This window comes from Nannobrachium achirus (genome assembly GCF_963921795.1).
Source record: "Nannobrachium achirus genome assembly, chromosome: 6".
Classification (NCBI taxonomy): Eukaryota; Metazoa; Chordata; class Actinopteri; order Myctophiformes; family Myctophidae; genus Nannobrachium; species Nannobrachium achirus.
The window spans coordinates 46,174,695-46,246,783 of record NC_137815.1 but is presented as its reverse complement, the minus strand read 5'-3'; the positions used below and the strand labels follow the sequence as shown (position 1 = coordinate 46,246,783).

Here is a 72,089-nt window from a genome sequence, read left to right as displayed (position 1 = left end):
TTTTTTATCACGATAAACGCTGATAACGATTATCGTTCCATCCCTACTCCTCAGCTAGAGGCCCCAGGACCTGTGCTCTGGATGGAAGCCTTGTCTGAGATTAACTTCATGGATCTCTGTCAATATCAAAGAGGGGGAGGGAGGGGGGGGGGGGGGGGGGGATTATAAACCATGGATACGGATGAACTTTACTATGACGATGAATAACATGATGTCACTTTGCATGGATATATAAAACAATACAGTGTAATAACAGGCTAGTAACAGCAGCAAGGCTCGCCTGTAGATCTATGATGATGATGTCATATTGATGATGTCTTGGGGGGAAGGATGGGGACATCTTAGATAATGAATTCACAAAATGTGAATAATCTCAGCCACACCAACTCAAGACGGCCAAAGACTGATTTTGTTCGGCGGTTCCCGACATTCGGTCGTGTTGGAAGTCACCATTATTACAGAAATATATACTGCATGCTATGCTGAACGTAATCCACTTAGTGTCATCTTTTCAAAATGCATATTTACCGTACAGTTTGTGTTTGTATGCTTATTTCGCAATACCTATTGCGCAATCCTCTGTAGAGTGAATTTGTCATTATCATCACAAAAGTATCGGGTTTCAAGAGGGAAGGGGGGGGTTAGAGAGAGAGAGAGAGGAGAGAGAGAGAGAGAGAGAGAGAGAGAGAGAGAGAGAGAGAGAGAGAGAGAGAGGTACAGTAAGATACAGTAGATTACAGTACAGTAAGATACAGTACAGCAAGGTACAGCATAGTACAGTACAATACGGTACAGCAGGGTACAGTAGAGTACAGCAAAGTACAGTACAATACGGTACAGCAAGGTACAGTAGAGTACAGCAAAGTACAGTACAAAACGGTACAGTCAGGTACAGTGAAGTAAAGCAAAGTACAGTAAGGTAAAGTAGAGTACAGTACAATACGGTACAGTCAGGTACAGTAGAGTACAGCAAAGTACAGTACAATACGGTACAGTCAGGTACAGTAGAGTACAGCAAAGTACAGTAAGGTAAAGTAGAGTACAGTAGAGTACAGCAAAGTACAGTAAGGTAAAGTAGAGTACAGTAGAGTACATTAAAGTACAGTACAGTAAGGTAAAGTAGAGTTCAGTAGAGTACATTAAAGTACAGTACAGTAAGGTAAAGTAGAGTACAGTAGAGTAGAGTACATTAAAGTACAGTACAGTAAGGTAAAGTAAGGTACAGTAGAGTACATTTAAGTACAGTACAGTAAGGTATAGTAAGGTACAGTAGAGTACATTAAAGTACAGTATAGTAAGGTACAGTAGAGTACATTAAAGTACAGTACAGTAAGGTACAGTAGAGTACATTAAAGTACAGTACAGTAAGGTACAGTAGAGTACAGTAGAGTACAGTAAAGTACAGTACAGTAAGGTACAGTAGAGTACAGTAAAGTACAGTACAGTAAGTGGATGGATGGATGGATGGATGGATGTGGATGGATGGATGGATGGATGGATGGATGGATGGATGTGGATGGATGGATTGATGGATCGATCGATCGATGGATGGATGCATGGATGTGGATGGATGGATGCATGGATGGATGGATGGATGGATGCATGGATGGATGGATGGATGGATGGATGGATGTGAATGGATGGATGTGGATGGATGGATGGATGTGGATGGATGGATGGATGTGGATGGATGGATGTGGATGGATGGATGGATGTGGATGGGTGGATGGATGTGGATGGATGGATGTGGATGGATGGATGGACAGATGGATGGATGGATGTGGATGGATGGATGGATGGATGGATGTGGATGGTTGGATGCATGGATGGATGTGGATGGATGGATGGATGGATGTGGATGGATGGATGGATGTGGATGGGTGGATGTGGATGGATGGGGATGCATGGATGGATGGATGGATGGATGTGGATGGATGCATGTATGTGGATGGATGGATGCATGATGCATGGATGAATGGATGGATGTGGATGGATGGATGTGGATGGATGGATGGATGGATGGATGTGGATGGATGGATGGATGGATGTGTGTATGGATGGATGGATGGATGGATGTGTGGATGGATGGATGTGTGGATGGATGGATGGATGGATGGATGGATGGATGTGGATGGATGGATGTGGATGGATGGATGTGGATGGATGGATGGATGTGGGTGGATCACTGCTGCAACGTAGCTGTGAGCGCCTGCGAAGCAGGCGTGATCTCTAGATGTGAGCGGCCCGAAGGGCCGCGAACCTCTAGTAATTACAATAAATAAATAAATACAGATCAGCCCAGTGGTTTGCAAGATTAGCCACGGATCGAGACGGAAAGACAGACAGACAGACAGACAGACAGACAGAGACACACGTATACACAACCAGACCCTCTTCAAGACCACGGTTTCTCAGCATCTGGTCCAGGGACCACCAGGGGTCCCAATGGACCCTTATGGGTCTGTAACAGTGTCTGGGCCATTTGGTTGCATTTGTACAGAATTTTACAGAGTAGATTGGATTTTTTACTGTGTAGATTGGATTTTCAAAAACCGCATCTAATGGCGGACTGGAGCCTAAGGCATATCAAAGTGAGGGTACTTGAAATGAAAAAGATTGAGAATCACTGGTCTAGACTCTAGGCGGCTTGCTTACTCAGTTGGTGCTTACAGTACACTATAGTGGATATGTCAAAATATGGAGCTAGATTTTGGGGGGCAATGCTTTGCGTTTAATTTTTCTGTAACTATAGAAACAGGGTCAAAACGTTTTTGTTTTCCTGTTTACGTAAGACTTTGGAAGCTCTCGCTTTGATTTCTAGACTGTAGACATTCCAGTCTTGGCAGAATACTCTCTCCATTGTTGGGAGTTTTTAAGGAAGATAAAACTGAGCAGTCTTTCGTGTGGACGAGGTTGCATTAAACATGAGAATGTGCCTGCGGTGGATCTTTTAGAAAGGAAAAATCCTCATTTGACCATATGTTACAAACAGAAAAAAAAAAAAAAAAAAAAAACAGATTGATCCTATTCATATAAATTAAAACCTTGGATGCATTATTCCCATTTGGCCCCACTAAAATGTTCCTGCTCAGACTTGAAACCCTCTGAGAACATAAGGCACCCAACTGGCTCTTCCAAAAACCTCCCCGAGCCAAGATTTTGGATTAAGGTGAAGCGGCTGTAATCTCAGCTCTAAAACATCAGCGGACCATCAACTTTCCTTCAGTCTGCTATCTCCATTCTGACTGCATTCTGCAGCTGTCCGGCGAGAAGAGAGCCTGCAATGCATGTCAGGTGCTGTTAGAATCAGGCATCTTCTCCCCACTCCTACTGTCTAGCAGCCTGAAATAATTACACTATAGGGGAATAGGAAAAGAAAGGCTAAATTGTCCATCAACTGACCCTCTGTGATTCATAGAGCTCAGCGTAGTTATAATGTGGTTCATGTTACTGCCGGTGAGGCAGCAGCTATTGACAACTACATGGAACAAGTGAACATCATTAGTGTGAATGAGCCAAGACCCTAATAAAGTGCTGGACTATTACGGTAGTTGCTGTACATCACATTACTGTAGCTGGTGACTTATTACTGTGTCAATCATTAGACACCGTTAAGTTCCTTCCTAAAATTGCATGTATATTATTGTAGGCTACTTGTACTGTATTTTATCCTTGTACATTATGTGTGAGGGAGATTATTTTTTACTGCGTCATTACAGAGCATAATTGTGTACTTACAGTACTTTTCCATAGGCTAATATACGGGAATAAGGGCACTGTATCGGTAAGTGTTGCCCGGCTGCCAGTGTTTTTTGTGCGTTGGCGATGCGGCGGGCGGGCGGGGTCCGGGGGGTTGTTATGGGAGGTGACGGCCCTGATCCCGTTGGTTATTTTATTAATGCAGAGAGTGTGAGACGCAGCAGGAGAAACGACACGGTTGTTGTTGTTGAACGAACGGGAGCCAGAGTTTGCTAACCACAGGAGGAACTGGCAGCGAGGCTCGCTGGACAAACCCCTCCAGATCCCTTGTCCAAATAAACGAGGCCGCTGGATTAGCCAGCTTAAACTGTGATGAAAACACAACAGGCATGCATCGCCCCTGGGACACGGGGACACTTCTATATGACTACTATGAGAAGTCAGGGGTTAGGGGACGGGGTTGGGGGCCCAACGCAGGATGGAGGGCTTGGGGTTGTAATAATAATATAACATGGTTCGTGTTCTTTGAAATATTCCTATACTCACCTGACCTGGGTTTGACTTTGCTGTCTCCAAGGATGACGTCTTTTGGTTCAAGCAAAAGGACAAAGGAGGTGTAGGTTTCTATAGCAGGCAGACCTAAGCCAAGTGGTATTTGCATTTCTTTGGCCCGGCCATGGGTGGGGTATATACACCACAGGACAATACAGTTGTTTTGTTACTGAAAAGAAATGGTTGTTGGAGGACAAGGCTTAATGCAGTTAAACTCCAAACCACCGGTGCACCCTGCAGTTTGAGATAAATGTTAATAATTACTTGTAGTTTACTAATTGACCCACCCAAGTTTTGTAGCAAATACAGGTGTAACAATTGTAAACTCTTTGGCGTTTACTGCAATGCGATTGCTCTCAGCTCCATTCTCGGGAATAAAGTACTGATCAAGACTGACATCTAATAATAAGAATAAGTATTAACGAGGATGATAAGCCTTTTCTTAAAAGCATTTTCTTTATCTCTCTCTTCCTTATTGTGGTTAGTATCCATACATATGTGCAGATGTTCACAGAGCAAAAGAAAACAAAAGGACAATCCATAAGCAGGGGAGCAACATATAATATATAGATAGTCATATTTCATGAGGGATTAGAGCTAATGCTGTGAAAAAAGGACATGATTTAATGGAGCTATATTCCCCCTGCGGGGATTACCTGAAATCATTTTTATCCATCAATACGTGGGCGGTGTGATCCCTCCCATTATGAGAAGTAATCCAGCCATCTTATATCAGCGACGCACAGATCTGGAAGACAACTCGACTTTGCGCTTGTCTAAAAAAAACAGCTGTGAGCGCAGCATTGCAGCCAACTGAACATGTGGAATGGATAGAAAGGGTACTGTACCGCTTAATATTTCTACTCAACTCACACACACACACACACACACACACACACACACACACACACACACACACACACACACACACACACACACACACACACGCACACACACACACACACACACACACACACACACACACGCACTCACACACAAGCATGCATACACACAAGCACAAGAACGCATACGCATGCACGTTTACACATTCGGAGACACATGCACATAGTCATGTGCAATGGTAGCAAAGGTAGAAGTCCCCCATGTTACATCTGTTGCCGTAGTGCAGTGGTTCTAAACCTGTAGGTCGGTACCCCCACATTATTTTGGGTGGTCCCCAGATGATTAACTTAATGTGCAACATTGTTTTCTCTCTCAACAGCAAACAAACCAACATAAAGTTTAAGTGTATAGATCAAGGGTATCTGCACATTTCTAAAGTGACAATTTAAGGACTTTCTAACCTCCAAAAAAGGCAAATTGGCCAAATTGTCAAATATTAGAGGCAGAAATTGTGAAAATAGCTGATCTACATGCCAACGCCTCGCAACAGTGAGGCACTGTTGCAGACAGGCGACAGTGCATGCATGCAGTGAAGCAGTGCATGTGTGCTCTGCAGGGGCCTAGTGTCTCCTTTGTTCATCTCTTCTTAATACTTATCAAAGGAGCTTTTACTATTTTATTCCACACTGAACCATTTGATACACATGTTTCCTTGTTTTCATTTGATAAGAATATGTCTTCAGTGTTACATAAAGAGTACTTTGTGACTAGTACTAGTAGTCTTTAAATGAAGTTTATTGTTACTTTTATGCCCAACAGAGTAGAATGTATACAGTAAACATGCTTGCAGAATGATACACATATGTGTATGACCATGGACCCACGCACGCACGCACGCACGCACGCACGCACGCACGCACAAACACACACACACACACACACACACACACACACACACACACACACACACACACACACACACACACACACACACACACACACACGCGCTGGATCAATCATACCGTGTGAGAGTTTATGGTCATTTTACAGCACAAGAAGAAGCCTTTTTCTCTCTCCTTCCCACCAAATACACTTCATCAACCGCCGGCAGACATGCGCCGAAAAACCAAACCAAATGTAACAAAGAAAAAAAGAGAGAAAGAGAAAAGGGCAGGGAGGAATCTGAAATCCATCCAGAAGAAATGAGGCGTAAACATCATGGCTTTATTCATCAGGGGAGTGCTGGGCTAATCAAGCGGGGGGCTGGCGGGGTGAAGAGGGCACAGGCAGGTCCATGACCAGGACATGTTGGGGTGTGTGTGTGTGTGTGTGTGTGTGTGTGTGTGTGTGTGTGTGTGTGTGTGTGTGTGTGTGTGTGTGTGTGTGCACACGTGTCGTGCATGTATAAAGATAATTCACAGTCGGGGACGGTTTTGTCCTACAGTACCACGCTGAAGCAGTCGGAGGGATTTTGGAAAGTGGAGAAAGACAGCGGGTTGCTGTTGCGAACGGTGCCCAGAAGCAGACCACCATGCCAGGGTCTTAAACCGTATATAAACCTGGGGCGGGAAGTAGTAAAAACTAAAAAACAACAACACAGGGAGCAAATTGGGAAATAGTAAAAAAGAAATATATATAATAACAAATGGTGTCTTGCAGGACACTGACCACAGCCTCCTAGTGTATGATTGGTTGTTTGAAAAAACAATATGAACCAATAATGTTGCATCCTACATGCTGTTAGTGCTGTGAGTAGGGAAATGTGAAACTTTCATATCACGATAATTGTGACAAAAGAAATCGCGATTTATGATATTATCGCGATAATCAAAATCCATTCTCCTGGGTGAAACATTTGCCAAAGAATAGCAGATCTACAAGCTCACAACGCGTCACGTTGTGACGCTATTTTTTTTTTTTTATATACGCTATTTTTTGGCGAAGACATTTGATAGATATCAAGTACATTTGATAGAGATATCAAGTACCTTTTACCAATTATAGAGGGTTTAAATGGTAGCAGATATGCAGCTTGGCAAATAAAAGGTGAATTGATCCCAGTGCATGACGGAGGATGATATCACGATAAATTAAATCTCCACGATACGATTATCGTGAGTGTTTTATATCACGATAAACGATAATATGGCGTATCGTCCCATCCCTAGCTGTGAGTTGAGACCCCCAAGCTCTCTTTGACAAGCATGCACAATGAAACCCTCTGCGTTCATTTATCCATGTGTAACTCTGAGTGGGAACAAATGGAACCAAATGGACGGGTTCCATTTGTACTCCCTCCAGAGGTAAAGAGTTATACAGTGTTGGTGGAGCAAAGTGAGTGGCTGACAGAGGGGTCTCTCTCTCTCCGACCAGCTACGCCAGGGCCCGGTTGAAGCGTTTGGTTGATCGCTCGATTCCCCCGCCACAAGATGTGGCCGGTGAATTCAAAGTGGCCTGAGCTCGCCTCCTGTTTGCACAGGACTGCTCCAAATAGAGAAGCACATAAAAATGTAGTTTGACTCTGGCGCTGTGGACAGGACATGAGAGGAGATGTGAGAGCTGCCAAAACCCTAATCACCAGCGCAAACAAACAAACAGCACACAGCGTGGTGGAGGTCCTTCATAAATGGCACGCCTTCGATAAATCAATGTCCCCTGTGTGAGTGTGTGTGTGTGTGTGCAGGGGCGTCACACCAAGTTCTGGGCCCTGGGTACAAGGATTCACTGCGGGCCCCCCATGAATGTTAACTATTGAAAAATAGCAGATCTACAAGCTCACAGCGCGGCACCGAGTGCCGCGCTGCGAGCTTGTAGATCTGCTATTTTTGAAAAATTGTGAAAATGTGTGCAAGAAACCTATGTTTCCATGTCAGTGGTGCTCAAACTTTTTCACGTGAACGACCCCCAAAATAATATGTATTTGGCCACGCACCCACATCTCAAAATATCTAGTTCCAGGGACCCCCCAGAAGCAACACTTGAGTTACAAATGTTCGCTTAAAAACTACATATATTCAAGATTTGCACACATTTTTAGCAGATCTACAAGCTCGCAGCGCGGCACTCGGTGCCGCGCTGTGAGCTTGTATATCTGCTATTTTTCAATAGCTAAAGTTACTAGGGCCCCTCCACCTTGGGCCCTAGCAACTCAGTCCCACTTTCCTACCCCTTGTGACGCCCCTGTGTGTGTGTGTGTGTGTGTGTGTGTGTGTGTGTGTGTGTGTGTGTGTGTGTGTGTGTGTGTGTGTGTGTGTGTGTGTGTGTGCCTGGCACGTGCACACAAGCATGTTCTTAATTTATATGTTATGTGTATTACTACAGTATGTTCATGTGTGTGAGTGTGCACATGCGTACATTTGTATGTGTATATGTATGTGTGCAAACAGCCCCCAATACAGATAGATTACTTTGGCTGGCCATCAGTCAGACATGCAGGCTTATTGAAGCCACAGTGGCACTGGAGGCGCTTGGAGCGCTGATAGGGCCGCCTGGACAGACCACACACAGGTCACAGGCTGCTGCGCTGACCCCCTGTGGGAGAGCAATGCAATGACAGGGGGAGACGATGGCAACAGGCTCTTAAGTGGTTGCTTTCCCACCACTTCTCTGACTGTAAACTGTGCGGGTAGTGTTCCCCTTGGCGTCAAATCCGAAGACCTCGGAGCGGTCACCACCAGGTATTCCTAAACGTAACCTCTATAAAACTATGCCTAAACCTAACCTTATTTCTAAACGTAACATCAATAAAACTATGACTAAACCTAACCTTATTCCTAAATGTAACATCAATAAAACTATGACTAAACCTAACCTTATTCCTAAAAGTAACCTCTATAAAACTATGCCTTACCCTAAAAACGTATTCCTACCCTTAACCTCAGTAAACTAATACAAGAATACACTGGGGATGAGTGGTTCGTGAAAAGTAAAACAATGGGGGCGAGTGTGTTTTGGGGCGAGCGTTCCGGTTACCATGTAAGCTGCCTACAATAGAATTTCTATTGAGAATTAGTTGGGGAGCAACAAGGAACTGTTTAGGATTCTGGTACTCCAATTAAGTTTTTTCAGCATTTCACTGTCAGTGCATGAAATGTGGCAACTCAAGTAGTCCCCACAGCTCGTCAGTAATATGGGGCCCGTCTCCCTTTTGGAATAGTATCATTTATACATTTACAGTACGTTGTATCATTTGTGGCTGGAGTAGCCTCTTTTATAGAGCAATACTTAAAACCCCGCGATGAGCAGTTTTTGTTTTACTAAGCTCTGTTTTTACGAGTGCTCTTTTCGTAAATGCAACCATATGCCCGACTGGAATGAGATCCAAGAGACGGGGAGAGAAAGAGAGAGAGAGAGAGCGCCCGGATGACAAGTGACTTCAAGGAAACACCCTACAGAAAATGCTTTGGCAAAACTAAAAACTCCAAACGTTGAAATGACTCCTCATCACACACTAGAGCTAGTTTTCCCTTTCTTTTTTGTGCATTTATGCTTTATTCTTGATAGTGACGGTGAGAGAGACAGACAGGAAAGGCGAGAGAAAGGATGAAAATGCAGCAAAGAGCTCTGGGTTGGATTTAAACCCAGGCCAGCTGCAGGAAGAACTATGGCCTTATTTACGGGGTATAGAGGGTATGCGCGTGACATCATTGTCATACCCAGAAGTTAAACACTACTTTCTGGCCTTGACAGCCCATACTTCCAAACAGAAAAGTCCTTTATGATTGAATTAAATGACCTTAAACGACGTTAAAATCACTTTGCCACTCGACTTGACACTCGATTTGCCATTCACTTTATGCATGCATACACTCTTACCAGGTGAGCCACTGGGTCACCTGCGACCTGAGTTAGTTTTTGTGTTTTTGTGAGAGGATGTCATGTGTCAGTAACAGACACGTGCACACAGACATCAAAGGGGGCTTGAGCCCCTGCCCTTTTACCCGTCTGTAAAAATTGCCCTCTCCAGACCATGAATGCAGTTTTTACTTTGGTGAAAGAAATGCAAATGCCCCGTTTCCATGCCATACCTGAAGACAGCATTCAAGAGAATCGCCTTATCCAAACTCTCCTGAACTTGAATGCAGCATCTGCAGTATTGACTTGATTGTGCTTAGTTCAGTGTGGTATCACGCACCGAAAATAGCCGACCTCCAAGCTCACAACGCGTCGCAGTGCAACACGTTGTGAGCTTGGAGGTCAGCTATATTTGATATTTCCACCAAAAGGCCCTTTAGAAATGTCAGCCCCTGCCTCTCTAACATTCTCTGCACGTCGCTGGTGAGCAACTGCTTTGGAAATGCACTGCACGCAGTTGCAGCAGGAGAACAATAACACAAAACAGACCTATCAGATGAGTCGCTGGGCAAGAGCAGTGGAAATTAATTCATTCTGATTAGTATTTGGGCTTCAGGCACCGCAAAAATGCAAACATGTTTTGAGGCCTCTGACAGGCAGAGGAAAGAAGTATTAAACATACTGTACACGCACATGTTTATGTCATGAAAATACTTGAAGGATAAGACGTGTCCTAAATCTGAACCTAAGCCTGATTTATGGTGACTGTATAATGTACTGCTCAGTTGTTTGTTTGTGGCCATGTATTTGTATATGTGTGTTCTGTAGTTGTGGTTGTGCAGTGCACATATACATACAGTACGTGTGTGTGTGTGTGTGTGTGTGTGTGTGTGTGTGTGTGTGTGTGTGTGTGTGTGTGTGTGTGTGTGTGTGTGTGTGTGTGCGTCCGTGCATGCGTGTGTAGCGGCATGTTCAAAACAGGGCAGAGCTGTGTGAGTGACAGTGATAGTGGTTAGCTACAGAAACAGCCAAGAGAACAGAAAACATCCCCCTTAGTTCCGACACCGACAGGAAAACACTGTCCAATTAGGCCTCCTCTCAGAGCCTTTGAAAGACAACTCACTGACTGGACAGACACCTCCGAGTAAACCTCCGGTTCCGCTTTCCGCTCAGAATCCCCTCATCCCCGAAGTGACACCGCAAACCATGCTCGAACCCGGCTCTCTGTGAGCAAACAAATTGATCTCTGACCGAAACTGTACTTGGCGGAGCCTGGGTCTTAGCAGCTGACACTTCCAACAACCAACTCCCAGTTCAACGCAGGGCCTGGTCGGTGACGTTCTCCCGTGCGAGCAGCGTGAGGTGAGGGGTGAAACGAGCGTATCTAAGACAAATAAGGGAAAGGCCTCTCCGAGAGTACATTCATAAAGCTGTCTGCCCGTGATGAGTTCCTGCAGCTCCAACAAGTGTGAAAGGGGAAAGGGAGAGAGGGGAAGAGTGAAAGGGGAAAGGAGAGAGGGGAAGAGTGAAAGGGGAAGGGAGAGAGGAGAAAAGGAGAGAGTGTGGAGAAAGGAAGAGGGGAGAGTGTGAGGGGGTACAGTAGAGAGGGAGAGGGAGAAAGGAGATGGTAAGAGAGTTAAGGCATACCAATAAATGTCTGTATAAGAGATGCATTATTATAGATATGGGCAGACATGGAAGTCCAACCCACGTCCTTACCATGACCACATCACACCCATGTTAGGCCTTTTGCATGGTCAGTAGTGTAATATCTCCCTTGACCAAGGGGGGGAATTCCCCTTTGGGTGAGTGGTAGATCTTTGCTTTCCAATGAGGGAGACCCAGGTTATTATACTGTACCTAAACACGACTGCTTTTAACTACACTTAACCCTCTGGTCTGGTGAGCCAATAACAGTGCTTCTGCCCACAACAATGGTGGGATCCACAATTCTATTGTGCAGCTGACCGGAGCCAGGAGGGGTCACACATTAAAGAGTCTGCTAGTGACAGTAGAAAGGTGAGAGAGAAGGAAAAGAACACATTGTCCCACAAATGAGAAAGACATAACAAATTGGGGAGTGAGAGACGGGAAGACGAGGTAGGGAGACTTAATGGCAGAGAGAGAAAGAGAGAGAGACGGAGAGAGAGAGAGAGAGAGAGAGAGAGAGAGAGAGAGAGAGAGAGAGAGAGAGACAGAGACATAGACATATAGACAGAGATACAGAGAGAGAGACAGAGACAGAGAAGGTCAGAGAACATACAGAAGTCTGCAAGGACTCATCCCTGTTGCTGTTGTGACGTTTGGTAACGGAGACAGAGGCTGAAGCAATAACTCTCATCATCACACTCGCACAACGATGCATGCACGGCTGCACGCTCATGCTTGCATAATCTCTACGGATGAAAACTGACAAAAACTGTATGTTGACTTGACACAGATGCACATACATAATGCACACACACCGTTTCACACATAAACTCTGACATGCGCCCACACACACACACACACACACACACACACACACACACACACACACACACACACACACACACACACACACACACACACAGTCACCCAATCTTACACACGCTGCCTAGACCTCAGTGGCTCACGACCATGAGGGTCCAATCAGATTGTCTGTGCTGAAACCGGATCATTGATCGTGGCCTTGTCCTGTCAGAGGGACACGTCTCCCTGCTAGGAACAAGTGGATACACCAGGACGTGTGGTTGTAGCTAATGACAGCCAGAGGGACTGCAGATGTGCATAATGTGTCAGATCAATAAGCGTTGCAGAATGAATAATGTTTTCGTTTGGATTAGGTTAACTGTCAGCGTTTGGAAACTCTTACAGTAAACGAGACCATTCCTCATCACAAGTGTGTGTGTGTGTGTGTGTGTGTGTGTGTGTGGGAAGGGGGGGTTGTTTTAATCATATTATCAACAGATGTTTTTGGCTTGGTCAGCCCACTGCTGTCAGTGACCTTGTGTTTGTTTCTCCCTGACAACAAAAGTACCAACACATGCACCGATGCACAATCAATCATGACGGTGTCAGAGACAAATATACAAACAGAACATACAAAACTAGAGTTCCAAGCAATTCTGGGAAATTGCAAGTGTGGTTGCACTGACGCGAGTCGCGAGGTATCCGCCAAGGAAGGTAAAAAGAGGGAGGTTCGGGGCGTGTCACAGCCTTCTGCCAGGGTATCGCTCATGCTCAGTTTAACTGGAGCTGCGACGATGGAGTGTTCCAGCAGAGGCGCTCGATAAAAAAGCTCACGATCCATTCTCAGTCGCTCGGGGTGTGTGTTTGGTTCTCTCCACTTAACCCCAGCCAGTCACTGGAGGTGCTGTTATTGCCCACCTAAACAGCTGCAGGTTTGTAATTCTCAATCCACAACAACACAGACTAACTGACATAGTAATAAGGAACGATGAAAGTCAATGGACTTTTGGGGTTACAGAAAAGTTAACAGAAAGGTGAAATAAAAGTTTACAGAAAAAAGATGGACAAGAACAATAGTCTGTATACAAATCATACCTAGTGTGAAGTGAGCGGTGCTATTTATGAGTTCATTAAGCTTGGCCGATGTGACCCTGGGCGCACCACAAACTTTGAGCAATTTGTGCCAAGATGTAGGCTACGCTTCAGAGCCCAAACATTTTTGGGCCAAGACATTTTTTGGAGCACGGATAAAGCCAGGTGTTGGAGCTTAGCTCCTTCCAGGAGCACTGCTCAATAATAACTATAAATATCAAATATTCAATCTTATACACCTCCACCACAGACAAGGGCAGAATTTCAGCCCGCACGCACTGTGTGTGCACGCACATGCATACACTCGCACTGACACACACACACACACACACACACACACACACACACACACACACACACACACGCACACGCACACGCAAACCCACATACAGTACAAGGAATGCCGACTGACGTTCATTGACCACACCGATTATCTTACCCCTAAACCCGAGCTACCCACACCCGCACACACACACACCCACATGCACTCACACTGCCCCCAAAGCTGTCACTTTGACTCGCAGCTGCAGGCAGATAGGAGTGACAAGCCCAATGTGCTGCTCTGTTGTCCATGGCTTGAATCCTGCTTCAGAGCTATGCATACATGGTTTCTATAGCATCCACTCACCGCTCATTACATGGACAATTTACTGAAATCACAACATTCCAAACTGCTTGCAGTCGACCAGAATTGTGTTTAGAAGATGGGTGAGTGTTTCCTCCCTCGGCTATTATTGGTTCCCTTCATTTTCTGACAGACGGGGTTGATAATAATCTCTGAAGCATATCATTTTGTATTTCTGTTTCTCATAAACACCACAGCACAGTCAAAATCAGGCATGGAATCTAAATGAATTGCAGCGGAGCCTTCATGTTTATCAGATTGGAACAGTAGATAATGATGACTGAGAACATTTGCCATACTGACAGTTTGTTCTGTCTTTCTCCCACAGTGGTGCTTGTGGCTGGAACAGGGACTAAACTATGGGAGGTCCCAGCAGCCTCTCACAGCTCTTCGTCCAACCGCAGTAGCAGCTCGCAGTGGGAGCCGTACTGTCAGTACCGCCACCTACAGGACGGGGTGAGGATCACAGCAGATATCCCACCCAGGCTGGACGGTACCTGGGTGTCAACAAGGTGAATTTACTGCCACATGAGAGCTTCTTCAACCTGCTGTACTCTGTAACACGCAAACAAGAGTGGTCTAATCCACTCTCAAAATCATTCCTAGATTGCATGTTGTATAGTACAGCTAGCATGTACTTCTAAATGTGACAATGATATATTGGTGGGTTGTATGTTTCAGTCTGTGCTAGTACGAGGAAGTGAATGGGACCATGGTAGAACGGTAGACAATGATTGACTGCTCACAGGTGCCTAAAATCCAAATTTAACGTTTGTCAAACACAATAAAGCCAGTCACAGTCATTGCTGGCAATGAAGTGCTTGGACTTTGAGGTTTTCTCATCAATGTCAAAGTAAAAGATAAAGCTAAAATATAAAGTTATGGCTTATGGGTGGAAGCTGTCCCTAGGACTGTATGGACTATAGCAGTTACAACAGTCTGTTGCCCTGGATGCTGAGGTCCCTGATGATCCTATACGGCTTCTTCCTACACATTTGTGTGCAGAGAGACTGAATGTCTGGTACAGCTTCCATGCCAGGCATAGCAGTGGAGGCAGCCATAATACTCTCAATGCAACCGTAGAAGTAGCACAATATACTGGAGTCCATGACAATCCTCTTCAGCCTGCAGAGATACTAGAGCCATTGAGACCAGGTCAGATCCTCGCTGATGTGAAACCAGATAGCGGGGGACCCAGTCACCCAAAATGTGAGATGACCTGTGATGTTATTTCTGTTTTATCTATTAGTTTGGTCATTAAGGTCCACATAATGAGAGGCCTGCTCTGCCCGAAACATTGCGAAAATAAGTTATGGCCATTTGTATATTATTCACTGTCCCATTGACTTCACTATACAGGACTATACAAGAAAAATATATAAAAAAAGAAAATAATCTGCTTTAAGTAGAATGTGAGGGGTCAAACTAGAGGTTTTTCATGATTCTGAATCCATTGCAAGCATTTGTTTTGCACGAAAAACATTCCTTGGGCTAAAAATGGCCATCACTTTTCACAGTTTTGTGAGGCCCTTTTAGCCCCCAGGAATGTTTTTCATGACATCACCTTGTTCAACCCTATTCCTTGAGCTTTTGGGCCTGTGGGTCCCCGACTAAGAGGAACCTGAAGCTGCTCGCTGTCTCCTCTGCAGTGCCATTGGTGTGAATGGGGGCGTCTTCTGCTCCCACGCAGCTTCCTGCTGTGTCTGACTAGTGAATGTGTAATGTAGTTACCTTTTCTCAACTCGTTTTAACCACATGCCTTTTCTCCCTCTGTGTTCAGGTGTGAGGTTCGGCCTGGCCCGGAGTTCCTCACCCGCTCCTACACCTTCCTCCCGAGCCGGCAGTTCCGCGCCCTGCAGCACTATTATACAGACAGCGGCTGCGCGGACGCCGCCTACTCGCTCATGATCAGGGGGAAACTGCGCTTGCGGCAGGCGTCCTGGATCAGCCGCGGTGGCACAGAGGCAGAACACCACCTCAGCAAGGTGGGCATCGTGGTCCACAGCCCTGTGGCCATGCAGAAGCTTGCCTCCCGGCTACCTCCTGTCTGTGCGAGTCTGGCCCTGGTGCAGATGGTGCCGGGGAAGCTGTATGAGCTGTACAATGTGCGGGCAGGCAGAGCCTGTCTGGTGGCCATGGGTTTCTCCATGATGGAAATGGGTCTGATACGAGTGGAGAACCAGCACCACAACCATGGAAGGAAGATCCAAGAACTGTTCCTGGGGGACATACACACTGACTGGACACAGAGAACCCACTACAGACCCACGGGGTACCAGCAGCCACTGCAGAATGCTATGGTGAGACCCTTTTGTGAATAGATGCACAATTTACTTGCAAAGCTTCCAGTCTCTCAATATGTCTTTTAGAACAGCTATGTTATTGACTTGTCTTGTACCTTCTTCAGCATTGTGACACAGGGGCCATGACAACTAGCAAATGCTCCAGTTTTTCAGCATCTTTGTGATCTTTAGACTTGACAAAGTGTTTGTAACATATAATAACATCATTATTTCTCGTGACATCCCTCCCCAGCATCACATCCATCCCTGTGCTGTGTGTGCCCTGGTATACCGCTCCTCTGAACACAGAGCCCCGCTGCTGCCTCGTACCCCTGCAGCCCCTCTGACTCTGCAGGGCCACTGGGTCAGTCAGCGCTGTGAGGCCCGGCCCGCCGTCCTCTTCCTCACCCGAGACTTCACTTTCGACCCCGACACGCACGCCTGGGTGGGCGTGTACCGCCATTACTCTGACCCTCAATGCTCACAACCCACGTTCACACTAAGAGCCTCAGGCCACTATGCCCAGGGCAACCCCTCCATTAAAGTACCAGGGGCCACGGAGTTTGTCTTCAAGGTGACGCAGGTCAATGTCACAGCCTTGGAGGAGGCGACCGCAAAGGTGCTGAACGGAACGAGGCCGGGCAACTGTGGTCAGGCGGGTGGCTGGGAGGTTGGAGTGGAGCAGGACTTGACCCCCACAGATGGGTGCACCACCCTGGGGATCAAACTGCCGCACAAGGAGTATGAGCTCTTCAGGATGGAGCTGGACCATAGGAAGAACCCAGTGCTGTTTACTGCAGAGAGGCCAACCGATGGCTCAAGCCCTGACCGGCCGCAAAAGAGGCCCACTTCCTTTCAGGCTCCCATGGTGCTTTGCAGCGGGGGGCAGATGATGCCTTCACATCGTTACAGATCAGGTTCTAACAGCAAGCAGCTCCAGTCGGCAGGCAGCGGGGCAGAAAGGTCGGCACACCTGCTGCTATTGGTAATGGGATCTTTGCTGTACAGCTGGCTCTGTGTGTACTAGAGACATGTTGAGAATCAATACAATCCTCAATGGACACCATCTTCTGGCAGCTTTCTTACACACTCTCTTTCTACGTAAAATGGACCTTATGACTTATTGTCAAGGCAGTTCACAAAAGTTAAAGGAGAGCTAAATGCTTTCTGATGTAATTTTGTCTCGCTGAAGCACCGAATGGTTTCGCATCTGGATGTTTCTATGATGCCTGTAGGTACAGACTCTTATTTCAGTGGAGTACCGCATATTCTATTTCTACTTAAAAAGTGATATGTATATAAATTATCATTAATCCACATGTGCCTTCACCATTTTTAAAGCCATGTTTTTTTGGTTATTGAAATAGCTCTTATTGCTTTACAGAGATCATTTCCTTTTTATTATCCTAAATGAAAGCTGTAGGCTTACTTTTGTTTCTCCCACTAAAGAAAAATCACAGCATTAAGTGTAGACCAATTATTTCCACATCAAAATGCAAGCGATGGACATTCCAGAGGACTTCACATGTTTGCTCTCTCTCGGGCAGCAAAAGCTGAGGTAGAAGCTAAGACCAATTTATACTTTGTTGCACGATGGTGCTGCACCGAAAATAGCCAATTTACAATCTCACAACGCATCACAGTTGCAATGGGCTGTGAGTTTGAAAATCTGCTATTTTCCGCCATGATGGAGCATAAATTAAGCATTAAAGTGCTTTGCACTGAATATTGTTCTCTCACCATATGGAAAAGATGGAAACCACAAAGTGAAATGTGTAATCAAAACCATAATGACTAACATCTCCATTTGTCCAATGCTGCTGTAACATAAAGTACAATGTTATGCTTGGAGGGTAGCAATATATGATTTATTCCTCTATCCTCCTCTAATTATGTACAGAACATATTTCTTGTCATGCATTACACCTTATTACTGCCAATCAACAGTTGATCTAAAATTGAAATCTGAGAGAATTCAAATAAATATTTATTTTAACCATTTACGTGATTTTGATATGGAGAGGGAAGATTTTATTTTTCTTGATTGAAGTTTGTAATCTTACATTTAAGTATCACAGTCCTTTTCTATTAAAAATGCTTCCATACTGTACCTACCATCCATGTTGCATTTAATAAGTCTACCTGGGGAAGACGCAAGGCAGGAATGATGTAAGTTGGGAATACATGCCCCACCTGTTTATTTAATTATGTATATGCTGATTTGACAGGGACAATACAAAAGACAATGTATCAAGTTATAAAAACATGAAACTGTTGCATTGTATGTGGAGTTTCTAGCCGAGGCTAATTTGTAACCCCTGTCCAAGGCTCCTATTAGGCCTTTCTATACAATTATCCATCTAGATAAAAAATGTATCCAATTATAAATAAGCACATGCATACTGTAGCTCTAATCAAAACAAGTACAAAAGCAATACTGTAACATTCCTAAATTATAGTCATGAAACCCCACGAGTACCCACCACTGCAATACCCACTACTATACTACTGATCGAATAAATATGGAGAAAGACACAGGCCTACAGGCACTGATGTCATCAGTACCCGCTGACACCGTGTTGATGATATGAATGGGAATGTATGGGCGAGAGACAGACAGATTAGACATGTTGTGCATTGCCCTAAGAGTGGAGTTCTAAAAACTGCAAAAACGTGGCACGAAGCTTGGCCAATCTGTGAAGCCGATGGGTTGTGTTGGTAGCTGATGCAGAGTTGCCTACTACACCCCTAAGAGACTCAAAGAGAGTGGTGCGTCCTCCACACAGACCCGTGGACACACACCGATACAGACATTTATGGTTTTTCAGCTCTGAGCAAGTGCTGGTCTGGCTCTCTAATATTCCCATGGTAATCATTGCTATAGACTGTAGAGTGTTTGTTCGGCAACAGTGGTCTATCCTCTCTCCAGCTATTTAGTAAACAGAAACTATGTTTTCAATAATAATGATAGCCTATATATTTAACCACGTACAGCACCTTTAAACATTGTGGATGCTGTGTTCTGCTTCGTACAAGAACAAAAAAAGGAGCCAGTTTTTTTATTGGAAATCATTGAGAGGAACCCAGCGCTAGATTCTACATCAGGGTCCCTGGCATTCATTCCGTGGTTTGATTCAAAGCCCAGATAGTGGATTAGTCGTTTGATAAATAACTGTCATATAGCTCACACATTACAAGAGACATTCCAACACCACTTCGAGAGATTTGAATACATACACAAAGGGATATCTGATTGAATTTCATAGTATCTCATTAGAATCCATCACCACCGGCCAACAAAGTTCACTTTGCTTTATGGCTGCACAGACAATACATGAGCAGCAAGGACCTGTGGTAAGGAGACAGGCAGGGCCAGCAGAAGAATGCTGCACATAGCTGTTCAGCTGTTCATTCTCAAATGTACACTGAGAGAAAATCCAGCTTTAACATCACTGTTATGACTGGAACCACTGAGGTGTATCGTTCCAAAAGGAGATGTCCGTTATTTGTATTCTGTGACAATTTCTCTTACAAAAGGCCTTTCTGGCATTACAGTTTAAACAGGCAATGGTATATTGAAAACACTAACTGTTATGATCTTAATAAACACAACCTGTTATTTGTGGAAATAAGCAGCAGCTTAACTGCTGATCATAGAACACTGACAAATGAGAAACCTTTCATTGACATTACACCATTCTTCATTCCCAGGTCTCATTTGTAGGGTTATGTCTAAATGAGGAAATAAGGGAAAAAGTGTGGTTTCCGAGAAAATGAAAAAATGTAAGAGATGATGGGTTTTGGCTCTCTATTATAGAAGTTGCTGGGACACGGAATGGGGTGGGGGGCATGTAGAAAGAAAGAGAGAGGCACAAGTCCTTTCCAGAGCCAGCATGCTGTTCCTATTAACTCCTGCGAGTATGGCGATGGCAGCCGCCAGCACCATTAGGTCATCCTTTAGGGTCTGAGCAAGTGTACTTCAGGCTTGGATGAATGAGGCGAACATGACCTCGGGGTTGGAGGAGGGGTATGGGGATGAATGGCATTTTATCTGTGCGCTAATGACGCAGATCTGTCATTAAACGTACTCTGAAGCAGTTGAAATCCTGGCTCCGTCCTGAGCCCCAATAATAACATGCGGATCCACCCAGGTTGTGCATCGGAGACGGCCGGGGTGGGTGATGACTGGGGGTAGTCTTTCAGAGTCTGTTTGCGGTTTCTATTGCACGCCACATGCACAACCAGGCAGAGGGGAAGCGCAGGGACAACCTGTTTGCAATTAAAGCCTACTGGCTTGTTAAAGGCATCCGTTCAACACCAAATTATAAAATCCCGCTCCAGTTTTGTGAAACAATGGAAAAACCAAGCGTGACTGATTCCAGGACATGTTTATGTGTGTTCACGCTGGGCTACTGATCGAATGCTTTGAATCAGTATGAGGAACATTGGGACAAACCCAGAGTGCCAGGGCAGGCAGTTGACATTCTACAGCTAAGGTGATCATTCCTCACCTATTTCAGTAGTTCAGAGTCAGACACATTATGAGAAAATATATACACGTGATGGTGAGCAGAACAGTTTGAAACTTGGAGTTAAGTGAAGCTCACTGCTTTCACAGCAAGCCAAGAACTTACCAAAACTGATGCCAAAATGTAATGACTCTCTGGGGGCAGTCATGTCAGCAAATAGCCAGATTGTAAAGTGTTGAGACTAGTAGCATTGCTCTGAGTATTTGTCCTGAAGTCATAGTGTCTTGTGCCCTTTTCAGATAGTAAAACCAAAACCTTTTTCTTTTGCCTCACATATTGGCTGAGGAAGGAAGGCCCTAAACTTATACCAATTTTGTTAAAAAGTAAAAACAGAAGACACTTGTGAGAGACCCTGACCCTCTTTTCCTGTAGTCTTCATAGGTTACCTGACTCTGAAGACCAGGGAGGTGACCCTGAACCTGAAAGTCTGTGTAGTGTAATACTAATCTGACAACATAACACGTCACGGATTTGTGTCTATTTCAACGTAGCTCAATATATTCGTCTTGCTAGCCAGAATAAAGCATTGTTCCTTATGTTTGCGTCTTACCCATTTTAAATGAAACAAATGATGGATTACATCGGTGGAACCAAGCGTAAAAAAAAAAAAAAAAACATCAGCGGTTGCCTTTAAGGAAAAGAATGCTCCTTTAAAGAAAAGAGAAAGAAAACAAAACAAGAATTTCCTTTCAGAGAAAGTGAGTTTCCAAACCACTAACAATGTGGAGGGTATGCCTGACAAATACCCTGGTTAAAAAAGAAAAAGTGTTTCTGGACTGAGGCCGAGGAAAACGGGATAGAGTCAAGGCAACAGAGGTATGTTTTTCTATCCACTGTTTCTACTTTACTATTTCCAGTCTTCTCATAAAAAGCTTACAGTACAATGCAGCCTACAGTATGAGCACACCAACACAAAACCACAGTACACACACGGCCGCTTGCAGGCACGTGCACACATGGACATCAAAGGGGGTTTGAGCCCCTGCCTTTTTACCCGTCTGTAAAAAGTGCCCTCTCCAGACCATGAATGCAGTTTTCACTATGGTGAAAGAAATGCAAATGCCCTCTCTTTACATGCCATACCTGAAGGCAGCATTCAAGAGAATTGCCTTGTCCAAACTCTCATGAACTTGAATGCAGCATCTTATGTTGAGAGAATTGCCCTCTCTGTGTAGAAATCCAAGCTGTACACCAAATCTATAGTTTTGACTTGATTATGCTTAGTTTAGTGTGGTATCAAGTATCGAAAATAGCAGACCTCCAAGCTCACAACGCGTCGCATTTTGCAACGCGTTGTGAGCTTGGAGGTCTGCTATTTTCGATATTTTCACCAAGAGGCCCTTTTAGAAATTTAAGCCCCTGCCTCTCTAACATTCTCTGCACATCCCTGGCCGCTTGGAATGACATCACTGCAGTAGTAACAATAACATTCAAATCAGCTTGCCCTCTCTCTTCCTTTTCATTTAACAAGCTCTGTTAGGAAAATGCCATTATTTATATGCGAATTTGAAAAGTATGAATAGGGAACATCAGCCATACAGTAAGTGGGCTGGGCTCGTTTGAATGAATGCCATTAAAGAATGCCTGGTCCCGTGAATCAAATGAACAAGGCAGTGTGTTGGAGAGCAGGACTGCAGCGTGGGGCAGTAACAGCGCTCTCCCGCTTGATCTCGTGCCAATGCCGAGCACAGCCTCGTTGCTGTCATGACCTCATACTCATCTGGAAAAATAGGGCATAATGTTTGGCTATTCTCAACAAATTACCAGATCCCACCTATTCAGCAGCATGTTGAATAGTCCACTGTTGAATAGTCCTCACAACGTTTGAGCTGACTCCTCATCCATCAGTATGATACACTGATGGGATGGGACATAGTATGTCCCAGTTCCCAGGAAAATCACCAGCCGTACTCTATTCCGTTAGTTCCTGACACAAGAGAGACTTTATGTATAGACTTTGTGTGTGTATTATTAATTTGCAACATCTCAGCAGATGAGGCAACCCCTAATATTCAAGCGGCAGGTACTGTAGGCCATACTTGACAGAGGGAAATCATATTTATAGCAATTATGACAATTGATCTGGAGGCCTGTCGAATCTGTGTCATGTTTCTGTTCTAAGGTTAAGATCACACACGATTGAAAATGCCATTGCTGGAGAGAGCAGCCTGCCACAGGGCTATTCTCCCAGTCCAGTGTCTGCCAGTTGACCGGCCTCCAACCATTTTGGCACACTGACTGTCCTGTTCCCAGTAACAATACGGACCCAAACATTTCCCAACTCCTACACAGAGCCCTTTGCTTGACCATGCCCATGGGCTGTAATTAGATTTCAAGATTATTTTGGCTTATCTACGCGCCAAACAGCTCTGCCTTGATGGCCATACAGAGGTAAAACCAATCAAATGTCTGCATGTGCCAGTTTGATTTAAAGGAGGAAGAGGACGGCGGATCGCTTTCTCCGCGGGCTTCTACAACAGTTTAAAACAATACATGTCGGTTTGCCAGAAGTAATTACAGCGTACAGTTAACACCAAGAAATCTATTCTTGGGGGAGAGCGTGTCGGGCCTGATGCATAGCTGAATGCAGTGAACTCGGGGCTGCAAATGTTTTATATGTTTTCCAACTTGGAAACACAGCCAGACATCAAGTTTATGGCGCAGACCTCAATGAAGACCAGATCCATAGAAATAGGGTGGGAGAGGAGCAGAACAGTTAAACAGCAGTTACAATCTCTGGATAAGGTAGAGGAGAAGCCTGCAGCTGTTGGAAGTCGTCCAGTTTAAAAAGGTGAGAGATCAACATCTGTAGTCACTGGTGACAATAAGAACCATCATTTCTAATGGATTCATAGAAAAAGTATAAACTTATATGTGCATTTGTTGCATGATCGTTTTCAACAACACATCTCGACACAATTAAAAGGCATGGGAATCGCTACAGGGAAAAGACCTAGTGGCACAGCTCAGCATGCAGTAGAACCGGCAAGACATGTTTATTGGCTGTTAATATGAAAGCCAATGAAGCGATGCCTCGTCAATCAGCCAGCTGCTGTCTGAGGTGCTGGGATTGCGTCACATCTTTGGCATTTTCTAACAGCTGCAATAATGTACTTTGAACATCCATTACTGACTCTCTTGACCTTTGCTTCAGGTGAGGAGCAAACCCCCAGGACCCCTTGAATAACTTGGATTCTCTACGTATCCTGAAGCATTCCTCCGCGATTTACTTTGGAAATGGAATATTTCCCAGCAGGACGTAAAAATGTAAATGAATATTGGTTCTTTTCCACCACTTGAGCATCCTCCAGCTGTATCTCACCTTGGCCAAGCCAAACTGCTGAGGCGCGCTACCCAGCCCAGGTGCACATGGAAAGTAATTAAGTACATTTACTTAAGTACACTCTTGAGGTATTTGTACTTTACTGGAGTATTTCCAATTTCCAAAACATTTACTTGTACTTCAAATATTGTACTTCTATTCCACATTTATTTGATTTTTTTATTTACTAGTTAATTTGTAGATTGAGTATCATAAAATAAAACATACATTACCCACTTCAGCTCTATACATTTCGGGCCATTGAAAAATAGCCGATCTACAACCTCACATTTCATCGCATCTGATATTTTCCAAAGATTTTTATACATTTGAAAACTTGGAACAGGACATTCTGCACAATAAGTACTTTTGGTAGGCCTGGAATTATTGAATGCTTTAACTACTGAAAAATAGCAGATATACAAGCTCACAGCGCGGCACTCGGTGTAGATCTGCTATTTTTGAAAAAGTTGTGAAAACGTGTGCAAATCTTTGAATATATGTATTTTTAAAGCGAACGTTTGTAACTAAAATTTTGCTTCTGGGGGGTCCCTGGAACTAAATATTTTGAGATGCGGGTCTGTGGCCAAATAAATATCAGTTTGGGGGTCCTTCACATGAAAAGGTTTGAGAACCACTGACATAGTAGTCTCTCAAGAACAGACTAACTGAGCTCCAGTTAAGTGAAAAGGACCTTTTCTTTGACGATGGCTGGCCAGATTGCTGACATAGAAACACAGGTTTTTCAAAAAATCTTAGAAGGATTCAAAAGACACTTATAGAATCGGGTCAAAATTCAAATTTTCACAATTTTTCAAAAATAGCAGATCTACAAGCTCGCAGCGCGGCACTCGGTGCCGCGCTGTGAGCTTGTATATCTGCTGTTTTTCAATAGTTAAAGCACAAAATAATGATACACAATAATGTGTACCCGTTCTGAATGGGTTAAGTACATTGTGATGCCAAAACCTTTGTACTTTTACTGAAGTACATTCCAGACGTGAGTACTTTTTCCACCACTGACTGGTGGCGTTTCCAGAGAGCGTACTCGTACAGCAGTAGCACAGCTCTGCAGCCTCCACCACGAGGTGTAGACAAGCAAGGTCCCTGGCTGTTACACATACAATAACATTGGACGAATCAACATGTTTTCATTCAACACCACAACTACAGATATGTCAAGGCCTTAACGGGTAATTAATTACCTGCCAACAATATATTTTAACACGTTTAATCCCACTGCAAATATCACTTCAGCCAAATCAAGCAAGAGACGAAGGAACTAATGAGCAAACATGGCTGTGGATTTGAAGTTGTGGCCGCGTCTCCGCCTGTGATGTGAGTGCTAATCGCAGGCCGTGACAGCTTTCTGCCTCAAACTGCCAGTGGTTATATGGTGACAAGGAGAGTGCTGTAATTACACTGTTGTCCTCCGCAGAGGGTAATGAGACTGACCAATGCAAAATGCCAGACAAATTACAAGCTAATGTGATTGACAAAAAAAGAAGAAGAAAAAAAATGGGGGAAAAAAGAAAAGAAAGAAAAACTGTTAGCTAGCATGGCCTGCTTCTGATGTGGGGGACGGGACAGGACATCAAAATTGTTTATACTGTTGCAGGGGTCAGCAACCTTTTTTGAAATGAAGCGCCATATGTTTTTATTTTCTAGAAAGTCAGTGTGCCATGTCAATATACATTTTATTGACACCACATTAAAAAAGTCGGACATATTTTGATTGTCAGGACATTGCTAGAACAATCATTAGAAATAACACACCCATCTCCCTGCCGTCCCTGGTCAAATTCAAACTCTAAAGAATGTAATATTATGTCCATGATGTAATTTGCTGCATATTAGGTTACTTAATTTAATTGACCACACTTAAAACAATATTTGATATTAAAATACAAATCCTTTTGACAGTGTGCCAATCTGGGCGCCTGTGCCTAAGGTTGCCTACCCCTGTACTGTTGTGTGCATGCGTCTCATTATTACAACAACAAACAGGAAATAACTTCACACAGAGTTGGGTAGGGGCTTTATTAATTTAATTTATTAAGATGCTACATAGTCCAACAAGGTTGGGTTGTTTTTTTATACACCAGAGACTACTAGACTAGGAATATTAATCATCTCAGATAGACTTATTTATTTATATACATACAAAACAGTTGCCTGACTGCTTACATTGATCACGGTGATGGTCAGAGACTCCAGGATAGGTCAATGTAGTGTGTTCACAAGTAGACCCACAGGATTCATACGTTTGTGAAAAATAATTCTCCTTCGCGTTTCTTGTGACCTGCCTCGAGTACAAACTGCTGTTATTTATTTTTGTCAATCACAAAGTACATTACATTTGTTTTTAGTTGTATTACTTTTCTAGTGATTGCCTGTCTTGAGTCTTTCTGCAGAGAGATGAGTCAAATGAAAACCCATCCCTCCCTGGTGCTCCCAAGCAGGTTAATATATTACGAAGTCTTGAGATTTATTTTTCAAACGATAATGGACCCAGGTCTCTTCACAACCCAGGATGGGACTGTAGCTCAGGCCTGCTCTGCCCTCCCTCTAAGCAGCAAGTCATCCTCAACCCAGCACCCTAACAGAGGTACAAGTAGAAATATTGTCGCTGTCGGGCAGAAATCTCATATCTCCAAGTTTCAAATTTGCACATATTTTTCGTAAAGTAAAGCCCTGCTTCATCATACAAGACTGTCGCACTGAACTAGTGAAAATAGCCGATCTACAAGCACGCAGCGCCTCGCTGCGTGCTTGTAGATCGTCTAATTTCACTATTTAAAATCATTTTTTTTGATCAATCAACGGTTTTGGACATACATGGTTTCCATCCGACAACAACGATATACAACGCCTGTGGTTAGCTCCTAGCCTACTACCCTCCATCCCCATCTGTCCACCTCTACATTAACTGTAAGTGTTCATTTAAGAGTAAAACCTTTCACACTCACGTTAAATTGACACTTAAACTTAATTTACGCGGCGGTATCACACGGCGAAAACAGTCGATCTGCAAGGTCACAATGCAGCGCATGCAGATTGGCTATTTCCGACAAGGGACACGGTTGTACGATTAAGTATAGGTCAGGCTTTAAGATTTTACAGGTAGTGGTACAGCAGGTTCAATTAATCACTTATCTCTTTCAGCTTTATCGGGAGTGAATGCACTCCTCCCTCTTCCCATGCCCAGCTCATCACATGTACATGTAGGTACAGCACATTCTCCTCATTTCTCGCCTACATCCAAAACGATACTCCTCATCACGGAAACCTTTCTTGTCTTATCCACAATATGCAAATTGTGAGATGAAACACATTTTGAGTGTATTGTCTTCCTTTTTTTTTTATTAGTATTATTTTTTAACCAAAAAAACAAAACAAAACAAGAACATAATGCTTGAACAGTACAATGTGGTCCCTTGAGGACGGGTTATATGCTCTTCTCCCCCCCTCATGGGTCAGACACATGAACAAACAAAAAGCAGTCTATACAATACAGTATATGTTGCATTCTTTCAACCATAGTGCATTAAAATGAACGACTTCAAGTGGATATATTGGGAATAGTCAACCGATGAATGCAAATCAAACCAAGACTGTACATACAACAGCACAGTGGAGCGAAACTTAGGACAGTGTGGAGAGCAGGAACAGGACGACACAGACTCCACAGACAGACATATATTTGCCCTGTCATAACAACGCCAACAAATATATGGCTTAATAGGACAGCATGACAAAAACAAACAGGAAAAGCACAATATGCTTTGACATGGAACAAGATTTTGAGATTATGTATTGCACCTCTGCTCTGACTGTGTAGTTAATGGCGTAAAATATTATCCATTTGTTTGACTCTACATGTACCTTCTTTCAACTTGCTTTAACAGTCTCTCTCACCCTCTCTCTGCCTAAGAATAACTTGCTCAAACAGGTCACAAGGCAAACGGCTTACATCCAGAAACCATTTAGAAAAATAACCCAATCCTACCAACCTGGAGCTCATTTTAGTTTTAGTAACAACATGAAAATAAAAATGCGAAATAAAATAAAATCAGAAGATTGAGTTGTGCAAACCTACAGCCAAAAACAACATCATTATCACAATAATAAAAGCATTTAAATTAAATTAAAAGTCCAAATCCAAACACACGCTCTGTGGAGGCATGCAATCAAGTATCTCTTCTGTCAACTGGGAAAATGGTGATTGAGTAACAGGGTAAAAGGGAATCAACTAGACTGGTGGGTGGCAGGGGGGGGGGGGATTATAGTGTTGTAGTATTGTGTACAATATAGTCAATCACATTTTGTCCAATCAAAGACAAGCCGGTCTATACAAAGCCTCTGATTGGAGGAGTCATCTTGATTGACAATAGCCCTGTGTTGACTAACGCCTAGCCTCTCTCTGGAACATCTCGCTGCAAATCCCGCCTTCCTGTAAAGGGGGTTTTGCTGGAAGGAACACGGCAAAGCTTGAAATACTGTATACTGTACAGTGGGGGTGGGGGTTACGTATAGATATATACGTAGGCTCAGGCCCTTGTCACTTAGAAAAAGAAACCACAATACGCTTTATATGACATTCACACAATGCAAACTGACTCAGTCGCACCACTGCCATCAATACACCACCACTACTACCACCACAGCCGCCACCTGCTTCGCCAGTGTTAGAAAACCCTTGTCTGAATCACTAGCAATACGTCATGATCCCAACCCCCCCACCTAACCGAACCCCCACCCTAGCTCCCGGAAATGGTCATCTGTATAACATGAAACTTCAGGAAGAAGGGGCCAGAAAAGGATTATGTAATGTTTACGTAGAGGCAAGATCTGTAACAGTTTGGTTGGTTTGTTCATAACACAATATGACTCAATTTGCAATTGTACATCTCACCCTGGGAATTTGTGTTTGTTTGTTTCATAACCTCCCGCCCCCCCCGCCCCCCTACCCCACCCAAACTCCCCACCCCCCCAAAAAAGCATGCTGTGGGCCGACCGGACCGGACCAGACCAGACTGTGCTGTGCTGTGCTCTACAAGACCAACTTGCCCACGATGATGCCCACCACGAAGAACAGCACGATGAGGAGCACCGTGCGGGCACTCAGGCCCTCCTCCTTCACCATGGCAACCGAGGAGGAGTGCTGAGATGACATCACGTTGCTCTTCCTCATTCGCAAGCCGTCGTCCTCCTGAGGAGGGGAACACAGGGGCGAGGAAGACGAGGGAGGGCAGACGGGGTGGAGGAGACATGGGGGGGGGGGGAGGGGTTCGTTAAGAAATGGCAAAGTAACGATGCAAGTCACCCAGACAAAGGGCCGTCAGGTCGCATACACAAACTTTAGAAGGCAATCGTAGCCAATCAGGAGGGAATATGGGAAATGGGACAGATCCATGTTGATGACATGACTATGACTATAGTGTGTACCGCTTTGTGTGATTTTAGGCCAAAATCTGTAGGAGGAGTGTCCAAAAATGTGTTTGAAAAAAACAGCCTCATGGTGGCATTAGAAGAGGGTCATGTGAGAAATGAGGGGTGGAGGTTGTGATTTGCCATCCAAGAAGTGTGTGCAAAGTTTGGCATTGATAGGGCCAACGGTGGCAGAGATATGACTAGGGCAAAAGTGTGACGTGACGTGACGTGACTGCCAGCCAGCCAGCCAGCCGGTGGAGCTTTTCATAGTAACTGCGACCTTGACGGTCGCAAAGACGTCATTCAGAGGTTCGGCGGTGGGGGTACCGTCATTAATTCGGCTGCCACCGAGATTTTTTGACTCCCCGAACAAAAGCAAAGCTTGGCCAATGTGACCCTGGGAGTACAACAAACTTTAAGCGTTTTGTGCTGAGATGTAGGCAAGATGTAGGCCACGCTTCGGGCCGCTTTGTCCGAGAAGCTTCGTACCGGACCAGACAGCTTCTGCCAGGAGTACCTCTCAAAAACAAAAAAAATATGAAAAGGAAGGAGGGGGAAATGAGTGATGTGGAACATAGAAAGGGTGAATTGATGCAGGAAACAGAGTGAGACAGATAGACAGATGAGGAGATTAGGACACCAGAGGAAGAGAGAGGGGTCAGTGTACTGTATCAATCAGTCACCAAGATAAAGTTGTATTCATTCATTCAAAGAAAAGGGATATGCTTAAATCTGCACTTGACCCAACCCTCTGAGGACCACAAAAAGGCGCCAGGCTTTAACACTCTTGATTTCCCAGCAGCGGGAGGGGAGGGGAGGGGGGACAGGGGGGGGTCTCTCTGTTAGTTTAATCTGAGCCGCAGGAGCGGCCAACAGTCGTTCTGCTTCTGGCAACACTTAAAGGGGAGGTAGGGGTGGTGTGTTGGGGTGTCTCTCACTTGGCTGTCAGTGGCGTGTGTGTGTGTGTGTGTGTGTGTGTGTGTGTGTGAGAGTGAGAGAGAGAGAGAGAGACACACACACACACACACACACACACACACACACACACACACACACACACACACACACACACACACACACACACACACACACACACACACACACACACACACACACACACACACACACACACACACACACACACACAGTCACACACATGTATATGTGGGAGAGAGGGAATGTGAAGTGTGTGTATACTATATGAGTGTGTGAGTGCGTATGTAGGACTGCATTCGCGCGCGAGCGCACGTGCGTGCATGTGTGTGACTCATCACCAGATATTTAAAAGCACAAACCCTAAACCCTACTTCAATGATGGCTGTGATTGATGACATGCTCATCGACGGACCAAAAAATGCCTTGGGAGCTTACAAGACTGAGGTCTGCCGCTGATTAAGGATCAATTCAAAGTATAAAGGACCAAAGGAGGGGTGGAGTGGTGCTGCAATATCGCTTGGGGGTTTTCAACTTTGTATTAATCAGCCCTCCCCTACTATACTACTTGTTTTAGGAGTGACTGACTGACTCACTGCTCAGTTCTTCCGTTTAGAGCGGCCCATGATGCACTTTTGAAAGCTTTCTCTTGAGAATGTAGGTTTAAGGGGCTTGGTTTAAAAACATCAAAGGGGAATACATATTGTACATGGACATCATGTGTTTGAGTCAGACTCACAACCCTTTGATACAAGCTTTCCTTTCTACCACCTATTAATGGGCTGACAATGGGCAACCAATCATCAAGAACGATGATACACGAAAGAAGAATGGGCATGTGAGGTTTAATATGACCCTATGATAAATAGTTGAAATGAAGATGAAACAAAAACAGAAATGCCACTGTGATAAAAACTGCTGTTCAGCACTTTGTAACTCAAGTTTGAAAAAGTGTTATTATTATTAAAATCATACTCCACTGCCAAATGTATGCATGTTGAGTAAATGTCATTAACTGTGTCGACTGCGAAAGGGTTTTTGATTAAATCTTTTGGAGATCTTTTTTGTAACTTTATTTCCCGCTGTGTGTACTGCTGCCAACTCCCACTGTTGACCCGGGAAGGGTGTGGACAACCAACCAACACACCTGGAGACAGTGAGGAGGTTCATGGGTAGAGCATAAACCGTGAAGGTAGGGCTGCGAGTCAGTGCCCGATTTCACAATGTTTGACCAAATCTCTCAAGTATTAAATAGGGCATTATTAGTATGTGTGTGTGTGTGTGTCACTGTAGCGGGTGTAACTTAGAAAGCGTTCAAAAAGAAAAGCTGATTCTGATTTCGATATTTTGTGGCACATTGCTCTGCATATTCGGACATAAATGACCCCTTTGTAATGTGTTTCCTGCCGAGACAAATAATGGGAAAATAATGGTATGAAATTAGGAATGGAACGATATGAAAATGTCATGTCACGATTATTATGACCAAAGAAATTGCGATTTACGATTATCGGCAATTTTTTGGCAAAGAGATTTAGTAGAGAGTAAAAAGGACTATCAAGTACGTTATTTCCCATAGTCCCATCCCAATATGAAATGGTTCCTTATGCACAGAGCCGATACTGCTATTCAAGAGTAGTAGTAGTAATACAATTTGTTTCCATGTTTCCGTATTAGTCACATCATTTGTATTCACACCTCACCTGTTATTTCACTTCAATCAGCACTGAAACGTTTACACAGGAAAACAAACAAACAACTCCTTTCTCACCCACCCGGATCTGTTTGTTCTCTTCCCGTAGCCTCTGCGCCTCCATCTGCAGCCTCTTGCACTCCTCCATGATCTTCTTCACCTCTCCGTCGTCCAGGGTGGAGCTCATGGACTTCATGGACAGTGTGGAGGACTCCGACTTCAGCAGGCCGGACGACATCATCTTGCTGGACTCCATGTCGTGCTGTTGGAGCGTGTTTAACAAACCATTTAGACCGGGAACGCATTATTACTTTAACCATTATTTCATGCTTTAACTATTTGAAAAATAGCAGATATACAAGCTCACAGCGTGGCACAGAGTGCCGCGCTGTGAGCTTGTAGATCTGCTATTCTTGACCCGATTCTATAATGTCTTCTAAATCCTTCTAAGGTTTTTGAAAAACTAATGTTTCTATCATCAGTGGTTCTCAAACTTGTTCATGTCAAGGACCCAAAGAATTATTTGGTCGCCGACCCACATCTCGAAATATTATGTATCAGGGACACCCCCGAAGTAAATATTTGAGTTACAAATGTTCGCTTATATATTCAAAGATTTGCACACATTTTCAGAACTTTAAAAAAATAGCAGATCTACAAGCTGCAGTGCGGCACTCGATGCAGCGCTGTGAGCTTGTATATCTGCAATTTCTTTTAAGTAAAAACATAAAATAAACGGTTAAGTAGGTAAGTAATGGATAAGTAATAATGTGTAATAATGTGTTCCCGGTCTTAAAAGGTTAAAGAGGCGGTGAGATGTCAGGTACGCATCGGGTGTCGCTGATAAGCAGTTCCCACCATACACATGTGCAAAACACAAACGGCCACATGCATGTGCACGCACAAGCACACACACACATATGTGCATACATGGACCCCGCACACACAAACTCCTATCATGTTAGTGGGAGAGTTCATCTGGGGTTGTCCCCTTCATAAGTGGATCAAGCTGTTTCCTGCCTATCAGCTGTTATCTCTTGTCCAGCAGACATCGTGGTGCACTGCGCCGACTGGGAGCCATGTGGATGGATCTCACAGCTCTTAATGAATTGAAAACAGCAACAACAGGCAATTTATCCCCTCCTGGTGTTTGTGGAACCTGCAAAACTGGGCCCATCCAACGGGGAGCCAATGTCTGCAGCTGCATGTGGTTTGGGAGAAGTCAGAACTATAATAAACGGTGTGTGAGAAAGAGAGAGAGAGAGAGAGAGCGTGCAAGAGAGAGATTGTGTGTGTGTGTGTGTGTGTGTGTGTGTGTGTGTGTGTGTGTGTGTGTGTGTGCACGCACTCTCTCGATGGGTTGTTGATAACAATGCCTGGACAGAGAGAGCTCGCACTGGGGCTCGGGATGATAAGATGGAGGCAGAGATGGAGAGAGAGAGAGGGAGATGTAACCTGACTGCGCCAGATGGTGGCAGCAGTACGTATGACTGCATACCACCCTGCTTTACCATCTGGAATTGCTCGGACAGACCCGCTGTTAGGGGCGGGCCATTTTTTCAAGTTCTTTAGCAGGTGATTGGATGGGGCCATCTGTCTATCACAGTCTGGGAGTGCCAACTCCAACCACTTATATTGGCCTGTCTGCATGACGTTACACCCGGAATCCGCCTACTGGGTTTCCACGTGGTCTGCGGTCAGATTCTATTGGCTCAGAGCCGCTCAGAGCCCGCCCGTAGCTGTCGCTGATTCGTCCGGCCTGGGACTTTACGAGTGTTATCAACTCTCCCCGAGCGGTCCCAGTCCAAGATGGTAAGGAAGGGCGGTACGCACTGCTGCCACCATCTGGCGGAGTCAGGTTAAGGGAGATGCAGATAAAGAGGACAAACTCAGGGTATTTTTACACGAGGAGAAGTCCGCTAAACTATTGATACAGCGATATTGACACATAAGAGACGCGTATTTATGACCCAGTACAACACTTTTTTGAGATTGACTCTGCAAGTGGATAATTGCGTTTCCGTATTGAGTTCGCAGCTGCGTAAAAGGACCAGTACAGAGAATACGATGACGTCAGCTTGTCAGATTGACCCGTCGTATGGGGCAGCTCGCGGAAAATAGCAGATCTACAAGCTAACAACGTGTTGCGGACGTGACGCGTTGTTAGCTTGTAGCACGTCTGTTTTCCAACAGTTTCACCACTTGAGCTCCATTACATTAGCTATTTTCTAGAAGAATGTTGAAAGCAACACCAAATAAGCAACTGCACTTCTGAAACAAGCCCAAACAAAGGCAACCTGCGACTAGAGACTTTATAGGAAAACAAGACCAAAGTCGCTTATAATGAGCAAACCTGTCAACACTCCAGCTTAGGCTCATGTGCACTTTGTGCAGCTACAGATATCTCGTCCGAAATGCAATCTTCAGTCACGCGACTTTTAAATGCCACGTTTGCCGCTAAATGCCACAGATTGCCAGTTTTCCAGGAGATGGAAAGAGTTTCTTGGAGTCTCTATGGTGGAGGAAAAGGAAGTCACCAGCATTTTGAGTGAATTCATGCGTTATCATGTAGACACACCAACCCTACGGATAATACCAGCCAATACGAGGTGTAAATGCGATACATGTTTTGGTAACGATACCGGACACCCGTGCGCGCGCGCACGGGTGTGCGTGCGTGCGTGTGCGTGCGTGCGTGTGTGTGTTTTGTGAGAAAGGAGGGTGTGAAAAGGAGAGAACGTAGTGAGCAGTGGCTGTGTATTGTGGAGGAAATATATGTGATGGAGAGATTTACCCATAAACTCAGGTAAGGTTACAAGAAGAAAATTCCTCGAGAAATGGGAAAAATGGACTGCATACAAAGCCCAACAGGATGACATCACAGAAATGGACTAAAATGGACTACATTGTGAATTTTGAAATTATGTAATAATGTTAACCCTGCACTATATGTTTATGACAATTTGCTAATAAAAAATTAAGTTTAAAAAAAGAAAAGGAGAGAACGATTGAGTGAGAAAAAGAAGGCAAAAGAGAGGTGTCTGTGTGTGTGTGTGTGTGTGTGTGTGTGTGTGTGTGTGTGTGCGTGCGTGCGTGTGAGTGATAGAGAGGCAGAGAAAAGCAAAGCAAGGTTGAGTGAGACAGGAAAGACAGAGAGAAGGAGACAGAGCTGGACTCAGCAGAGCGGTGAAAGACACAAGGATGCTGGGAAAGCAAAAGGATGTGACAGAATGGAGGGGGGGGGGGGAGTGAATTAGGTAAGTAGAGAGGAGTGTGTGTGTGTGTGTGTGTGTGTGTGTGTGTGTGTGTGTGTGTGTGTGTGTGTGTGTGTGTGTGTGTGTGTGTGTGTGTGTGTGTGTGTGTGCGTGGTGCGTGCGTGCGCTTACCGTTTTCTCATTTTCCACAGGAAGCTCAAACATACACCTCAGCTTGGAGTCCATCAGTTCATCTGGCTTGGCCTCCTTCCACTAGATACAAGCAGGATAACATGACAGTCCCATTGTTAAGAACAGCACAGAATGCTGCAACACCAACAGACAACGGAAATATTGAATGGTTGTATTTCATGGTGTATTTCACAATAATGTGCTTTTTTACTGTTGTTTTTATACATGTAATTTCCGATTTTGGATGAGTTAACCATAGCCTCGTAAACCGCCTCCTCCTGGAGCCAAATTCCATATGCTCACTAGGAGTAGAACATCTAGATATCTAGAAAACTAGAAATCAAATCAGAATTTCAGGGAGAGGCTGGTTTACGAGGCTAACTTAACCATGGATAGCATCAGTGATGCGTTTCAAAACACTTGTGTTGACAAATACTTTTGCTACACACCTATGTACAAAGCATCGAACACTGTAATTTACATGTGTCAAGCTTTCACTGCTACCCCCCGCTCCTGTCCAACACAATGGTAAATACAATGTTAACTGAGGTGTGAAAATGTACATTTTTAGAGCAGAGAGCGGATTGGGCATGAAATTGAGAATAGAACACGAAGAATGGCAGTGAAACTAAAGCTAGCCCCTAAGCTAGTCCATTTATGGCATTTGCTATGGCATTTTGGTCATGTGGATCGTATTGGCAAACATCAATATTGGGAAACTCATGTCTCATGTCTCCTGTATCGGGATACATATTTTTATCATGAGTTACCCGTCACTACCTAACCCTAATATAGAGCTGACAAAGTGTCTTTGTGGAAAAACAAAGTAAACCTTATTGGCTCGAATCATCGTATGAAGTTCAACTTCAATCAGTGGGAGAGAAACAAATAGAGGAGGTTATCTGTCAAACATTGTGGTACATTCTACCAAAACAGAGAAACCAAGAACCCCTCATGCTGAGGCTGGGTGTCAAGATGACCGCACGTCATTCTGAACAGATACTGATGAGACACTACAACAACATGGAATCCCTGCAGAGAGAGCAGAAAGCTCCCGTCGACATGGGTAAAGTAGTACAAGTAAAAATTTTGAAAACTTCTTGACAAGTTTTTTCAAAACATTCTCCATCAGCTGTGCCGGTGAGTCAGTGACACGGTGTCAGTGATAGCGGTACCGGTTTGCAAAAATGCATGGTAGGTTTACAGACATTAAAGCTGAAAAACTGCGGATATCTTGGTTACAGGATTGAGCTAACAGGGAGGTTTTGTTTTTCTATGCGTGGTATTTCAGTTTGGGAAAATCACAATCTCTAATTAGCTCATTAGCTCAAGTTGACTGGCTAATGGCTGAGTCAACAGGTTCTAGTTCATGTCTCAGTCAGACTCCATGAATTTCCAGGGAAACAGACAAAACACTAGCTCTTTTTTTAGAGAGAGAATTTCCACACAATGTGAATACATTTTGATTGCATGTTTTATTTTGATGGTAACCACTGTATAACCACAATACACTTGAGGGTGTCAGTGATGCTTAGAAACCTCAGAGCAAGTGTCTTGTACCTGACTGCATCACTGTCCTGTCAATAATGATGTGTATATTGCTTAATTTTCTTCTGATATCCAAACATATTATCAGCGTATCCTGAATTCACCTGGGCATTGACAGCCTAAATTGTCTTATGGTTCAAATGAATAGAGGGGCTGGCCATGGTAATGTGCTTGAATAATGCCCTGACGTCTAATAACAAGTGGTATTTGTTGCCCATTTGTATACAGTCTAGTAAATCCTCTACAGTATGTGCAGCACGTACTTAGATGGTCAGCGGTCAGTGTGTTCAGTGGTTTTGTTGGGTTGTCAGAGAACCACATGCAAAAAGAAAAATTCCTTGCACAAAACGTCATACTTGGCAATATTCAGAATCCGATTCTTCTAACTAACCCTAGTGGATCCCCCCCCCTGCTCCCAGAGGCCATTGGTGCAAATAACTGTGTTGTTAGTCAACCTGCCTATGGAAACATGTTCTGTGTTCTGGTATTGTGTATTGCCAGTGGGAGTTCTGTTCATTGTGTTCTGGGTCTACAGTTGTTGGACTGTGAAATAAGGGAAACTACTGTGGGAAGAGATCGACCACAAGCAGGGCGCTGCTGCAGGCTATTTCTTTCTTACACCCTCAATCTGCTTTCAAGTGTTGCTAGAAGCTCACACTGGCTTACACAATAACCCACTGGGCTTCACTCTTTCACTCTCTGCCTCTGTACAGTGTCCCCTTTGTAACTGTTCCACAGGCTGTGTGTACTGTGTGTGCACTGTCTGTGTGTGGTATACGTCGTAGACCTACACGGTTTTGTGTGTGTCACAACACAATACCAAATTCCCAAGCGTCTTGCCAGCGTGTTGCAGTTAATTTACGACTGTATGTGAGCAAGTGATAATGAGAGCGCCAACGAGACCACACACACTGTCGTCGAGATAGGTCTCACCCTGGCTGTGAGTTGCCCTAACTTGTGATGCGATGCGTTGTACGCTAGATTGGCTAATTTTCTTTTCTAAAAATTATAACATTGGGTGTAAAATAAGTGTTTAAAACAGGTCTTATGCTGTATCAAGATATCCAAAATAATAATATAAAATCTATATATATTGCCCAGCCCTAGCATGGAGACGTAATAATTGTTATAGCAGATTCAGAGTATATACAGTATACCTTTTGCATTTGCCTTTTGTCTTTCTCGCACCTTCTTAACTAAAATCCAGAGTAAATCATGTACAATATACAGTACATCTGCATGTATAATCACGCATCTTTATATCTTATCTCAGGTACTATGTGTAAATATGTAGATCATTTGTTTGTTTGTTTTCTTCTCCCTTGCCCCGCCAATTCTTCTTCACTTTCTTTTTTTCTGTGGAAATAACAAAATGATAGAACTTCACAAAAACAAATTTCCCTCACTTTTTTTTCACACACACAAAAAAATGAACACCGGGTCAGAATTTGACCAGATTCTGACAATAGTCCGTTTTTTCTGTGAGGAAAATAGGACTCTGTGTGCAAAGGCCTTTAGTTGCGGTAAAGAAGGATAACGAGAACGAATGGACAATGGAGGGTGGAATGTTTGTATGTGTGTGTGTGTGTGTGTGTGTGTGTGTGTGTGTGTGTGTGTGTGTGTGTGTGTGTGTGTGTGTGTTTTGTTCTGTGTCAACTGCCAAGAAGAGCGACGCTGTGCGCTGTAGTACATGAACTACATAATACAATTTACCGCTGTTGACAAGTCATCATTGTGAGTTTGTTTCTGAAGTTCCGTTTCAGGAACGTATACTTGAAGCTATTTGTTGATGCTTGTCGTGCAAGACGAACTGTTACCTGTTACCTATCCACTTTGTGCCTTAAGACCTTGCAAGACCAACTGAGAACTGACAAATTAAGTGTTTTTCTGTCAGAAAGCTTTGGTGGGGAGACTTTTCCCCAGGCAATGCATTATACGTTGTGGGCTCGCTCTGAAATTCACCTTTTTACAACGTGAAAACTATGGGAAGTACAGACCTTTTTCGATTGTCCGCTTGCCTAGCCTAGCGACGACTGGTGAGTCTTTATGGATTTTAGTTTTTTATGTGTGTGCACGCGCACATTTGTGCATGCGTCCGCGTGTCCACTAAGAGTAACGGAGGGGATATACAGTATTCACCAACTAAAAGTTGATTAGATGTGACCATGTCACGTCTCTTTCTCTCTCCCTCCCTCTCTTTATCATTCGCCCTCTTTTTCCCTCTCGTGTGCATTATGGTACCTCACTCTCTCCATCTCCTCCCGTTATCCGTAGCCTACTGTGATTTGAGACGGCACACGCAGCCATTTCTGGCATGAACTTTCTCTTTTTTACCGGGCCAGTCTCCGGCCTAAAATTATGGTAATTGCTCTGGCCGGGCATTCATTTTCAGGCCTGTTTAGAACTCTAGTGTGTATGTGTGTGTGTACTGTGCGTGCGTGTGTTTTTATAGGAAGTCAGGGTACTCACAACTCCCTCCATGTCGGTCATGTCAGGCGGTGCCAGCAGGGACTGGACCATAAACTTGTGTTTGCTCTTTTCATTGGGGTCATAGTCAAAAGGCTGCAGCATAACTGCAACACAACAAAGACACAGTACAGTCAGCATTAACCACATGAACCTTTTAGTAAGCGTACCCATCCTGGGCACACGTCATAATAATATAGTCACCTTCTCAAAATAATGGTCTCTTTGTTTCAGAAAACTGAAACTATATGATATTTCTTAATCATTTCACTCAAAAAGGTTTAATATATGACTGATTCTTATTGCCATAAGAATATCGCAGACAGTTATGTAACATAAGAGGATTACATTCCTTTGGTGTAAAGGAAATGAAGGAGGAGACCCAGCATAAAACCCTGGGGGACCCGGTCAACAAAGTATATAGGGTCTAAGTGGTTAAAATATTAAATATAAAAATGTAATGTGCATACCATTCTACAGCAAGGAAACAATCATGGATGTTGATTTTAATCCCTCCCCTAACTCTAACGAAGAGCGACAAGTCAGGTGGATAATTGCATTAACATCATCGAAATCACAGTAGATAGGCCGGATTTGATTTGCAGGTGACGTTAAGCAATAAAACTCGTCCCCCCTGAACGTGAACACTTCTGGAATGTCAGCGATTAGGCCCTCAGCACTCTTCGTCAGCGACTTTCCCCACTCTCAACTCAGTGTTCCAGATCAGTCTAAAGTATTAAAAGGGGAATTAGTGAGCGTCGAGCGCCCGTATATTTGTCAAAACGGTAAACTAGGGGCCTAGGCAGCTCTGAGGCTCTGCGTTCACCCCATGCTGCTCGGAAATATGGCGGAGGTGATTTATTTCCATGTTAGTGTTACCATGACAGCGAAACACTGATGGATCTACAAATACCCTGGGGGGTAATCTTTCCAACAGCTTCTAACACCGTTGTTTTTCATCTCAACGTTACATATCGCTCTAATAAAAAGCAGGTGTGGGGCTGGAATGGTACTTTTTAACCCATCACCACATCAGCGCACTTGAGTCGGTGGTGTTATTTGATGTCATTCCAGTGGCCGAAAAGGTATTTTAAAGCTGTAACGATGATTTACAATGATCACTTTCATATGTCGGTAAAAAAAAAAGAACATTCCAGTCAGAGCTTAGGGGAGCCTTGCAGTTGAGAGGGGATGAAAATGACTACTGATGCGTGATCTTTTTTCTCTCATTTGTTGCAGTTTTTTCATTATTTTTCTTAAAAGAGCAAGGCTGGAACTCAAAAGGCAAATCTTAAATATCAGTGCCAACTCTGAGCAATGCGTGATTCTTTGGCTTTGGTTAGAAACAAATGACCTCTTAATTTCAAAGCCAGCTATGGTTGCTCTCAGATGTGGCTACCAGGATGGTTCTTGTATATGGCACATGCCAATTCTCCCCAGAGTGGAAAAACCTCAGAGTTGTAGTGCGCCATTACAGCAATCAGAGCCCGTTCAATATAGCAAACCAGAACCAGACGGCGGGAACAGATTGAGAACGTCCTGTTTCAGTCAGGCCCAATTTGCACGGCCATCTACCTTGGGTCTGAGGGGACAGCACCGGAGAATGGAGGCAGGAAGGCGTGTGAAGCCTTGATTTATACTTAGTTGCGTGCCTGTGTTGTGCATCAAAAATAGCAGATCTAAAAGCTCACAACGTGTTGCCCTGCGCTGTGCTGCGAGCTTGTTGATCTGCAGTCTTTAAAGAGGATCTTGCATAAAAATAAACTAATAATGTGATTTAGTTTTCCGACTTCACGTTGGGCATTCATTCATAAAACGGAGAATAATTGTAGTCAACACGGTTGAGCAGGATTGTAATCTGCGTGTTTGGCTGCTTGCTGTTGATGAATGGAACCATCAGAAGGGGAGAGGTTGGGTTGTAAAGCAAAGTTTCCCTTTCCTGTCGCTAATTAATTGGGTCCCTTGAGAAGAGAAGTTAACTACAGAATTAATTAAATACCCAACTTTGAGTGTTTGCAGCAGTCTCCCAATGCTTCTGTTCCATTTACAATAGCTATGGCAGTGCTTTCCAGCCCCCTATAGACCAAATACACATCATCCATTTTGCTCTTACGCCACATTCGGGGGGGGGGGGGGGGGGGGGGGGGGGGCTTCTTTATAATCGGAGCGTGTTTACAATCCTTTTTTGAGGAAGACAACTTATCACGTCTTCCATGTTCACTAGTTTGTGAGGGAAAAAATGGTCAAAGATCAGCAGTCCGACTGAGGTGTAGGTGTTCTAGCTTGACACTGGGAAAGAAACTTAAGTCAATAAGGGTCATAGGCCTAGTGGGAGAACTCACAAGGACCTACAAGCTGTATTCATAAAGCTTCTTTATATTCAGGTTTCTCAGAGGAGCCATGTAGATCTCACACTACTACTACTACTACTGAGTGTGTTCTCCTGGGTCTATCTTATTCAATATAATTCAGAGGTTCACAGACAGACTTATTCCAGTCTGGGAACTTACCACTTACTCCTGGCCTCCAGCCAAATGGTGGTAAACTTTGGCTTTTGGCAAGTATGTCTACTCTACAAGACAATGGCAAGCACTTCTTTTTTGGAGCGGTGAAAGCGCTCCCAATGAACAGGTATATCCGTGGGTATGTGGCTGGCTGGCTGGCTGGCTGGCTGGCCCTGTCCGTAGCCTGGGCAATACCTTGAGTGGCCACACACAACACACTAGTTAAAGGAGGGGCGCTGTTTTGTGCAGGCCAGGCACACTCACCACTCACTCACAGGCACAGTTTACACTCACTCACTCACTCACATAGGGTACAGCTGCTCAAATTCACCGCTCCACTTCGAACCGAGGTTTGATTTTTGGAGCGGTGAAAGCGCTCCCAATGAACAGGTATATCCGTGGGTATGTGGCTGGCTGGCTGGCTGGCTGGCTGGCCCTGTCCGTAGCCTGGGCAATACCTTGAGTGGCCACACACAACACACTAGTTAAAGGAGGGGCGCTGTTTTGTGCAGGCCAGGCACACTCACCACTCACTCACAGGCACAGTTTACACTCACTCACTCACATAGGGTACAGCTGCTCAAATTCACCGCTCCACTTCGAACCGAGGTTTGATTTTTTAAAGAAAGTTTAACGGCTGCTTAAATAATGACAGTATGTGGTGAATTCTGGATATCAGCCGCTGAAGCCAGTCAACAAAAATGTTAGGCTTCCTGCCCTGCTAGTCTGAATGTTTTGTAAATATGGTACCTGACATTGGTTAATTATATCACACACCAGAAGATTATTTATTTTATTAACATCGGGAGATGGGTGCCCACTTTTATCTGCTCATGGTGATGATATTCCTATGCTGTCATAATGTGGGCAAACTGGAATTGTGCTCTGTGGAAAGTTGGCTATTGCACTGTCAAGTTAATGATGATAATTGCAACAAAAGAATGTTATTTAACTTTTGGGATACCCTGAGAACATTGACATGTTCTGACAACTTAGCAGGCCTACTTGAGACAATAAAGAACTTTTGACTTCCTCCCAAAAGCGGATCAATATTTGTTGAAACAGAGATTTTTGAGGCCAAAGATGTTTCCAATGGGTGCTGGATAACACCAATCAAGCTCAGCACCATTCCTGTGGTGTGGGCTACATTTAACATCTAATGTTTCGGCCGGGTTAAGCTTCAAAAGCACTGTGAGTATTCTCTGCTAAGCCAGCAAATGACACATCGGGGGATTGTAGGTATCTTGTGGCAGAGCATTCCCTCTCTTTCCGACAGACGTAAATTTCCATGTAAATTTTACGCTGCTCTGTTTACAATTACCGACTACAGACTAGACGGGAAGAGTTTACTACTCTTGTACGGTGCTTAGCAATGTGGGAAATTACCACCAGCAAAATGCTGTTAAATTTTGGATTAAAGATTCTATAGAGCTGCTCTGATTCCAATTAGAGAGCTGGGGCTCTCACTCAAGACAAGACTGGCCAGAAAGAGGTTTGAGCACCTTAGGTCAACGGTGATTCAATGTGTAAACTACAATCCCGGTGGGACCAAAACATGATGTGACCTTTATCAGCCTAATAAGGGTGACAAATGACATCAGTTAACAGAACAGACTGGAGCTAGTTTGTTCGGCTCACTACTGACTGCTGTCCCAGGTGACACAGTGTGCAGACGGTGACACCAGATCTGGTGGGTTGTAAATGGCAGAGGTGATGTAGCCTGGAAACCCTAGCCTGTACTTGTGTCCTGTCCTTCATAGAGCCTGGCTGGGTTTGGGGAGGGGGATGGGGAATAGGTCAACTAGCAAGAGGGAGGAGTAAGTTGAGGATGGAGCAGGGGGAAATGTAGGCCTGGCAGATACTGTAGCTAAAATAATAACCAAGACAGACGTTTAATTTATTTGACCAGCGTTGCTGTTGACATGCAGGTTATTTTGATAATCACTGTTCCTAACTTCCTCCCATTAAATGAAAATAAAACAGAACAACAAGGGTGAATGAGACACAGCATGCGTACAATATTTGATAGTATTTGATCTTTATATAAATAGTCCTTACCCGTTCAGATGTGCAGTGTGTGGGTTATGGGGTGTGCACTGTGCACACAGTATATGAGGGATGGAAAGTAACTTTCTGGTGCTTGCATGATAATATGTAGGAGCATCAATGTAAGAAATACCCGTTTCGTTTAAAGGCTACAGAGATACTGTGTACCGATCTACATGACAACATCTGAAAGAGGGCCAGCCAACACCCCCCCCCCCCCCCCGCCCACACACACACACACACACACACACACACACACACACACACACACACACACACACACACACACACACACACACACACACACACACACACACACACACACACACACACACACACACACACACACAGCTGGTTAAACATGTTGCCCCATGCTAGATGCAGAATAGATATGCCTCATGCTAGATGCAGAATAGATAGTAGTTACACCATAAAAATGCTAATATACAGCATATGATTTGTGAAAGTGACAAACGGGCTTCACAGTTAGAGCTCCAAAATGATGTGCAGTGTGTGGGTTATGGGATGTGCACTGTGCACACAGTATATGAGGGATGGAAAGTAACTTTAACTGGTGCTTGCATGCTAATATGTAGGAGCATCAATGTAAGAAATACCCGTTCCATTTAACGGCTACAGAGATACTGTGTACAGATCTGCATGATTTTTGGACAACATCTGTAACAGGGCCAGAACCACCCCCCCCCCCCCCCCCCGCCCCCCGCCTGCCCTGCACACACCCCCCCCCCCCGTGTGTGTGTGTGTGTGTGTGTGTGTGTGTGTGTGTGTGTGTGTGTGTGTGTGGGTTTGTGTGTGATTGTGCATGGCCTGAACAACAGCGCCCCTCCCTTAACATGTGTGGTCACAAAAGGTACTGTAGGCTAAATAGATATAGATACACCATAAAAATGCGAATATACAGCATACGATTTGTGAAAGTGACAAACGGGCTTCACAGTTATGTCAGGTGTGTTCATATGCTGATGGTGATGCGATTTCAGATCAATTGCTCCAGCCACGCTGAGACAGACAGACAGACAGACACTCACTCACTCAGACATTCGCAAAATTATAGTATAGATATATTTTCAAGTTGTATTTATTTATTTATTTAGATGGACAATACTGTAGCCGAGACAGAAACAGGCAGCAGAGGAAAGCAAAACTGGTACATTTGGCTCCGGAGATAGCCTCGGTCTTCAACCACTTAAACTCCCTGTGTATACTCGGTCCCCCTGCTTCCCCCCCCCCCCCCCCCCCCCCCCACCTCTACATGTCTTTGCTGAAGAGACTTTTGATGAATGTTGGTCCCAGATTAGGGACGCTACAGTAGGGTTCATGCGGTTAACTACGTCGACAGGCGTGACCTCTCCGCTCACTTATTACCTGAGACGTGGATGGAGGTGCCTGCATCGATGATGCCACTGTTCGTGGCCGGACACAGTACCGGCGTGGTGCTGTCGTCTTTACCTTGAAACACACATTCCTGTCTGTAGGGTTGGAGAGCTTGAGAGTCGTGGTGATCACGTCTGAGAACGGACCTGCAGGGAACGGGAGACAAAGAAAGTTGCCACTTTTTAGAGTGGAAATGGGCATCTGTTTGTTTTTAACAATGTCTATGTACAGACATTTTCATTAGGCTATTAATTACTAGTAAGACGCCTCAGGGCGACAAGCGACCTTGCCCTAAAGGGCGAGGTTGTGCCATGTCTTGGCCATCGGTGATCGGGTATCGGATTGACTGAATCGGGGTGAAAAATATGCGCCCTCCCTGTCTGTAGAACCAGCCATACAGATATGGGATGTCTTGGCCATATGGATTCTGTTGTGTGGTATGTGGCCAATGTGGCCTCCATATATGGGCATTCCCATATGAAGTCCTGTTAAATATGGGCTTAATATTGATGACATCAGGGAACTCCATATATGGGCAAAAAAGGGATTCTGTTAAGAGTGGTTCCCCCTGACATCACAGTGATGTCAGAGCGGCAAACCCATAGACCGTAAAAAGTGTATACATCCAAACGGAGTCAGCATGTGCAACAACTGTTAGATTGATTGAAAATCCCAGTTTATGAATAGACAGAACTTGAGAATGGTGTAGTAAGAGAAAGAGGTGTGCTAATTCCCAGAATTGAGTACCTATCAATTCAAGGCAAATGATGAGGACATAAAAAATTGAAAATCCATCAAAGACCATAGTATAATTTCAGACATAGTGCACTGTTTGAGAAAGTACTGTCAAAGTCAATACTTCAATAACACACATCAGCCTCTTGCCTAAAATAACTTCTTGTAACCTAAGTTTGAGTTTAACCATCCCACTTAGTTGCTTATTGCTTAATATCATAAGCAACACTTCGCCTCAAAAAAAAAAACTGAAAGAGTGAATTGTACACACTCAGTAATCCACTTCACCAGCTTATGACTTCTCCTAAAGCAGCTGATTCTGTTAGGCCATAGGGGAATTACAGCTAGCATTGTAAATACAGACCACATCTCTGAGGTACTGGAAGGCCAGATGCATTAGTGTCTCAACAACGTTCATTCATCAACAACACTGGAGCCCTCTGAGAAAAAAAAAGGGCGTTACAACAGTGATTTGTTTTATTTTACACCAAGTGGGGAGAGAGGTAAATGGGAGGTTAAGTGGTGCTGTGGGCACTATCAAGCTGACTGGTGCTGCAGAATACAACACTGTCAAGATTCAAAATAAAATGTGTGGTAAAATGTGTATATTATATATATAAAAAGCACATATGATGCAGTGATACATTTGGATGCATGCATATGATGGGGATGCATGCATATGATGGTAAATGGTCAATATCAGGATACAGTAGATCACGCAGATCTGAGGACATCACAGAAACAGCACTAGAACTACATTTGTAATGTTGAAAGTTATTTTCTAGGACATAAATAACTATGTGTCATTTTCTCCCAATTCTATTAATCACGTCTAGTACTGTAAGTCACTCTGGATAAGAGCGTCTCCTAAATGCCATAACGGTAAATTGTATAGTGTATTTCAACAACTATGCATTGTATTTAATAATCTGAAATAGTCTAGAAATACAGGCTGGTCGGGCCAAGTCAGGTTACTTAAAGGACAGTTAGGAGTTAGGACACTGAGAGGACAACTAGAAGTTCGGCGGAGTGGGGACATTGAGGACAACTTGGAGTTAGGATGAGTGGGGAGATTGAGGACAAGTTAACTAAATTAAATTACTTATATTTAGACAGGACAACAACACACATTAATGAACAATCGATACACAAACTTAAATTCAATCAACAGGACGTGATCTCATGTAATCATCATGCCGGATTTAGCTAGAAGCTAATTTCCATCCGCAGTGGAATAGAAACACCACAATAACATGACAAAAACAGAATAGTCAAAAATGTATTTTAAGAATACTATACATAGTTTAAAGTAAACCTAACTATAATACCTACTATAAAGTCTAATACCTAAGAATATCTAAGGCCTAAGTCTAAGTGGGGACATTGAAGACAACTAAAAGCAGTTAGGAAAAGTGGGGACAATGAGGACAACTAGGAGTTAGAATTTGAGTGGAGACATTGAGGACAACTCAGAGGTAGGATGAGTGTGGGGTCATTGAGGACAACTGAGCAGTAGGAGTTTGGCCCTCTCTCTCTGCATTAACACTCCTAGCCCTGCTGAAGTTGCAAAATGCACATGGTCCCTAAATAGGACAACTTCCCGGTCCCCCATCACAACAAACTACACTTTTGGCAGATGACTTTAGGCTCTATTGATTAGCGAAGCCTGGGATGCCACTTTTGACAAAGGTAATCCAGAGATTTTGATTTGTTTGAAGGGAAACATGCAATTGATATGCACATTTCAGTTCATACTTCAAGATGATCAAAATCAATAGAACTAAATATTCATCATACATTCCATAATGACACAAATATTCCCATTTCTCTCTATTTTTCAGCCATTATCTGTTCATATTATATATTTCCCATTATGCATTTTGCAGGCAGGCACTAGCCTGGGTACCAGCCTGCCTGCCTGCCTCAGTTCCATGGATTTGTTTTGTCACAATCCACTGAACATAGCGTTGCAGGCTGGTACAAAGGCTAGGCAGGCACTGGCCAGGCACACAGTGCCCATACAGTCTATCTATGGACTCCCATTACATCAACATGATTTATGTTTTCTTAAGTCAAGACATTCTATCTAATGGCCACTGATGTTAGCAGCTAAAAAGCAAGGGAGTAAGGGTTGTAGTTGTCCTATTCACAGATTTGACCCTAGTGACTATCCTGGGGTAAACCTATCAGCAAAACTACTGCTGTGTTTCAGAAAGACAGAAATAGAGATGTTATCTATCTATAAATGCGAGAAGTCTCTGCGTGTCTGTAATCCGCGTATCTCGAGAACCGTTCGTCCCACCGGCTTCAGATTCGGCACGCGCGTTCCCCGCCGCGGCACGGAGTGCAGTGCCGGGTCTCGACCCGACCCGACGCGCGGTTTTCCCGAACCGGCGCGAAACGTTCGGAATCTCCTTATTTGATTGTTGGTTTATTTGGTTGATTGTTGACATCAGGCTGTTCCGGAGGAAATCGGCGAAAGCTCTGACTCATTGTGACATCACTTCATAAAAGGCTCTGACATCACGTACGCCACATGAGTCAACAAAAAATCTCTGTGAGTGTGTGTGTATGTATGTATGTAATCCGCGTATCTCGAGAACCGTTCGTTCCCCGGGCACGCGCGTTCTCCATATATGGGCATAAAATGAATGCCCCCATATATGGGCATAAAATGGATTGCAGACAGACAGATACAGATATCTCCATATATGGACATAAATGGACAGAGGCAAACAGATGGTCAAAGATCTCCATATATGGGCATAAAATGGACGCAGACAGACAGATACAGATATCTCCATATATGGGCATAAATGGACACAGGCAAACAGATGTTCAAAACGGGTCCTATGACAACAGGTATAATGAGGTTTGCGTTAAAGGGGGAACCGGCACTGTGTCTGCAACACAGTTGGAGGCACAGACAGATACTCCATATATGGGCATAAAATGGACGCAGATAGACAGATATCTCCATATATTGGGCGGCCCAGCTTCTAGTAATATAAAATGTGGCATAAATACATCATTGTCCACTAAGACAATATGACCAGATGAATACATATTATTACTTAAGTCTACTTTAACATATTATTACTTAAGTCTACTTTAACAATGTGTGTGTGTGTGTGTGTGTGTGTGTGTGTGTGTGTGTGTGTGTGTGTGTGTGTGTGTGTGTGTGCGCGCGCGTGCGTGCGTGCGTGCGTGCGTGCAAAGACCTGACTATGCATGCATAAGAGACTGGTTAGGCTAATAGCTTATTTATTGATGAGAAATAGTCAATTGCATCTTAATAAGAAGCTGAACCACTGCATACAGTACTTAGTTTTCATAGCATTTGTGATGAGTGCGCCCAAGTGCCCATTAGCACCCAACTTCAAATTCAAACCACACATTTTGTTTCCCACCTTTGAATAGTGCCAGTGCCAGACACCCAGTGATCTCATACTAATTTAATGAACTCCCATAACTCAGTAAGGTCAGGGGTTAACACTAAGGTCTCAGAGGCACTTGCCCGTCAGGCAGGTACAGGTCATGTTCTAGTCTACTTGTACTTGCAAGTAAATTGTCCATTATAAAATGATTGAATGAAAATGTGTGCTTGTAGAACAAATTAATGTTGACTCCAATGGATAACTGCAGAGTGGTGACAGTCACTTTGAAAAAACAGAATGAGTGCAACTGCTACTTGTAAAAAGGTAGCATTGTTCTTCATAAATAGATTTACTTGCCTGCCACAGGCAGTCAGGCAACCGTTAGTGTCAACCACGTTATCTTTGTGAAAGCCATTTGACAAAATCCCAAAAGGCTTTTAGACCAGGGCAGGGCACCCGGTCTGCAACATTATTATAACAATATTGGGCCTATACAGTAAATGGCTGTACAAATGGCTTTAATGTTGGGGCTTAAACATTCCATAGTAGGTAATCAAGATTAAATTATATCTGAGATCGGTTACACACTTAGGAAAACAATGATAAAATCTCAAGATTGGGTATTTGCGTGGGTCTGGGAGATTTAGTTTAGTCTAGCAATAAAATAACATATTACTATGTGTCACAGTAGCTAGTGTAGACAGTAGACACGAGAGACAAGAGTCTGCCTTTAAGGGACAGTAGTACTCTGTAAAAAGCTAATGTGGAAGTGAGCCGTTTCAGAATTAGCACATACACCAGATTCTAGATAAGGTTTCAGCCCAGTAAATGTCCAGAGCAACTGACACTTCCCTTCCCCATTGAGCCAGCACAGAGAGGAAATTCAGACCCTCACAAACTTGGCTCAACATCTGAGGGGGCTTCAATCTTCAATGAAAGGACTCGCGCCAGTGACTAGTGACTACTGTACACCTGATCTACAACTTCCTGAAAGTACCTCGGGATTGTGTCCAACTGACAGAAACCACAAAATTCAGTTTAAAAAGAACTCTGTTGGGCAGACATTCGATGCCATTGCTGTTATCTGTGAAGGGTATGAACTGTCACTAGGAGATCAAGTGTGCAAAGTTGGACGCGTGTTGAAAATATTCGTTAAAATTAGCCTTGACAAAGTAGGATAAGTGATGCAAAGAAAATAATGAAGGCGTGAACAGATTTAATCCATTCCCTCCACATACAGCCTTAGCTTCAAGGCCAAGTTTGCACAGAGAACTTCTCTATGGCCTACATCAGAGTTAATTTAACTCTGACAGTGTACAAATTGATCTAATAGACCCATAACAAGGTATGCCTGTTTGTTAACTGAAGCCTGGGTACACAAGATATACTCACTCTTCTGTCCAGCTACAATCTGTGTAATAGGCTACCAATTACACTGGCATTACTACTACACTACTATCATAACTTATCTATGAATTGAGTACAAAAGGACTCCAATGTAAACAAGCCACATTGTGCCTTCTTAGGTTTAAATCCTATTAGCAGTACTTGTATCTGAACTGTCTTGTGCTTTTCGAACTTCTAATAATGTATTCAATCAATCAATCAATCAATTAAACTAAATGATAAAAAATAAAATAAAAGAATCCCACTCAATCTTAATTTGTGCACTAGGTTTCTTGTGCACAACGCCTGCATTTGTTGTCTGCAGCCATTTAAACTGCATACTTTGAGAACGTTTATAAATGTACAGTATGTACAGTGGATAAACGTGCTCAGTGAATGCAATACACAACAATGTTATAAGCTGTATAAGCTATTCGGGGGATGGCTGTCGCAATCCTGTGACACCTGCTTCTGCTCAGCGCCCATTAGTTCCTCTCTGACACGTTAATAATTATCGGTTCCTCATGATGATGATGGTCCAACGTGATGATGGCATATAAAACGTGATCCCATCCTGGGAGTTAGTTGTCAAGTTGTTTAATGACAGCTGGCCAGCAAGGCATAGGGGCACAGCCAATCAGAGAGCCAGCTAATGCTAGCTAGACAACACCGCTAGGGATGTTGCAGCTAATGCGCAATAACTGTAACTCTAGCTGTTATTTAGAAAGGCAGTGTCATTCATTCATTTGTTCGTCTGACTGTTGTCCTGCCGAATGCGCTTTCCTTTCGTCCATTTCTACACTGCTTAGTGACAGCTGCTGCAGTGCAAACGTCTGACTGCTCAGCCTGGGGCCTGGCTAGCTTAGCCAGCGCAAGCTAATCCGGCTAACTACTAAGCTAGCTGTCATCTCCATGGCTGTGTATGTGTATGTGGAGCTGTGGCGTTTGACCTGGCGCTTGTCCTTCTAGAATTCTCGCTATTCCTGCCCCGACACAGGTGCTACTGTCCCGGACAGGTGGTGCAGGTTATGCCCGGGTTGGTGCCCCGTCCCACGGCCTGCTGCACCCCCATCCTCTCCCCCCTCCGGTACGTCAAAGCTACATGGGCCCTCCCCTCCTCTTACCTCGGAATTTCAGCTCGTGCTGAGGCTCCAAGAGCAGAACCTGTTCTGGCCTGGCCATATCCCAGCGGTTTGGAACTGGAAGGGGGCTTTTCTCACTGCAACCACTTTCTGGCTGGTTGTTGGACTTGTTATGATGCTGTCGCCGGGGTGTTGCAACGTCTAATTGATGTTTAATTGGCTCTCTTTTAGATCCTGGCTGCCCCCCCTCTCCCAGGTTCACTGGTGCTGCTCCAGAGCTACTAGCGGCTGTTGTGATGCAGCAGGAAGGGAGTGAGAGGAGAGAGCAGGCTCGCTGCGACGTCACTGCCCCTGCATAGCAGCCACTCAACAGGGGAGAGCAGGGGACGAGGTGATGCGAGGCTGCACCTCTACTCTACTGTGCTCACCTAGGCTGTTTCACTTAAAACTATTGTGGTTTTCAACCTTTTTCACATCAAGGTCCATTATTTTTTCAGCATTTGCGCCACGGACCACCAATTCGATGAGATTTAGCCTCTCAAAGACCCCAAAACTTAGAATATTTTGTTGTCGTTGGATAAGATTTTGTCCACAATTCATTCATATATATAGACCTATATATATATATATATATATATATATATATATATATATATATATATATATATATATATATATATATATATATATATTTTTTTTTTTGTGTGTGTGTGTGTGTGTGTGTGTGTGTGTGTGTGTGTGTGTGTGTGTGTGTGTGTGTGAATTTATGGCATTATGGCAATTTTGAGTGAGATGAAAGATAACCGACATAAAATAAATAATTCCAGTGTGCAGGTATTGATTTTACTTTTCTGGTACCAGGCACATGTCATCTGTTGCTCAGGCTTTCACAACAGCACTCATTCACAGTATTAATGAATTCACATTTGTATTATTTTACTGAAAGCAAAAGGATCAAATCTGGACCCTAATATGTATCAAACTGCCACAGATGACCAATATACAGTAAGAAAGAAAATAAAATCTACCATAGCCCTCCATCTTACTACAAATCATATAAACATACAAGTCAAATATCATGTAATGGATCACATGTAGCCTATATTATTCACATATAAAGATTGTGAATGAGGTTGGCTTTCAGAAATTGCCAAGTTAACTTTGTGCCCTCTCAGCACTATTGAAAGTGCAGCGAGAAGCTCCCTCCTTCTGAAACCCATATCTCAAGTGTCATACAGTATTTATAGCCGCGGGCTGGCTGCCAGTGAGGCAACACAACCAATTATTGTACCGACAACATTGCCACAGGATCTCCAAAGTGAGTTAGCGCACATTACCCTGGACCACTGAGAGAGAGAGAGAATGAAACCTGTTTCCCAAAGTGGGTGCCGTGGCACCAGCATCCCTATTCTGGGGGGAAGGTTCACCAAAAATAGCCAATCTACAAGCTCACAACGTGCTGTGATGCCAGTCCGGGGGTGCCGCAGAATATTTTCACATTTGGAATTCATCAATATCACTTCAGCTTAACCACCCTCTATGCACTGTACATGATGAGTTCTGTTTCCATCTACCACAATTCTCTTCACCAAAAATAGCAAATCTACAAGCTCACAAAGTGTCACAACAGCTATTTTTTGTGAACCTTCCCCCCAGAATAGGGATGCTGGGGTTCAAGTGGTTAAACGTCAAGTATAAAGTTATTTTCAGTCTGTTCTGATGGAAACAGATATTTCACCGTGACATACTGTATCCTATAGGGAGAAAGATTTGCATATTTACATAGCGTAATATGATATAAGATTCTAAAGAAAACAACAGTCTACTTCAGTGGTGCCATGGATGAAAGTTATTTACAGGGGCTGACTGACCTAAGTCAAAAAAGTTTGAACTAGAGACACATATCAACAGGCTGTATATGATACAGATAGAAACATCTTTTTTTGTCCATCTTTATTAGTAAACAGTTTGAAAGTTCCCTTTTCAGACATTCAGAAAAACACCAACAACCTTTTCCCCCCAGGCATTGTTTACAATCAATATGAAAAGGTAATAAAAAAGGTAAATACAACAACTACTGTATAATGTCGGATGGAATTACTACAAATAGTGTACAATGGTCTGCTTTGGTCTTAAATCTTGGTAGACCAATAAAATATACTTGTGTTTTCTGCTGGCTAATAAGTCATTGATTTGTGTGCAATTTGATGGTATATACAATGAAAAAATACATAATTAATACATTTGTCACAATCCTAGGACCAGCCCAAGATGTGGTATTTTTCCAGATTGCCCATGTAAAACTGACAATTTCTAAATGAGGGCAATAATATAGTCACAAATCAGTCATTACAAGCGAAATTCAGGCATTTGAAAAGTTATTTAGTAATATCTTATGTTAAATCATTATATTACAGCAATGGTAAAATAAAATAAAAGGTAATTGATGTTTGGTGCAATAAAATGATCTTGACAAAATGAAATTGGCACCAATAATCTGCTTGCAACTTAAAATAACAGGCATGGACAGCAAGAACTCTTAACACCAACATAGTAGAATATCTTTTAACAAGTAAATTCACAGATAATGAGTGCATATTACCAATGACCATGTATTCTCTAAACCAGTCAAGAAATCACTTGGAATAAATGCTGTCTCTCTACTTATCTGGACAATGTTATAACAATTAAAGTTAGGTTAGGTATTGGGGGGCCATGAATACAAAGTGCAGTCTTCAATGTACCAGAGTTATTCCCTTTTAAGTTTTAAATATAATGCACAGCTGAATCAATCCACAGAATCAGCAATGTACTGTAGTATGGGTTGACCTACTGGAATGTGTGGAAAGACGTGTGAATCCAAATCACATGCACAGAAGTTAAGTAATAAGGAGGTAATGCACAAACACATCTGTGTAAGGAACACCCGTTTGACTTTCAGGGCAGTCAGTTCACTACATCACATTGCTCACTTTATCGTCCATCAAAATCAACTGAAAATGTCCTAACACTAAATTGCTATTCAAAGGTCAACATTGACATATGTCTGTATAATCTTAAAGCAACATTGCATTCACTTTTTTCCCCTTTTTTTCCCCCTTACACTGTAATTCGATTCTGGGACTTTAGTATAGTTTAGGTCACATTTTACATATTGCTTGTTGTAATGACAACTATTGCACTCCGTAACAAAAATCCTGAATTAGGCAGCTTTGCTTTTTCTTTTCCACAACTCATCAATAACACGTTCAATTAAAATCACATGAAAGCAAATAAAACAAAAACAAAACAAGTTTGTATTCAAGACCAAAGAGAATACAGAGTACCACCAACATTTCTCATCACTGCTTGTGCAGTACCTGTATGCGTTAGTGACACATAAACCCCTCTTGATTCTTGAGTAGTCTGAAGAGACTATGCTGTTCATGTCTTCTTGTGTCAGTTTTGAAAAAAAGGCAACAGACAGGTAATAGACAAATTATTATCAAAATAAGATGTCCAGAAGGCCTACATTACAGTGTCGTGAATGAACCAATGTACTATGGCATATGAATCAAACATGACAACTGATCAAGAACAAAACTCACACTAACCCTAACCCTAACCCAAATAAGGCAGGTGCTGAGCAGAAAACACAACTTATAAAAGAAAGAAAAACTACTTGAACTTGCTCACTGTTGGGATCCAGTTGAAAACATGCCCTTTATAGCATCCACAAAGTGCATGCATGAGGTTTCGAGCTACATGCTCTTCATCAGACTGTTTGATGAAGCACATGTAGCCCGAAATGTCACAGAGGCACTTTGTGTGTTCAATAAAAGCCACCTCTTATATTATATTGCGGGTAAGCAAATTGGTGCTTTCACTAAATATTCACACAATACGATTTTTATAGATAAAATAATCATCCATAATGTGTATAAAATAACTATGCCAATAAAGGAAAATAAATCTATCAGTTAGAACAGTCAGGTAAGTTCTGAAAATTATATATGTAAGTCTTTAAAACCACAATATCCAAAATCTCAGACAATAAAATGGCATATTGATGATAACGATATATAGAAATATTTCCCAGTCCCACAAGACAGACAGATGGGTGAGTAAAAAATATGGAGAACCGCAACAAGAACCAAGATCATCGAAGGGTCAGCATATCACCATATGAACCATGTCTGTTTCAGCATATAATATTTTCCTCTCAATGTAACGTCACAAGTTCTCCCTGGAACAAATCTAGTTCTCACTTTCTTTTCATCATAGGCCAGGTAGTAAAACTATGTTGGATGTGCTAGCCAGTGTGCTTTTTCTGAGAAATAAAATGAGAAAAAATATGATAAATGTTTATGAGACAATTAAAGAATTTGGCAAGACCTCACAAAACCAGCTTCTCCTGTAAAACTGCTGTAAAATAACAGCAACGGATCAATGATGGACAAGTTTGCCAAAGAACACAAAGTTAAAATGAGATTACAGCAAAATTGAAAGGACAATTAATACTGTAAAACAGCTGGCATAATATTCTCTGAGCAAGGCAGGGCAAATCATAGAAAGAATTCTAGGGCTTGGCTCAATTTTTCAAATGAGTAAAAAATTTAGGCCTGGAAAACATGCTTAGGAACGGTATCATGTAGCACATGTGAGGACTGCTGTTCTTGTTATTAAATATAGACAAATCTACAGCATTAGTACTGGCAGATGCTGATCTTTGCAAGACTGTTTTAGGTGACAATGACAGCTAAAATGATATTTACAAGTCCAACAGAGGGGAATAGCATGCCTACAGCTGTCCTGTACTTTGTGGCATTGGGTACTAAACAAGCCATTTATGATGAAAAAAAAAACAAGTTTTAGAGGGCCTATTTGGTTTTTGACTTGAGGAGTGTGTTTTCATAGATTAATGAGGTGTTATATCATATGGGAATCTTCCTCCTTTATGAACCAAACCAGGCAACAACCATCCTTCTGATGAATGTGCAAAAAAGTGTAATGAAAAGGTGACAACAAAGGCATAACATCAAAGTGTTCTTCAAATCAGGAATTCAGGAAAGAACGGGAAGATTGGGAAAATCTTCCCAAGCATGCTTGAGGCAGAGCTCCTTATCAGACGACAGAAGAATTCAATAAGGCAATAACTTAGTTAGAAAATAAATGGTTTGGCAAGGAGGACACAGATCTATAAGCTCACAATGACCCTTTTTCCACCAAAAGAACATTGGTTCTAAAACTGGTTTCGTTCTAGATTAATGTAATTCTTGCTTTCACGGGAACCGGCGGCAATTTTTTGGTTCCAGTTCCGAACCAACTTTTAGGGTTCTGAAACAATTCATTTTCAGTGAAAACACTCAGGAAAAAAGAACTGAACCTGTTCCACCCCAGCGGAAGAGGGACCAACGTGTTGCAGGAGAATGGGGAGATGGTGCCTTACTGCCTTCTACTGATACACAGTAGTAGTAATGTGCGGGTATATTGGAGGACAGGATTCACTGATTCTGGGAGGGCAATATTACATACACTTCAACCAAATAAATAGCATGTTAATGCCAGCATTTGGGTCTAAATCCTAGGAAACACTGTGCCGTTACTTTCAAATCAAACGGCTGTCGATTAAATCAAAATTGGCCATGTATTAATTAATTAATTAATACATTAATTGCATTTACAGATTTCTGTTAACACTTTCTTTTGTTGAAGTGCTTGCTTTCTGTGATGAAAATACAACTAATACATATCGTTGTTCTTGTCGGTACCGTTGCACCCGGTTCTGACTGATGAAGGGGTGTATGGTAGTGTTGGAGTGTCTGTGGCAAGTGGACAGCTATAAAGTGAAGCGGGCCAGGGATACAGGGTCATCAAGGCAAGGCAGGAGTCACGTTGGGACAGTGACGGCCTGGCATCATCAGCAACACGTTCTGCGGGATTCTGATGCCTGGCGTCCCAATTTAAAACTCTTTCCTGCCGCTCCGCCCGCTGCATCCAGAACAGGTATCCGCTGGCCTGTGACAACATTAAGTATGCATACACACAGACACAGACAGATATGGCGGGGGAAAAATTATTCCAACATTTTAACTAAATTAAGAATGTCATAATAGAATATTATTAGCAATTGTAGACCACACATTCAAGCTACCGTAACTCAGCAAAGCTAGACATCCATGTAAATGATAGCAATAATGCTGAACTTGTTGTTCAGTAGCACTATGAGAATCAGTAGGGATCAGCAGATGTCCAAGTCACTGACAGCAAACAAGTGCACTCACTTATCTCTATGAAGACCTCATTGATGTTAATTGCATTCTTGGCACTGGCTTCCACAAAGATGGCATGGATGGAGTCAGCATAATCCTTGGCATCTTTCTCTGACACTTCCCTGGGAACACGTGAGGTGCAGCATGTCAAAGGTACATTACTGCAATAAGGTTTTGTAATTACATCATGTTTGTTTTTATAACATTTTAGTTTACGGGTTGTCTGACTGTCTGTGCGTCCCGACCTTGTGAACATAATATATCAGGACACCTTGAGGGAATTTCATTACAATTGGCACAAACATCCACTTGGACTCATGGGTGAACTGATTACACAGTGGTCAAAGGTCAAGGTCACTGTGTGACCTCAAAAACATCTTTATTAAATTCCTTTAAAGTCCTCACTACATATTCTATGAGTTTAGACAGACGTGGATGTAAACGCAACTAATAGGCGGAGGCATACAACCGCAATGTGGTTTAAATAGGTTTTACAGACCGGAAGACTTCCCAATTTCATGGATGATATAATCACCACATGCACTTCACTAACTGTTATTTGGGAGATTTATCAATTTTGTGGTTGATACAGGCTAACCACAAGATCAATTTCCACCAACAAAAATGGAAAGAGAGAAGAACAAAGGAGACTGTTAAGAGATTTTCCATTGGTATTGCACGTATTGTTTATCGTCCACTATGAATGACCACGGCATTCGCAGTAAAGTACAACTGTCATACAGTAATACTGCCATACAATCCCCTTAACAATCATAAGTTCAACCACAAATGCTGAGTGGGGTGAGAGGCCGTCAGCTGATATTACACAACAGCTTATTCAAATAATATTGAATATCAATCAGTTTTGAAACCCGGATTCCTTCATGTGAGATGGAATTTACTCCAGGACTGCTTCAATTTATGTGGTATTCCTTGGATGGAAATCAAATATCTTTCTGATGATGGAAGGTAATGACCTTTCAAGCACAATGACTCAAACTTTTCAGCCGCTACCCCTATCATATACTGCATTCATCTCACTCCATGTTGTACTGTACGTGGAGAAACTCAACTAGACATATTTTAATCTATTGGAGTTAACTCATCCTGAATATATTGTATAAAAATAATAAAATCCTTGTGTGGGTGTGGGATGATTTGGTGCCGTTATGTATGGAGTCCTACTGCAGCATTGTTTATTGCACAGACTAGTCGTTCCCAATCAGTGTGGCAAGGCACACTGGTGTGCCGTGAAACATGATTCTGTGACAACAATACAAAACGTTATTACTTATTTTTTAAATTGACAATAGACTTACTCTGTGCACATTCATTTCCCAATACAGAGGCAAATTCGATATACTAAAAGATATTTAAAACTTTTTATTTGGGGCCTGGTGTACAAGATATTGTACACTGCACCACTAAAAGATACCCTTGTACTTGACAAAATACTTCCAAAAGGTCAAGGATGTCCACAATTACAACACCAGAGGCAGCTCCACAGATCACGTTCAACCCAGATTCATTCTCCTGCTATACCACTTGAATGTGGAATGCCCTACCGAAGGCCTTAAAGGAGTGGAAATCCCTACTTTCCTTTAAAACCGCTCTGAAAAGCCCCTTTTCGACTGCAGCTTTAGCACTGCACTACACAACACTACGCACCACCCTGCTCAGACCTACTCTAGATTGGATACTTTTTAGTACCACGTTTAGTACCACTTTCACACCACTCTACCCAGGTCCTTGTAGTGTAAAACCTGGCACAAGTGGGCGGTGTGGAGTGGTGTGGTGTTGGGCCTTGTCAGGCAGCTGCTACTCGTAACTGGCAACAGTAAACTTAGCCTAACCTTAACTCTCCCTGATCTTTGTATTTGAATATACCATTTATTTTTGCATCGTGTTTTTACAACTTTTTTTCTTCTTATTTTCTCTGCATAGTACTGTGTTTTATCTGTCTGTCATTCAATGTTATATGAGTTAAAAAAAAGGATCTAGTGCTTACTTGAGCTTATCCTTTTAGTTGACCTTGTACCAGTGAACTGTACTGTCATGATGAAACTGTACCTTTTTCTATGCAAACTTATAATAAATTCTTCAAGCAATCAATCAGTAAGATGACATAAACATTTACAGAGTTATAGACACTTTTTCTTTTCAAGTATATAAATACAGGTGTGCCTTGAGATTTTGACTTGCCCTTTGGTGTGCCTTGAACACAAAACCACTGGTACAGTATAGACAAGGGAGGTTTACCTGGCATCAGCTAGATCACACTTGTTGCCAGCAATAGCCACTACTATGTTGGGTGGACCGTGTTGACGCAGCTCCTTTACCCAATTCTTCAGGGTCTGGAAGGACTCCTGGGAACACATAATGGTAAGACAGGCAATATTAAACGGGAAGTCAAAGACAGGCAATATTAAACGGGAAGTCATCATGCAAAATGATTGAGGGAAAAACAACAAACCTGCTGGCTATGCAGGTTAATTACTCATTTAGCTGAACAGGAGTAAGGTGGAGTGCTATGATATCTCTGTTTAATGAAGTGTGAATCCATTCATGCTGTGTTGTGAGAGGCAGAGCAACTGTTTACAGGTGCCTAGTAGTACTAGAAATCAATTAAAATATACCAACAGTATGTAGTTCTTTCATTATTTCTTTTATCTCACTCAATGATGATTAGTACTATTTAAAAAGCACTTTAAACAAGGTAATAAGGTGCCTACAATTAAAGACACATAACACAATTATTTAATACATTTTAGTAATGGAATAATTGGAAATAATATTTCTAAGATGTTCCATTTACTCCACCAAACTGAGAAATTGTCTTTGTTCCACATTATCTATACAAAGTTATATTTTTGACAGCTCCTGAGTTCAGATAACAGCATTTACTGTACCATAATTTTTACTTTAGCACTTTAGTTCACTATAGTTTTATGGTTTAAATGAATAATTAACAGATTAATTAATTGAAAAGTATAGTCACAGGCCTATACTAATGGACCGGACAGTGAGAGTAGACTGTTGTGGGTGACTTTACCTCTTTAGTGATGTCATAAACAATGATGGCTGCCGCAGAGCCTCTGTAGTACATTGGCGCCAGAGCACGAAACTATGGGAAGACAAAGGAAGATTGAGGATGAGATAAATAACGTTGAGTAATGTCCTGTAGTCATTCTTCAAAGAAAGGGGTCTGTCTGTCCGCTGGACCAAGAGGAGACATGGCCACCTATAGCCTCCTACAGAGTTTTATCTCTGACTAGACCAGGCCCTCTATACGGAGGCTATTAGGTCTACTTATTAGCTTCTTTTGTCCATGTGAAACTGTACATTACATTTACAATAAAAGCAGAGACAGAGACTTCAGTACTTAATATCCTCTAAAGACAAAGTTAGTGCCAATGCTTGGCTTCACTTTGAAGACTATTTATCTGGATGCCCTCCCAAATATTTGTACTTTGACATGCATGGAGTAAAAGAAGGTTATCCAAATAGCATTTATGTTACAACAAGACTGCCATAAAGCATCAAGTTCATGACTCCCACACTGACAAATTCTAGACATTCGATATGCTATAAATAGTCTGTCACATAGTAAAACATCAAGTATGGTCACTATGGAGACAACATCCCACTGATCCCAGGGTGCTTCATCAAACCGAATTATATAAAACACTGACTTGAAACAGAGCATAAACGTAAGCAACAAAGAAACCAAAGCATGACGTTAATAAACCAAAAGGCCCCATGTTCCGAGCCCATAAGCCAAGTGGGCTTTATTTAAATGGAGTATGGCAAGCCTTTCCACCAAGAACTCACACATGTGTTAGCCATCAGGAGAAAGATGAGCAGAATGTGTCAAAGACACTTAGCATTTTGATATTTATGGACGACTATACATTTGGTCTTAGCCCAATACAAAGCCCTGTATAATCAAAACAATCTGTGCATAATTTCCAAATCCATAGTTGGGAAAGGGGATGGGGCAACGGGGGATTCTGATGTTTGCCACGTCTTGGCATTTCCATGTCAAATATTTTCCAACGCTTAGTAAAACCTCACATTCAACAATTAGCCTATTATCATAATATTTCAAACGGAATTTAGGTTATTCTCATGTAGAGCATGGCAAACTTTATTTTGGACCACTAATGGTTGTAAGATGAGGCTGGGTCAACATCCAGCAGTTGAAACAGCTCACAGATGTAACAGCATCTGACTTGGCCGAATTTGTCAATAGACAGGCATTAATGACACCCTCAAACTAAAAGAAGACAGGCTCTACACAGTAAAATCCAGAAAGTTTAAAAACGTGACCTTAGAGTTGGCCTAAATAGTGTTGATTCAGAATATTGCTGTGTAGATCTAACTAGAAATTTTAAACAAAAATAGGAATAAGGCTACTTTTCCCCCAAAACTGTCTTTGCTTTTTATGTCATTGCATTCAAGACCACCCCTCCCCCCATTCAATATGATTGAACTGTCAAGTACATTCAATTAATTTGCTAATAATTTGATATGTACATTATTAACTAATGAAATTAATTTTAAAACAAGCATGTCCAATCTCAAAAAAGTTCACATGGAATGACCCTGCCTTTCCCGCCAATTTCATTTTCCCTTACAATAAGAAGGAATAAATTATCCATCATAGAGTGACACAGTTACCTCAGGAAAGCACACATTCCACATAATTATAGTTGTTACTGGCCCTGAGTCCACCAAACGTAGTCCAACTCTGGATATTTGGCAAAGGCAGTGAAGAGAATGCTGTCTGTCTCGCTGGCTAGTGCCGGTGGTGCAGCTAAAAGCTACGCTACAGCCAGTCCTGTGTGGTCTCTCCGCCTTCACCCAGGGAGCATTTCACAGCGAGGCCAGACCAGACATCTGGCCACACGGCAGCCCTGAAAACAGCTCTAACGCTACCCAGTGCATGCTGATTAATTACTGAAACCAGAAGTCTGGCACTCAATGAAAGAAGCCCTTCCATGCCAGGGGATGCAAGTTCGCCTTGCTTGTTTTCTATGACGAGGAATGGTCAGAGAGTAAAGAAGGTCCAGATAAGGTGTTGACAGCGGAGCTGAGATGCACCACTGACGTCCCATATGGTCTGGGGGGTGGATTAGGGAGGTTGTGGACTGTGGAATCACAGAGCTCTCTTCCTGTGCCGTCTTTCCTTCCATGTGCATTCAGCTGGCCTAAGTGAAGTGCTCCAGGTTTTGATAAGAAAAAGCTCAATCAAGGTTATAAATCAAGCAACGAAAGGCTTAGTATGAAGGGGGAAAAAAACTTGTACACACACACACACACACACACACACACACACACACACACACACACACACACACAACCGTGTGTGTGTGTGTGTGTGTGTGTGTGTGTGTGTGTGTGTGTGTGTGTGTGTGTGTGTGTGTGTGTATATATATATATATATATATATATATATATATATATATATATATATATATATATATATATACACACACACACACACACACACACACACACACACACACACATTTCTTTTCTCTCTTTTTTTCCAGTCACAGCTGCAAGCCACTTGGTAGACTAGGCAAGTGGAGGCCACATTGGAGAGAGGGAAAAGAATAGTGGGAATGGAAGTCAGGCAGGGAAGGAATCTTAAATGAAGAGTTACTGTAGTAAGAGACAGAAAGAAATAACTCAGCAGAAAAGAGAGAGAGAGAGCAAGGTGACCAGTGAAAGTGCTGAGGCAACGAAACAAGAGAGAAAGTCCACTTTGACATCGAGTGGCAGGGACTTGCAGATAGGACATGGCAGCAGCAGGGACCACTGACCTGAGACAGCTCAAGTTCAACCTTTCATATCTTAAACGGAGCATCACTTACAGTAATATGTGTAAGGCCATGGCACAGTAGAGCAAAAGGGGGGATGAGGACAAAACATACACGTGGTTGTTTTGCCTCACCCTTCATCAGGGGACACAGTGACAGGGAATGAACCCGTTGTTAAAAGCAGATGACTGCATCTGGAAAATAAAGGGAATGGAGAAACAAAAGGGGAAAGGGAACTGCTTGTTCATACAGTGAAATGTAGGATGTGGGATGTCCAGCTGAGTCAAAAGAGAAAACGGTTCCCCTTTCCTCCTGTCTAGGTCTGAGTCTTGCATGCACAGGCAGAACTGCTGATGTGATAACATACCAAGACTCATAGCCTCATATAGTTCTCAAATCCGATATCATATTAAATTGTGTATTTCATACACTCTCCCTGTGTGGTCTACTATCGTGTTCAACTTCTGACTGATGACAAACGCCTACACTTGACAGCTCAAAGGAATACACAGCACAGCATGCACGGAAATGGATAACATAAGTGATCAGAGTATAGGCTAAACATGCACTTTTTCCAGGTGCTGCTGAGTCAAAGAAATCTTGTCCATTCAGAAACAGATTTGCAGCACTGTGGATGCTCCCAATCAATATACCCCTATCTAAAGAAATAAAACTTGTGGAATTGATTTGGAGCATCCACAGTGTTGCAAGTCATTTCAACTAAATGGAAAGACAGTGTATCGGGTGCTAGTGTCACAAGTTATCAGTCCTAACCTGCATGTGAACACAGAGATGCACGGATGGATGGACGGACGGACGGACGGACGGACGGACGGACGGACGGACGGACAGACGGACGGACAGACAGACAGACAGACGGACAGACAGACAGACAGAAAAGATAAGACAATGGCAAAGAAAGGACACAAGAGAGCAAGGAAGAGCTAAATAGCAAAAGAGAGATTGAATGATATCATCTGCAAGACTAAACAGACAACCCTGACTGAGCTAGACTAAACTCATCACACCATTAGCTGCCATTTAAGCTGTGGAAAATGGGCCTTAAGTGAAAGTACTAAAGAGTGGGCCATTAAGGGGCAGAATTTGACCTATAAAAAGTAGTTAAACACTGCCCCCTATCAGAAATGATCTATTACTGCAGCAAGCTTTCCCCTAGACTGAGTCTTGATTGATTGAAGACTTTATTAGAAGTTTGCATAGGAAAAGGTACAGTTTCATGACGGCACAGTTCACTGGTACAAGGTCTACTAAAAGGAGATCCATGAAAAGACTAAGCTTATTTCCACTGGAAACCATTGAAGTATCTCATATAACATTGAATGACAGACAAATAGAACACAGTACTATGCAGTAGATATGTAAAGAAAAACAAAAAAAAAACAGTAAGTCTAAATAAACAGTATATACAAAGAAGGGGCAGGGGAGGGTAGGGTTGGGCTAGGTTAGTTTTTTACCAGTTGCGAATGGCTGCTGCCTGTAAGTGATTCTTCAGGGCAATTTTAAAGGATGCTAGTGATCCACACTCCTTTATGACCTTCGGTAAGGCTTTCCACATTTTGGTGGTATAGCAGAAAAAAGAGTTTGACCCTTTGTTGGTTTTGACTCTGGGTTGAAAGTGATCTGTGGCGCTGCCTCTGGTGTTGTAATTATGGACATCCTTAATGTTTATAAAGTATTTTGACAGGTACTTGGGTATCATAGTGGTGTAGTGTATCTTGTACACCAGGCCCATTGCAAGTTGCTGTACTCTGTCATCTACTCTGAGCCACCCCACTCTTAACTGGTGAGTAGCGGTGAGGTGAGTCTGATAGGGAAGGTGAAGTAGGACCCTAATTAGTTTATTTTGGGCTGTTTGGAGTTTAGTTTTCAGGGCTTGTGGGGCGTCACGATACCATACGTGGACTCCGTAGTCAAAGAGGGGCTGGATTATTGCACCAGCTATGGTCTTCAGTGTGTTGAAATTGACCATTGGGGCGATCCTCTGTAGGAAACGAGTTCGTTGGTTGATTTTATTTATTACTTTAGAAGTCATCTTTTCACTGGAAAGATTAGCTTCAAGGATACATCCTAAGTAAGAGATTTCGTTTTTTCGTGTTATGACCTTGTCACCCACTTTGATTGTGAAGTTATCGACTTTTTTGAGGTTATGATTTGATCCAAAGAGGATGGACTTTTCCCAGGTGAATTGATAATTTGTTGTCATTAAGCCATGTGCAGATCTTACTTAGTTCAGAGTTAAGTGTCTTTTCAACCTGCAAGTGGTCCTTGCCCGAGACTAGGAGAGCCGAGTCATCCGCGAACAGGAACAGGTTGCAGTCACAAGCAGATGCCATGTCGTTCACGTATATTAGGAACAACAGAGGTCCCAGTATGCTACCTTGAGGAACACCACAGCTTACTGGGAGGGGGGGACAGGGTACCGTTAATCTCCACCACCTGTTCCCTCCCCACCAGGTAAGATTGCATCCAACTCACTGCTGCGCTGTCAAGACCGATGGCTTTTAGTTTCTCAATCAGAATAGAATGATTTACGGTGTCAAATGCCTTCTGGAGGTCCATCATGACCATGCCACTATATTTGCCGTCATCCGCCTCGCGTTTGATTTGGTCAGTCAAATACAGAAGGCATGTGTCAGTGGAATGAGATTTTCTGAATCCAGATTGGAACTCGTAAATCAGATTATTCTCATCGAGATATCTTGCTATCTGTTCGTAGACTATTTTCTCCATGACTTTGGATATGGAGCTAAGAATGGAAACGGGACGGTAGTTTCCAGGGTCTAGTTTGCTACCTTTTTTATGCAGGGGGGTTACTTTTGCTAGTTTGAAGTCCTGTGGGACATGACCCTGTTCGATGGAAAGGTTAATTATGTGGGTAATGATCGGTGCAATGGTGGCGGCTGAATCTCTGAGAAATCTAGCTGGAATTTTATCAAGGCCAGTGGCCTTGTGTTGAGGTAGGGCGCTCAGTTTTTTAAACACTTCATCAGTTGTCACTGTGGCAAGTTTAAAACTGTCTTTTCTGACGCCCAGTTTATTGTAGAATTTCTTAACAAATTTTACACCATACCGCCCTGATGGGGCTAATTCATCAATTAATTCATCAATTAATTGTAGTTTTGTCACATTCTAAGAACCAATGTATTGGAAGGAGCAGAATACCTTTGAACCTTACTACACCACTACTTATCAACTAATTACATGGTTTATAGAGGTTTTCAAAAGTCCAACTCAAACACACTTTGAGGACTGTTACTTTCAAGATGAACGGACAGTTGTTTTTTTCCCAAGACCTCTTCACCCAATTAAAGTACTATCCAACTCACAAGCCACACCTCTCTTTGGATATAACTATGGTAGCAATATTACTGTCAACATATCTTAACATTAGCCCATGTTTTGTGAGAGCACACTCTCACTTTTCTTAAAGGACCATACAGGCGATCTAGCATGTTTAGCCAATTGACTACGGTACAATTTGATCACCCATGTCCCTATGAAAGTCTTTGCATGCCACTGTAATATAGTGACAATATATCAATGCAGCAAAGCATTTATATTATTACATTTCAGCAGTGAAATGTCAGTCACATCTTAAAATAGAAAAAGGTGTTCAAACTCAACTAGAGACAATGCATATTACATACTAACTAACTAACTTGGATGCAAAAACAAGCTAGCTTAAACTACATACTTTGGTCATGATGTCAAGTTTAATAGAGAGGAGACAGATGTGATGATGTGTGATCACAGAGTTAAATTCAAAAACATGTACAGTGTATACCAAACTAGTTTCACCTATGGAAGGATTAACCTTTGATAAGTTACAAAAAGTGTATACCTATTATATTGGGCGCTATATGACAGTGACGCATGTCAGTCATATTAAGTGAATATACATGGCATGTTCCGTTATTGGGATATAAAGCTAGAAGATAGGACCCTGAGAACATAGGATTGACATATTAATAATTGATTGACGTATTGACGTATTAACTATACAGTGACGTACAGTCAACATTGACTCAATAAATCAGGTACATTCTGAAACATTTAAATTGTAAACAAACACATACACAGACATTTACTGACATGGCATTTTTTGATGCTTGACCATATCGAATATCCAATTTGTTCGGGGCCATAAAAGGTCTTGTAGCTCGGTACCCAGTCCTATGTTTATGTACAAGATAGATAATATGCACTGGTGCCGGTATGAATATGTATTTAGACATGAGCATTATCCAATCTAAGCACTAATCAGCACAATTTGTTATACTAATTTAAGCACCAACCTGACCTTGAAAATAAAGCAGTCAAATGTGAACATATTGAAGGATTTTCGGCACAAACCATATTAACGCAACCGTATAGAGCCAGTTATGCAATTATGGTTATGCTAGCTCTTTAATGTCAAGTTTTATAATCACCTCAATTCCTCAAAAGAAAAGAAAATTAATCATTGAAATATATTTTACTGACCCGCTCTTGCCCTGCTGTATCCCAGATGAGGAACTTGTGCAGTTCATTTTGGTATTGCACTGTCTTGGTCATGAAAGATGCCCTGCAAGATAGACACTTTTGTATAAATAGAAAGACTGCTGTAGTGGTCACAGACCGAATCTGAAATCTGTATCCTCAGACAGTGGTTCTCAAAGAGGGGTTCAGGGAAGCGAATTAAGTTGACCTAGCATTAGTTTAACCACTTTAACCTTATATAAAACTGCCCACAAAAGGTTCGAAAACTTAACGTCGGTTGATTATCTTTCCCCTTCAATAATACCAATTGATTTTGTATTTTATATACATTTATCGTTGATTAGTCACCTTTACAATGAGGACTAACTTGTAAGGATTGTGCAATCGTAGAACAGTTAAACGTGTAAATCCACCAATATTCTTCTGTTGGAAATCGCTCCAGTCCTGGAGCAACATTCTTGAGTTTGTGTATGCCAAAGCAGCAACACTGCCCCATGGAAAGATGCCACATTTGTCCGTGTAATGGGGCAAGTGGAAGCTGGCGTTTCGTTATGCAGAGTGGCAGCATTATTTGATGTCAGCCCAGGTGCTGGCAGGTGTGTGTCAGTCACAGGTGTGTGACTGGCACCAGAGCATGGGTCCTGCGACTTTGACATCTGTCTGTGGTACCATTGTGCAAAACTTTCCTGTAAATCTCTGGATGAAAGCATATGGTTCCTCAGTGAATCAAGGGTGAGGAACCGGACTTCTAAGAACTTGGTCCTAAGTTTGGATATGGTACCAGGGCTGAGACCAAATAATGCTGCCACTCTGCATAACGGAACACCAGCTTCAACTTGCCCCATTGCACAGGCCTTATCCTGAAGGGACAACAATGGCATCTTTCCATGGAGGCAGTGTTGCTGCTTGGAGCATACACAAACTCAACAAGGTTGCAGGACTCATGCTCAGGTGCAAGTCACACCAGCACGTACTGGCAAGTCGCTCAAAACGAGATCAACAGAAGCATACTGGGTGATTTTGGCAAGGTTTTGGGGTGCACTACCTACATGTTTAGCTGTGTGGCTCATTCCATGATTGCATCGGATCCTTACATGTTATAACTCGTTGTAAAGGTGACTATTCAACGATAGAAATTATATAAAATACAATATCAATTGGTTTTACTGAAGAGGAGAAATAATTGACCAAAGTTACGTTTCCAAGACTTTTTGTGTGCGGTTTACATCAGCTATTGACAATAGTCTATCTACAAGGGTCAGGGGGTTAACGTGTTGATGCCTCACTTTGTTGACACACGTTGTGACGTTGCAGATCAGCTATTTTCAAACAATCTTGAAAAAAATAAAAGCAAAAGTTGTTGAATGATGGGGGTACGAGGACAAATGCATTCATTATTTGCAGGTCCTTAATGAAAAGGTTTGAGAACCACTGTCCTAAGCAGGTTTTGTAACTCACAGAGTATAGACCAGGGTTCTCAAGTGAGCAGGAACTTACCCAATTGTAGGGTTGATATTTGGGTCAAAGCTATCCTCCACAAATCTCCAAACAATACTTGATTTTCCAACCCCAGTGTCCTGAAGAGAGAGAGAGAGAGAAAGCAAAACAAAAAAAAATCTTGCTTATCAAATCTGGACACAAATAAAAGACCCAGCACTGTTCAATCCTGGAATGTGATTGCAACAATGCTGATGGTCTTATTGAGTGAATAACACATTCTCTGGGATCATGTCAGACAGGCCATTCACTATATGTGGATTAAGTTAAGGTAGGCCTAAAGGACAGGCATATTACCTTAGGAAAGGCTCACACTTTGCTTTATATTTTTAAATCTTTTGTTTTAGCAGTAGTTGATGGAGGGAACACAGGTATGGAGAGTTTACTCCTAAGTTATTGTGATGCTGACATGGGTTATTATCAATGGCCACAGTTGCTGAATTAGCTGGGGCTTTTGTATCCCATGTAAGTGAAGGGACATCATCATTCTAATGATTGGCTAATAACCCACTATAACTGATGAAAGTCTTGGCTGGACAAGATCAATAACGTTTCTGGAGACAATATTGTGTGCCTTGTTGTCTCCCACTAGTTCAGAAGGCCATCACATTCATCTCACGTATTAATACATAAGTCAGTATAGCATTTTTAAGGAAGAGCAACATTCAGCATAGCTTCACATGGGGGGGTTCGATTATACAGACAACAGCTACAGCTGGGGGGCTTCCACAGTAAACAAACACGGAACAAATCACAGTGAGCAGTTGCTGATCAAGAACAATCATATAACTTACCCCAAGAAGACAAACTTTTAACTCTCTCAGTGCCATATCGGTCCCTCTAAAAAAATAAGGTGTGATAATGGATGAAGATGATGATGATCATTGAAAGATCTTCTTGCTGATTCTTCGGCTGGTCAGTGTTTAACAATAACTTCCCTTTTCATGAAGGCAAACCGTAGGAAAACACCACATAAGCACATCTCCGCCAGTTGATGAAATTTATCAGTGTTCGTTTGGTATCATGTTTGGATTCTTCTTGTAAACAACAGCTAAACTGCTAACCAGAGAGGTACTGTCTGCCGTCCCATAGCCTAGAGGGGCGGTAGCGCTGTGATTGGGTACAGGATGGGGCTGGGCGCACGTTCCAGCTTTCAGAATATCATAAAGCATTTTTAAACGTAGAATAATAACTTTACTCCAGTGAATAATAGGTCCGTTTCTACTAGTATTTAATATTTAAAGTTACAATAATGTAATAATATTGTACACTTCATTATCTTATCTACACCCTTAGTAGCTGCTGTCGAAGTAAAACTATTTGAACAATAAAGATGCAATTCTGGAAAATTCAAGTGTGTTTGCCATTTCCCCCATTCAAATCAATATGGAAAATGAATTAACTAAATCAATCTGTGTCAGTCCTTGTCTCTTTTATGCACATGGAGAGATCCCTGATGTCTTCAATATTTAAGCCCATATATTGGATGCCCATAGCCGATACTGGTTGAATAGGTATTTTCCCATTCAAGTCAATGGAGAAAATGTATTCACTAATAAATTAATATTGCAACGTTGCAAGTTTTTTCCAGAAAACTGTTAGGATTTGAAGACATTTGTAGAATCAGTGGTTCTCAAACTTTGTCATGTCAAGGAAGGACCCTCAAAATCATTTGTATTTGGTCGCGGACCCCATCTCTCAAAATATTTTGTTCAAGGGACCCCCCGGAAGCAAAGATTTCAGTTAAAAATCAAACCTCGGTTCGAAGTGGAGCGGTGAATCTGAGCGTGCGTGCGTGCGTGTGCGTGCGTGTGTGTGTCTGTGTGAGTGAGTGGTGAGTGTG

At 42.8% G+C, this 72,089-nt stretch overlaps 3 protein-coding genes across 3 annotated transcripts in view; 1 reads left to right on the top strand and 2 right to left on the bottom strand.

Moving 5' to 3' along the window:
* Positions 1-17,365, top strand: part of apcdd1l (adenomatosis polyposis coli down-regulated 1-like) — a gene marked incomplete at both ends in the record, with an annotated part of 31,934 nt that extends 14,569 nt beyond the window's left edge. Inside the window, 3 exons of the mRNA XM_080728247.1 lie at positions 14,385-14,568; positions 15,837-16,356; positions 16,592-17,365. Of these exons, the coding sequence (XP_080584373.1) occupies positions 14,385-14,568; positions 15,837-16,356; positions 16,592-17,365 (1,478 nt within the window). The remainder of the gene's footprint in view (positions 1-14,384; positions 14,569-15,836; positions 16,357-16,591) is intronic.
* Positions 17,366-29,195: 11,830 nt separating this feature from the next.
* vapb (VAMP (vesicle-associated membrane protein)-associated protein B and C) lies at positions 29,196-52,448 on the bottom strand. The gene is given in 7 exon segments (XM_080727402.1): positions 29,196-29,401; positions 32,331-32,510; positions 35,635-35,715; positions 39,652-39,755; positions 45,585-45,627; positions 45,630-45,739; positions 52,216-52,448. Coding segments are annotated over 7 exon segments (735 nt in total). The 5' UTR covers positions 52,274-52,448; the 3' UTR covers positions 29,196-29,242.
* A 1,710-nt stretch (positions 52,449-54,158) lies between these two features.
* rab22a (RAB22A, member RAS oncogene family) lies at positions 54,159-71,264 on the bottom strand. Its single transcript, XM_080727538.1, has 7 exons — positions 71,041-71,264; positions 70,247-70,326; positions 68,753-68,834; positions 61,477-61,548; positions 60,684-60,790; positions 58,437-58,546; positions 54,159-58,170 (listed from the first exon to the last, which is right to left on the bottom strand). The coding sequence occupies exons 1-7, from the start codon at positions 71,074-71,076 to the stop codon at positions 58,073-58,075; spliced, it is 585 nt and encodes a 194-aa protein (XP_080583664.1). The 5' UTR covers positions 71,077-71,264; the 3' UTR covers positions 54,159-58,072.
* Positions 71,265-72,089: the final 825 nt, after the last annotated feature.

Excerpts from the sequence above, each read along its gene's own strand:
- rab22a (XM_080727538.1), bottom strand. The coding sequence starts at position 71,076 with ATGGCACTGAGAGAGTTAAAAGTTTGTCTTCTTGGG. Across the intron at positions 70,327-71,040 it reads TAAAAGTTTGTCTTCTTGGG|GACACTGGGGTTGGAAAATC; the intron begins GTAAGTTATATG and ends CTCTCTCTTCAG. Across the intron at positions 68,835-70,246 it reads AATATCAACCCTACAATTGG|GGCATCTTTCATGACCAAGA; the intron begins GTAAGTTCCTGC and ends TCTATCTTGCAG.